Raw genomic sequence first — 72089 nt, 5'->3', positions numbered from 1 at the left:
TAATATTTTTAATAATGGTGGGAACAAAGTAGCAATTTTGTAATTCTAATACTAAGCTCGAAGGCAATGGTAAGTATTTCTACAACTAATGCAACAACTCTTTTTCCATTCCCACGCACAGGCCAACTTCTCATTTCTGCAGTAGTCTACTTTTCTTTAGTCTCTATATATTTATACAAATATGAAATCCATATCCAATATCTAATATTGAATCTAATGAAGTAGACATATTAATCTTGAATATTTCATAGTATTAAACATATCTCTAGTATGTGTGTGTGTGTGTGTAATTCTATCGAGCCTTCTCGAACCAAAAAGAAGACTAGTTGGTCAATTCTTAGGAGATATTGCCATGAATTAGTCCAATGCACCATCTCCATGATTTCCTCTTCTTCTTGTGTCTTCAAGCATGTAAGGCTAAATAAATTTGGACGTGCAGGCCCATAACAATAGCAAAAATAGGGGACTTGCTGGTTCGAAACAAATTAAGAGCCCGCAAACCCATAAAACAAAAAGAATAAAATCAACTATTCAACACATCCACATTATCAAGTCTATAATCATCCACTAAATAAATATTCATTATATAAATGCATTCCTATATAATATCTAATATTATATGCAAATAAGTTTCAAGAATCTAGCGATTATAGTCATCTAAACTCATTTAGATAATTGAATTGAATTAATTAAATTAATTGATTAATATGATTAAATGATTAATCAATTAATCAATTAATTTAATTAGCAACTTCTTTAATTAAAATAAAATTAGATTTAATTAAATACTAAATTAGATTTCAATTCTAATTTAATGAAATTTTAGGGCGGAATAATTTTAATTAAAATCAATTTTTAATTAGATATCAAATTAGAGTCCAACTCTAATTTCAAGAATATATTAGTGTGGATAATTTAATTAAAATCAAATTTTAATTAAATATTAAATTAGAGTCCAACTCTAATTTATATTGAATTAGCATTTTAATAAAGGATAAAACTTCTAAATAAAATAAAATTCAATTTGGGGTCAAGTTTAATATTTAAGTTAAATTCTAATTTTAAAGAACATATAAAAATTGTCAACTTTAAATAAAATTTTAATTTGTATCAAAATTAAAATATAGGTCCAACCCATTTAAAATTCAAATTCAAAACCTCATTTGAAAATTGCATTTTGGACCTTGAATTTAAAATTATAAAAGGAACTTTACAATTTCAAAAATCACATGACAGGTCCTTTCTACTAAAATTGCAAGATAACCCTTAATATTTAATTGCACGCAGGGGCTTACAATATCACAAATTGCATAGAGGCCCCACCTCCACCTTCTCACCCAAACCCAAACTCTAATTTTTTTTTTCTCTTGACGATGCTAGGTATTAAACAAAATTTTCAATTTACACCGAAGATTTTCTTTGTGCTTAGAGAGAAATCGTGATAAAAAATTATACATCTAATGAGTTCTTTTAAAAATACATTTGATCTGTAATCCACAGTCGTCCAATCGTTCAGCCTCCAATTAAAATCAACACATGGAACAAGATTGAGAGAACTCGGATTTCTTTTATTGTGCCAAAAAAAAAGTGAAATTGTATTCTCTACATATTTTGAAATCCTAACAGCCTATTAATATAAATTCAAGTGGATTTAGTCGGTCTCTTAAAATTATCTGGTCCAATATTTAATTAATTAAATTAATAAAATTTGGTCCATAATTAACTGATCCAATTAATTAATTCAAGCCTATTAATAAGTAGCCCAATTAATTAATCGTCCAACATTTGTCAATTAATTAATTGGTAAATTTCATTCTTCTAGTTCTCCTTTTCGATGTGACCTATTAGATTTTCGATCACGATACCTAACAGCGTAAATTATTATTTTGATATAATCAAAATCGATAAGTTAAAATATCCCTGTTATTTTGTCGTTAATTCATATCCGTCGTCCCAAATTAACATCTAGCAATGTGTCAGTACTATATATGTGACAAGAAATGTCACGTGGTATGACAAAACAAAACTTGTTCGTTTACCTTAAAACTATAATCTTTTTATCAATATAATCCGATCAAATCAATCTTAATTACCTATCATATCTTTCATTTCACTATTAAGTCAATATAAGTCAAAAATTCATTTTCGATTTATGAGTATACCTTGACCAATGATTTCGTTATCAACTTTTGTAACGACCCAAATTTTAAAGTGTAAATCTTTACCAATTTATTTATTTCAACAGTATAGGTACATGAAATTAACAATCACAAATTAATTAATAGAAGAAACTCATACCCAAATAAATTATATTCCAAATAAATACTAAGAACCATGCATATCAGACTTATTTGATAAGTAATAAAATGTTAATTCCACTAATATAGCTTAACACAGATTGAAATTTATAACCTAATAAATCGTGTCTTATATTTCTAAAAAAATAAATAAATAATAATAATAATAAAATCTTATGAAATAAACTAAAATAATGCTGAAAATAAAAATATCTTGTTACAACGAATTATTTTATTGAATCTCATAAATTCAGGCACCACGATTGCACCTCATCGCCTTCCAACAAACTACGTGTTCTAAACTTTGAGAAGTAGAAAAAAATGGTGATTGCATGAGAATACACAACAGGACACAAAAATAATGGTGCAATCCTGAATAAAAATATTTAAATCATGCGTCAAAAATATCATACCATCATTATATCTTTAAGAACCGATAAAAGCTCAATACATATCATATATTTGATATCGGATGACTATATTATATCATATCTTTCACTTGCATAAGTATAATAATTCGACAACACGAAAAAATAATTTAAATGGGATAAAAACAATTGCACCTCGTTATCCTACCTAGTCCGGTTAAATAAATTTTTGAAAGACAAAATCTAAAATCACATTCCGAGCTTTTTTTTTCTGCCTAAGCTTTTGTGCTTTGTGTGTGTGTGTGTGTGTAGTTGGTGTCATGTAGGGAACGTGTAGGACAAGGATTTTGGATATGTGTAGATTTTGAATATTAGAATTACTATTAAGCATATGAAATCAAAGCATAATTTCAATAAAATTTTACCAAAATAGGATTATTACACATGGCTTCAACACTTTCATCAGTCAAAGAAAACAAAGTAATGAAATAATATAAAATGGTAACAAATCTCAACAACTCCTACAGGTGGCTCCCTAAGTTATTAAAATACAAAATTTAAATCACTGCAAAAGTAATATAATACTTATATTAAAATGTTTCCTCAATCTTAGGAATGCAACACGTGGAGCCCATGAGAAATTTCATTAATAACTAAACCTAATGCATTAACGTATCAAAGTAAAGTCTTTCAACTTCAATAACTTGGGTTTCGCTTATTCAAATTAACTTTTTGTCAGGCTAAAATGCATGATTAATTAATATCTACCTAACGAACCTAGTATTGATATACTTATCTTCGTCCTATCAAAATTTAAATATTTGACCGAAATAAAATTGAATTAACACATCTATCACTTTAGTCCCCAATATTCCAAAATATAAAATATAGCATCTAGAATAATTAAATTATATTCTATGATTTTATTTTATTATTATTATTATTTTTGGCTTTACAATCTCCCTCCTTAAATTATTTTCGTTCTCGAAAAGTTACCTTGTCTAATCGAAGAGTTCTAGATACTTGATTTTAAGCTCCTCTTCATTTTCCCAAGTTGACTTGTCAAGTCCAAGATTTCGCCATTGAAATTTAACCAAGGAAACCTCTCTATTTCTTAATTGGTGCAACTTTCTATCCAAAATCAAATTCGGGACTTCCTCATACGACAAGTCTTTGTACCTCCAAGGTTTAATAACTTACCATGTGATGAGATCATGAATGTATTTTTTGAGCATCGAAACATAGAATACATTATGTATTACTATGAGTTCAGGTGATAAGGCAAGTCGGTAATCCACAATACCAATCCTTTCCAAAGTTTCGAAAGGTCCAATGAACCATGGTCCCAACTTTCATTTCTGGCCAAATCTCAATAAACCCTTCATTCATACTACCTTTAAAAAAGCTTTGTCACCCACTTGAAATTTCAAGTCATTTCTTCTACCATCAACATAACTTTTTTTGTCAGTCTTGGGTTGTTTTTATCCTCACTCTAATATTGTCAACTACCTTAACTATTCATTCAATGATTTTAGAGACAAAAACTCTATTCTCTCCGACTTCATCCTAATGGATACGGGATCTGTACTTCCTACCATAAAGAGTTTTATATGGGACCATGGCTATAATGACTTGAAAACTATTATTATAAGCAAACTCCACTAACAACTAATATGTTTCCCAAGTGTCTCCAAGATCCAAAACACATGTCCTCAACATATTTTCAAGAGTTCGAATGCTTTTTTCTGATTGTCCATCCGTCTGAAGATGATAAGCAATACTAAACTTTAGTTTCATCCCCATGGCTGCCTGCAAGCTTTTTCAAAACTTTAATGTAAACCTTCGAGCCTCTATTTGAAACAATGATAATTAGAACTCTATGTAATCTGACTATCTCTCGTACATATAACTGTGTGAGTTGCTTCATATTGAAATTTACTTTAATTGGTGGGAAGTGGGCTGACTTCGTCAAACGATCGACCACTACCCAAATAGCATTATGATCTCTTGCTGATCTTGGAAAGCCTACCATAAAGTTCATCGCTATCTAGTTCCATTTCTACTCTGGAATATTCAACTATTTCAGTAGTCCAGATAGCCTTTGATGTTCTGTCTCGACATACTGACAAACGATATATTTCTCCATGAACATACCGATTTCCTTTTTCATATTTCTCTACCAAAATGTAGTTCAAAGATCTCAATATATTTTCATAATGCCTAGATGTGCAACATACGAGGTAGAGTGAGCTTCTTCCAATAACTTGTTTCTTATACTTTCATCCATAGGTACAAACAATCTTCCTTTAAACTCCAGTGTTTTGTCTGGAGATACTTCAAATCCTATACGTTTGTTTGTACCAAACCTCGGCCTTAATCTTCTACAGATATGGATCCTTATCCCATACTTCCTTGATTCGATCCCGAAGAGTTGGTTGAAACATAAATGCTTTTATTCTCCTTGTAGTCTAAGTCGACGGCTTGATGACTTCCAATCTCAATTTCTCAAATTCCTTTATCAAGTGTTCCTATACCGTGGGGTAAAATTGCTAACTGCGATCATGTTTTCCTACTTTAGGCTTCTGCGACTACATTAACCTTACTTGGATGGTAAAGAATTGTATAATCATAATCTTTTACTAACTACAACCATCTTCTCTGTCTCATATTCAGCTCCCTCTATGTGAAGAAGTATTTGAGACTTGCATAGATTTCTCACTTTCCATCATAAAGACGCCATATCTTCAAGGCATAAACTACCGCTGCAAGCTCAAGTCGTGCGTTAGATAGTTATGTTACTGCTTCAACTGTCTCAAAGTATAAGTAACCACTTTTTTATGTTACATCAGAACACAGCCTACTGAAACTTCACACCCTTCAGGATCGTCATGCCGCTTTTTTATGTTGCATCAGGACATAGCCCACTAAAACTTCATGCCTTCTTTTTTCTTCGACGATTCCTGAAGATTCTAATGGGTTTGTGAAAAATTCTATTTTTGATTTCATATGCTTAATACTATGCCTAGACTCGAAAATAATGGTGCAATCCCGAATAAAAATATTTAAATCATGCGTCGAAAAATCATACAGTCATCATATATTTAGGAACGAGTAAGAGCTCAATACATATTATATCTTTGGTACTAGATGACCATAGCCTATAAAGAGTTGGTGTTAAGTAGGGAACGTGTAGGACAAGAAATTTGGATACGTATAGCTTTTGAATATTAGAATTACTGTTGTGCATATCAAATCAAAACATAATTTCAACCAAATTTTATTAAAATAGGATTATTACACATGGCTTCAACACTTTCATAGGTCAAAGAAAAACAAAGTAATAAATGTTGTGAAAGGGGAAAAGGAGGAAAGATAATATCAGTCAATAGATTTGTGTATATTTTATTGAGAACCAAATATTTCATATTTATAGGGCTCAAAATAAGTTAAAATTTGAATGAAATAGATTTTCTAAACTAGAAAATATTTATCCATATATCATGATAATACTAAATAACCATAAATAATTTTCTTGTTATTTTACAACACTCCCCATTTGATATTATTTGTACAATAACCATCTCTCTGGAACCTTGTTTGGAAAAAAATTAGATGGGACAAAAATGCCAACAAATGAAAAAAGAATGCAATTAATTTAGAGTAATAAAATACTGCCTCGCAAAAACTTTGTCAAGAAAATTTAATGGGACAAAATTTAATTGAAGGAAAATAATACAGTTACTCTTCATTATTTCAATTCTTGTATCAAGTTATCCATGTATCATACATTAATATCTTCAATATTACAATTTCTAGTGACATATGTCTCATGTTGTTTGACATAGCCTTCAAATAACACCGCCTTCATAAGAGATAATTTATCAATCTTTGGTAATTGTAGTAAGATGATGATTCAAAAATAGTTCTTGTTAATATCTTCAAGAGTTTCATACATATAAGGTATTATTTTGAGGGTAAATGTCTTGCATATTATAGACATTCATTACACAAAAAATATGCCTCATTAAAATTTTATTAGGAAAGATCCTGTGGAAAAATCATAATGAAAGAAAAAGTGTATATTATTCTTTGGAATATACTACAAAAGTTGTCTCATTAAAACCTTATCAGAAAATCCCAATGGAACAAAATCTTCAAGGAAAAAAGAGTACAACGCGTATTTGCTCATCCTCATGATAATATCACTTGAATTATTCTTCAAGCATATTAAATCTTTCAAAAATAATATTAAGCCCTTGTTTGAGTCTATTTTAAGGAAAAGAATGCATTTTTAAAAAAGATTGATGGAGAATGTGTAGTTAAAAATTAAGAAAAAGTTTTGGGTTTGCGTGTAATATTATTTTATTAAAAAATATGTGGTTGAAAATGAGTTTTGAAAAAATGAATTTCGGGAAAAATGGGGCTCAAACAAGGGCTAAATTTATATGTAAAATAAGTTTGATTATAATCACATTTACTATATACATATCAAATGTCATTCATGTTCACTCTAATAAGGTAGAGACCTATTTAGATATGTCATTTATTATGTAAAGAGCCGTACATTTCATATTTACTTTACCTTTTTCATTTTCATTTTCATTTGGCATGAATATACACATTTAGGTGTTCACACTGCAGATCCAGAAACTTCAATTTTCTCTAATAAATTCAATTTAGGATTGAATCCATTTTATTTGGCCAATCATTACTTCGATCGATATATTTCGACGTATGTATTTCGATTTCCTGCTATATAATGTAGTACATCATGTGCAAAATTGTTTTCGACAACTTTCTCTTTTCAATTCTATTTATTTCTTCACAATGACATAACTTTTATTGAGATATTCCAATTTTCAACATATTAAGTACTTTAACCTCTTTTGATGTTTTATAATTTGTTATGTCTAAATACTCATCAAGAGAATATATCTCCTTACTGGGATCATCTTTGTGAATTGTTCCATTTTCACTGGGAGATTTTTTTTATATTAGAATCGAATACCATCATGTTTCAGACATGCCATAAATATATCAAATATAATGCTATTAGATTGTTCTTTTAGGACATCAATTTGTATTGGAGCATTTCTTTTAGGATATCAATTTGTATTAGAGCATTTAAAGTTAGTGCATGAGATATTGAAAGTTAATGCGTGAGATGTTGTTGATCTCTTTGGTAAATAAATGCATCTAAATAAATTATCTTTCAAACTTCTTGTTCGAGGGATCTTTTGCTAGGATTTAGATAATGATGCATTGGTACATTATTTCCAATTTCTTAATTCCCTCCCTAATGCTGAGAGAATTGTCCAATCAAATTAATAGTCATTTTTTTACGGTTATAAAATATCACCCATTTAGGATAAGAGTTCAAACTACGCTTTTTTTTTTCAACATTCTTTATTTTCCCTTTCAGTGTATTGTAATGGATCAATTTTACATATATTGCACTATTAAAATAATTAAATGGAAAAATTGGGCTCTGACCATAAGCTAATTATAATAGGGAGAAACATGATATTTGCATGATGAGTAATGAAATTCCCTAAACACAAATAGTAAGTACTTTGTTATCAATTAAATTAATTGGATACGTTTAACAAACAATAATATTAAACTGATTATCAATATCCCAATTAACACTCACTAAAATGTTGAGATATATGCCCACTATATAAGACACAGTTTTGATTATATAATCTGAAAAATTCCACTCAAAGTTTAAAATTTGAGTAGTAATTTCACAAATTTCAGGTTGCGAGCATTATGAAATTATCTAGTATATGTATCAAATCTATTAGACGCAAGTAATATTTAGTGATCAACGTAGAGGATGATAGTGCCCATTTATCACCCTAATGAATTTTCAGAACTATAGGGAATTCAATCCCTATTTTAGAGAGTGATAGTTAATGAAAAAATTTCATGAAAGAAAACAAGTATCATATAGGATTGAATTGAAAAATCTTCTAGTTCTTCATTGAATATCCATTTGAATTTTTAACTTCGCATCATTATTAATCTAGTGATAATCCAACTGGCCATGTCAAAAAATAAAGTCAAATTAAACTTTTGGTTCAATATAAGATATAATTCAATAATTTAATTTTGAAAAACATGATTAAAGCTTATATAATCATGTATCATCCAAATAATCAAAATAATAAGTGTCCCGATGACATTAGTTATATGTTTTTTCAGGGATAAACATGAATTAAAAATAATGTACTTTTCAAAAATGCGTTATTTCGAGAGCACATTGTCTTTAATTATTACTTCTTCAAGAACAATATGTTAATACTTTTCTAGAATATAGAAAATTATAATATATGCTCTTCAAGGACGATAAATTAATATTCTTCTTAAATATTAATAATATTAAAAATTAGTTTCCTTTAAAAATTACAACCCAGTATTGAGTTATTTAATTTGTATTTCTTCACAAATATAATGAGATATATATTATTCGGGAGATGCTTTATTTCGAGAGCATGTTATATTTTATTATTGATTCTTCAAGAGCAATAATCAATATTTTTCTAAAATATTGAAATTGTGGTGTCATGCTCTTTAGTAGTAATAACATATTATTATTTGAAATAATAAATTGTATAAGAATTTACTCTCCAAGATTAAAATATAATGTTTGATTATATTCTTCGAGAACAAGTAAAATATTACTGAAATATAAATAATAGTGTGCTATTTTAAGGGCAATAACAAATTATTATTTAGAAGATATTAACTTTTCAATAGGATATTTTATATGAATATATAATATTTATTGAGTTGTACTTCTTTAATAGCAACATGTCAATATTTTTCTAGAATATTGAAAATTATAATACACGCTTTTTAGGAGCACATAATATTCTTTTGGAACATTAACTATAATGTTGTGCTACTTTAATAACATCATGATGAATTATAAATTTAAAATTTATTATAGAAAATTGAAAATATTTAATTACTATATTGACATGATATGAATTTCTATATAAAAATTAATTAATAAAAATGTATTAGTAAAACGTCTTCCAAACATGCATGTGAATTGACTTCATATATAGACATGCAAATAGCATCAAGTAATCATTACGCTTACACAAACCCATGAATTGACCAAATTGAATACGACTGTAAATTGATCAATTCGACTACACCATTTTATCATATAATGAGCAATAATATTTTATAATAGACAGATATACCATCACTAAATTTATAAAGTATAATTGTATTAAAAAAAACAATAATGAAGTAACTAATTGAATAACAAACAAGAACCAAAAGAATTAAGATAAATATGCATTCAAAATATACACGCTCAATTTAATTTAAATAGAGTCTTCTAATTTAAAAGAGGTCCATTAGGCGCTGGTGAGTTTAGACAAATAAAAAACAAATATATTTGCTATATAGGTGCTCAATTATATGAAAGATAAAAGATAGATTACGTGCACTTGATGGATTCACAATTTATAGAAGACAAAAGACAGGTAACGTGCACGTAATGGATACCAATTTTGCTTGGAATTTGGTTCCAGAAAATGGATGCAAAGATAGGAGAAATTCTCAAGTTTTTTTGGGATTATGTATGCTGCTGTTAAAATTAATTATGCATGTATGCGAGAATGGAAAAAATAGTGAGTATGATTTGAGAATGGATATAGATTAACTTCAGACTAATTTGCTATAATTTTTAGAGAAACGTGCTGATAACGTGTTGTGAAAAGAGGGAAAAAGAGAATAGATAATATGAGTCTATAGACTTGTGTGTATTTTATTGAAAACCAAAATCTCATATTTATAGAGTCCAAAAAAAGAGTTACAATTGGAATGAAATAAATATTTTAAATTAGATAAAACTTATTTATATATCATGATAATATTAAATAATCATCAATAATTATATTATTATTTTATAACAATAAAATAATATAAAATGGTAACAAATTTCAACAACTCCTACATGTGACTCTACAAGTTATTAAAACATAAAATTTAATTTAAATCACAATAAAAATAATATAATACTTATATTAAAATATTTCCTCAATCTTAGGAATGCAACGCGTGGAGCCCATGAGAAATTTCATTAATAACTAAACCTTGTGCATTAACATATCAAAATAAAGTCTTTCAATTTGAATAACTTGGGTTTCATTCATGCGAACTAACTTTTTCTAGAGTCTAAAATGTATGATTAATTACGAGCTATCCAACGAGCTCAATATTAATATGCTTATTTTAAATCCATCGAAATCTAAATATTTGATTAGTCCCCTAATATTCCAAAATATAAAATATAGCATCTAAAATAATTAAATTCTATTCTAAGAATTTTTTTTTTTGGGCTTTACGACTCAACTGAATGAAATGTAAATTATAATTTCTTACTATTTAAGAGTGATGGATTCTCTATTGAACATTCACAACCGTCATATAATTTTTATCATACTCGAACGATGTCATATTAGCAGACATTGACAAAGCAACATCCAACATCACCTAAGTATTACTATCCTCATATAAGACATTATGATGACATCAAGTCAAATGACAAATTCAACTACTAAACATTAGAAATTAACTAATGATACTCAAATAGCTATTCGAATGGATTCTCCCAAATGTGTCTCTAATATTTTGTCCTATAACAAAATATTTGCATTTTCATTTAGGTGTCATAACACTTTATTATGTAAGATCAGTTACTTACTTCTCAAATAAAAAATACTATACATGATGGTTTATTGATAATAACGACGTCTATATCTCGTTATTTCTTATGACCATGAACGAATTAATATTAGATATATTATAATTTGTATCTCACAGTCACAACTTCTTGTGATTAATAAATTAAAAAAACGTAAATCTACGGACTCTATTATTTAATATAATTTATTAGAATAGTAATTCATATAAATAATAAGTATTGTTAAAATAAATGCATTAAATATATTAAAAATATTTACAACCTAAGTCGATTGGACCTAGAAGATAACATTTATAGCAGATTGGTTTGCAAATCAAAGGCTGGACTTTTGATGGATTGGTTTTAGTAGAGCCGATATGTGCAAGGTGAAATCGTGGGAATCCTTAGACTCCTTTAATTTTCTCTATTAGCATCTTTATATGCAAGTTTTGGAGTCGCTTATGTTTCATATTAATCTATAAAATAGGGTTAGAGAATCCAAACCCTCCCACAAAGTTTAGATGCAGGTCTCCGTGCTTAGGTTGTGTTTCGCCTAAGAGAAAGGGTCAATAATAAATAAATAAATAAATAATGTAAATCCTTTAAAAAAATGATTAAGAATAACCAAAAAACTAAAACTTTGTTCGAAATTATTATTTCAAAAAAAAAAAAAGAAAAAAAAAAGACATGCTTAGAGAGGACTACACGAATTTTTTTCTTCCTTGAAACATCATAAACGTGTAAAGGAACAAAAATTGCTAATCAATGACAATAAAATAGGCCTTGGTTACAATAGATTTAGAATCGCTAAATTGTTATTTTTTTTATTTTTTATTTTTTATTTTTTATTTTTTGAACTCCATTCGATTCATTTTGGAATTCAAAAAAACAATGGAAAAATCTAAGTTTTATCTTCTTATATTCATCCCAATAATTGCATCTCGTATGAAAACTTCCATAGCTCGAAGTTTTGCAAAGAAAAGACTCATAAAAGTTACATCATCACATAGATAAGAAAGGCAAATGCTTCGTGTGTTATTGTGGAGATAAACAAAACAAAAATACATATCATTTTAAGGTACAAAAATACTAGCTTTGGGCCATTGCCGCTAGCCTAGAATGTAGTTAGGGGAGCTATACACATTTACAACTTAATGAAGGGAAACACAAGAGTCAAAGTTTGTTACAAATTTCAACATGGAATTCTCTCTCATGTATTATAAACGCTTTAAAGCAGATTAATAGTTTTTGATATAGGCACTTTGTAGACTTATTATGGCCACACAAATCTCTGTTTAGCTAACTCAACTACTCACAACAGGGATAGGTAGGTATTTTTTGGGTGTATTTTTATACAGGTGGGTCCCACATTGACCCACCAATTGTGAATAATCGGTATGGGTTATTAGTACACCAAGAATAATTCATTCAATATATTGTTGCAATATTCTCACGGGAATGATTACTATTCAACTAATTAACGTCGGTAATTTAAAATGGAATAAAACCACTTAGTCAGACTTAAAAGTAAGTAGTGAAGAGACAGACTGACGTGTTCAAAAATGATTAAGTATTTTTATTTTAATTTTCAAATTGTTCAATCATGCGTTGACATGCGTCCCATCTGAATTTGAATATGAATATATAGTATGATTGTTAAAAATGAGACCCACCTAAAATGTTCCTTAAATTTGGGTAAAAAATGGTTATTAACCCTTTTGATAGTCTCATTTCACTACAACTAATCCAAAACACCTTGTAACTCCAGGCTGTAGCAAACTGAGTACAAAATAAAAAATTAAAACAAAGCAGATTGAAAAATGTGTTGATCCCAAAGGTGATGCAAGATTGATATTAATGACAATTATGAAATATTCAAGATCGCACCACAAAAACAAAATTAAAATAAAGTAGAAAAAGAGAAACTAAGCAAAGGAACGATAAATTTTATTAAACCGACAATATGGAGATAATAATACAAGACAGCAATAATGCTTCATCTAAAACTGATAAAGGAGTCTCTAATTTATAGACTACGTCCATAAACCTAATGGAGTCCTAAAACGTAAGAAAATATACTAGAATTATATTAAACCGCGTAAAAGAAAAAAAAATCTTGGATTTAATTTGATTTATTTCCAAATTCAAGCCAAACGTGATCTTCTAAAATTTCAACCCAATTTTGAGGTATTAAAACTAACAATCTCCACCTGGATTCAAAATTCCGGTGCAACGAACAAAACTCTAAAATTTCAAATCCATTTGCTTCGAAATGAATTGACCAATCTCCTCAACACAGTAATCAAAATCTCCACCACCAAACCATCGTCCTTTGCAGGGCATCCACAAGCGACACCCGAACCCAAATCTTGGGTTCCCAAAATTTCACGAAGGAATTACTGTTGACCAAACAGGATAGAAACACACTCTGTAGCAGAAACCATACCACATGCTGGATCAGAAGGCCCCTTGCTAGAATTGTTACCTTCAACGTCCCCTAAAGCATTCCAGGTATTATTGACACCACCGTACCTACGCTCGATGAGTCCAACCCTAGCAACTGAACACAGTTTATTCATTGAAATTGGTGGCAAAGCGGAATCACCAACGCTTTCCCTATCAGTGTTCTTAACCAACTCAGAGCTTGCCACAAGAGGTACTGTATCAAACTGAACTTTCACCATGGTACTAAACTTGTCCAAATGTCTCTTAATTGATTTTGCATTCCCCTGCAAGATATACAACTGAGACTTCTTTCGTCTCTCTAGTACAACCCGAACACCCTTTCAAGACTCCACTCCACCAAAGAATTTATACCCTTTTGCATCTAAGGTACTCAATGATATGAGATTCTTTGTCAAGTTGGGAACATGGTGAACCTGATCGAGTGTCCTCACTATTCCATCTTGTAGCCTCAATCTGACCCGACCAATTCCTACAATCTGACAAGATTTGTTGTTTCCCATAGCAATTCTACCTTGCTTTACCGTCTCATATGTCTGAAACAAAGCCCTATTGAGACACATGATATGAACATGTAGAATCCAGAATCCACTCCCCATGTTTGGATTCCCCATCGGATACAACTAGCATTACATCTCCATCATTCGAAAAATTCTCAGCAATGTTAGTCTCGTTACCTAATTGTCCTGCATGATTTGCATGTAAATCACCTTTATCCTGCAACTTGTCCAATCTTTCTTAATGTGTCATTTCCTCTTGCAGTAATAACAATACATATTGCTATACCTCACCTTCGATCTACCCCTCTGTTGATCACCATGAGTAACCAGAGCATTCCCACCTCTAGATATAGGATCTCCAACCAACAGCTCCATCTTCTCCTTAGAGAACAGGGAGTCATATACCTCCTCAATGGTCAGTGTGTCACGACTATACAATATAGTATCACGAAATGACGAAAACGAAATAGATAAAGAACACAACAGGATCAAGGTCAGATCCTCTTCATCATATTTTACCTCCAACGTCTCCAACTCTACAACAATCTCCTTGAACACAGCAAGATGATCCTGCAGTAACCCTCCTTCCCCCATGCGATGAGGATACAACTTCTGATTTAGAGTTATTTTGCTCATTAGACTCTTTGTCATACACAACTGCTCCAGTTTGAGCCACAAAGCAGTCGTTGTCTTCTCCTTCAAGACATCCTGCAGAATATTGTTGGTTAAGAGAAGATGAATATGCGCTAGAACCTTTCGATCCTTCCATTATTTCTTCTTCATAGACAAATTTGCTGGCATCTTCTTCGAACCCAGCAAAACATTGTCAAGATCCAGCTGCGTCAACACAGGCCTCACCTTTATTTGCCACAGCAAAAATCTTGTATTACGATCCAGCAGCGAAATTTCACACTTCAACGAATTCATCTTTGAAAATCTCAACCAAATCACGAAGAACCTACAACCCATACTCTAATACCACTTGTTGATCCCAGAAGCGATGCAAGATTGAGATTTAATGGCAATAATGAAATATTCAAGATCATACAACGAAAACAAGATTAAAGTAAAGTAGAAAAAAAGGACCTAAGCAGAGGAACGATGAAATTTATTAAACCAACAATACGGAGAGAATAATACAGGACAGCAATGTTTCGTTTAAAACTGACAAAGAAGTCTCTAATTTATAGACCACGTCCATAAACCTAATGGAGTTCTAAAAAGTAAGAAAATATACTAGAATTAGGTTAAACCGCGTAAAAGGAAAAAAATCTTGGATGTAATTTGATTTCTTTCCAAATTCAAGTTAAACGTGATCTTCCAAGATTTCAACCCAATTTTAAGGTATTAAACCTAGCAAAATGACAAGTCAAATTTTAGACAATAAATTCACGACTTAAAAATCTCCAAGTTCTTCGACAAAAGCCTTCAAGTTCTTAGTGGAAGGACCATCCTCCTGCATAGCTTCCCTTGCAGAATTCTTCCATTTCCTTGCATTCTTTCTCAGTTCTCGACTTTTTTCTCCACCATCCATTATTGTTCTAATGCATCTCTTGATCTCGTGGCTCTCAATGATGCCATCTTCTTTTGTGTTCACCCTTAGGCCTGTCCTCCAGACATCTTGAATAAGCTTTGCATTCGTCCCTTGATCAGTCCACAGTGGAAATGCCACCATAGGAACACCACATGCTAAACTCTCCAACGTCGAATTCCAACCACAATGAGTCATAAAACAACCCAAAGAAGGGTGTATTAGGACCTCAAGTTGTGAACACCATGGTACTAATTTTCCTAGTTTTTCCAATTCTTCCAAACAACTTAGTTTGTCATTGTCTTTTCCTCCTCCTTGGTTCTCATTTACACGTATAACCCATAAAAATGGTCGCCCACACTCGAGCAACCCTTTAGCAATCTCATCCAGTTGAACTTTTGGGAGCGTCGAAAGACTTCCAAATGACACATAAACCACAGAAGATTCTGGTTTCGAATTCAACCATTGAAGATACTCGGCAGATTTGTGAAAAAGATCTCCACCAACGCCCTTATCCAATGGATCCTTTCCATCCAAGAAAGCTGAAGGCATTAAGGGTCCAATCCCGATTAACTCATAATCTTCTATCGCCTTAAGTGCATCAGGCTCTAGTGCATCGAATGTATTCACGAGAACTTTTGGTTTTGTTTCTGCATCCAATGTCTCTATGTGCTCTTTAAACAACGAAAGAGCAAAACTATGCTGACCGCCCCCACCTGAAGGAAGAATCAAGGATGGAAGATCACGTTTAGCTAGCAATGGAAGTCTAGGCAACTGGATTGCCCAAGACGGATCCTCAGAAGTATTGCTGATTTCTTCACCATAGCCATTGAAATAAGAGTAATATATATTCAGCACAGTGGCTGTTTGAATCCATAGAACAGAACTTGGGATGTGGACTTCACGAGCCACCACTGCAGCCCACGGGAGCAGGAGACTGTAAACTAGGCACGTAACCGGGTGTCCTTGCTCGGCACTGGCAATAATTGTTTTCCTTAATGCTTCAGAACCACGGTTTCTAATTTCCGTCATGTGTTTCTGATGATCATCACTGATTTTGAAACCATCGTCGAATCCATCAGAAAACGCCACAAAAGTAATACCGTTGGTGATGTCACCTGTGCCTTTCACTATGTGCCGCTGGGCGTATAAACTTGTTACAAAGGTGACTTCAATGCCACTCCTGTTAAGGGTCTTGGCAAATGTAAGCGATGGATTAATATGGCCTTGTGCAGGAAAAGTTATTAGAAGCACATGAGGTCGAGCCATTTCAAAATTTGTGCTTGGGAAAACGATAAAAATTCTATGGTTATTTTGTTGTATAGAAACGGGAGATAGAATGGGGGTCCTTTGGCATATAAGTGGACAATTCAGGACGTTTGAGATGACGATTTGCAGACAAATTTTTTTTCTTACTAAGAATTGAATGGATTCTGGTTGGCGTTGAAAGCAAATTTCAAAACCTAACATTTTTATTTAAAAGTATCCAGTAAGACGTGTGTAGTTTCTCTGGACAATTATAGAAAAATAAAATAGACACTTCATATCATATTTTTTATGGAGTATATCGATAACCAAACAAGACACCCATCAATAGTACTTTGAATTTGCGAAAGGATATCACATTTTGTTATAAAGAACCTAATAGAGTTCACATTTCATTTGGTCAAACCCGCAGATCCATTGACAATTCATGCATATTTATATTATTAGATGGGTACTATTTATTTTTGTGGTAAATAATGGGACCTCTTGCATGGTATTTAATTTTATAGTTGAAAATAATTGAGTTTTGAAATAATTAAAATAGAGGAGCTGTGTTTCATTAAAATTTATAGATGTCTAGATTGTAGGTAAAGTTTCACTGTCAAATCATAACTATCAATTTGAGATACAAGTTACATACGACGCGCGAGTGGATCAATTTATTAATTGGTTTCATTGAATTGGAATACTAATATAAGAAGTGATAGAATAAAAAGTAGTGTTTAATTAAATTAGGATTAGCTTTAAACTTTATCTAAATCAATGTAGGATTACAATTAACAGTTAACCTTTATCCTACACAAATCATGGCTCTCATAAAAAATGTAAATCATAAACCAATTTTAAAGAAATTACCGATTAAAATAACTTCTTTGGACATCAATATCTTGAGCCTAACTTATGTGAACTAACTTTTTTCAAAGCCTAAAACACATGATTTATTATGATCTATTCAACATGCCCAATATTAATATGCTAAATCTCACTATATCAAAATCTGATTATTTGACCAAAAAAATATATAAATTTAAAACATATTTCACTTTAGTCCCTCAACTTTTCAAAATTATGTCAAGGCGCCAATAAGAATTTTGAGATGTTACACATGTTTCGTTCTATCTCTTTTAATAATCCTTCTTTAAGTTGACTTACACTAAGGTATCGACTATGACTTTCAAATCTCGCAAATGGTGGCACCATCTAGGGTACTTATGTGAGTCCTCGGAATGGGAGCTATGCATGCAATATTTTCTTCATACATTTTTGTTGGAGTTTCTTTGTTGGAAGATAAACCGCATGTCTCTTGAACGTGTTGAATCCTTAACCTCAACCATACATATTATCTAGTTGTTTCATTGATGCAAGTAGCATCATGATTTAAAGAAGTGGCAGGAAAAGTTACTGGAAGCATACGAGGCCTTGTGGAGGAAAAGTTACTAAGAAGCACATGAGGTTGAGCCATTTCAAAATTTGTGCACAGGCTAATGATAAGAATTCTATGGTTAATTTCTCGTATAGTCGTATAGAAACGAGTAGATATAATAAGGGCCTTTGGCACGTATGAGATAACAATTTGCAGTAAAACGTTTAGACAAATTTGTCTTGTTACTCAAAAATGAATGGATTCTGGTTGGTATTACTAGCGAAGTTGGAAGGAGATTTCAGAACCTAACATTTTTATTTGAGACTTCTTTCGGAAACGAAATTCTTTAAAAACATTAAAAATAATATTCATTTTTTATCTATACATTTTTCTAATAAAATAATTTTATACTTGAAACCATAATTTTTTTCAAGTTTTTAACCACAAAATATCTGAAAAATCATTTTTTTCTCAAAAAATCAACAGCATGCACGAGCTAAGAGCTGCACATCATTGTAAACTTCTTTTGGGTCTTTCCAAGAATTAACTAAACTACGGGTTCAACTATAAATTTATATAATTTTGTGCTTTAATTATCAAATAGCATTTTTTGAAATTAAGCCCTTGGTATCATTAAAAAATTTGATTAAAATTAAAATTAATGTTAAAAATTAATTATAACCATATATTTCATAAACCTACTTCTTTTCAATCACACATTCTATCAATTTTTATCAAAATTTACTAAAAACCTAATTTTAATATTTATCAAATAGGGGTGAATATTTAACTCACAACGTTTTCACAGTTATTAGTATCTCAAGTTTTACAAAATATGACGTCGTATTTCCTTTTCTTTTTCTCTTCCTGTGTCAAGATAAGATTTTAAAATGATATGTGTGTCTCTAATTTTGTTTTCATTTTCCTGTTTAGGGCCTGTTTGATTTGGACTGTTTTCCATGGAAACATTTTTCATTTTCCAACTTTTGGCACGTTTGATCGCAATTCGTTTTCCTTGTTTTCCCCACACGTGTAATTTCCTTGGTTTGGTGGAAAACCAAGTCCCACCAACCCGGATTTTTTTTTAATTAGAACAAATTCTATTCTCAATTGTAACAAATTTTATCCATTTAATTGACAATTTTCATGAAAAACAAAGCCAAACGAATACCAAAAGACAAAAAATTTCAACATTTTCCAGGTGAAATATTATACCAATCAAACACATTAATTGACAATTAAAAAAAAAGTTCTGAGCAATTCAATTCCCTAAAATTCGTTTTCTTTCCACCCAAATTTCATTCTTACAACTAAACGGACCCTTAGTGAAATCCTAGATAGTGGACAAAGTTGCATAACCTTTGAGATGATAATTGAATTGGTGGGGCTTGCAATATTATTCCACTTTCAATTCTTACCACACACACACATTTTTATTTGATATGAAATTAATAGTGTAGTTCAAATTTTATTCATTTAATTGACAATTTTTATGAAATACAAAGCCAAATAAATATCAAAAGATAAAAAAAATTTCAACATTTTTCAGTTGAAAAATTATATCAATCAAACACATTAATTGACAATTTCCAGAAAAAATATTCTGGACAATTCAATTCCTTGAAATTCGTTTTTTTTCTATCCGAATCTCATTCTTGCAATTAAACTGGCCTTTAATGCAATCCTAGACAGTGGACAGAGTTGCATAACCTTTGAGATGATAATTGAATTGGTGGTGCTTGCAATATTATTCCGCTTTCAATTCCTACCACACACAAATTTTTTTAAAAAAACCAAAAAAAAAAAAAAAAAAAAAAAAAAAAAAAAAAAAAAAAATTCACCACAGAATAATTATTCATTTTCATGTTCATTATTGTACAACCTTTCAATAAACAAGGTAAAATACTTATGTGCAAGTGATTTGTTTCCTTCTGCTTTTTTATATATTCAATTAAATATGCATGAATTGCTAGTGTATCTTCAAATTCTTTAGAAAAATATATGAAATCCTTCGAAAATTTAAGATGACTTAAGATAGGTGCGTCGTTTGGTCACCGATAAACTACATAAAAGAAGAGTGGTATGAAATGTATATGTTATTGTTTTATAATATGTATGAAAATTGCGCGTATCTTACTTATTATTTTTAAATACTCACTTTTACAATAATTTTATACGTTAGTGGGGGTTGATTAGATCTGCGGCAAGATGGTGATACAGGTTGCTAAGTGGATCGAAGAGAAAAGAAAAATAAATAAGAAGTTATTCTTTTTTAAATTTATTAGTTAGTTTAATTCGCTCAAATACATAATGTTTAACTAGTTAGGTGTTTATGTTCTATTTTTTAGATGCGAAATCCATGATTTAAATTAAATCTATGAATGTTCTAGTTATTTTTTTTTAAAGAATTTTATTTTATCATTTCGCCTTTTGTAAAAAAATGTAAATTTTTTGTAATACTTCAAAATTAATGAAAATTTGTGGTAGGGTTAGACAAAATTCCCGAATTGAACCGAACTCGACGGTTCTTCTCAAATTAAATACCCGAATGAGTATCTAAATCGATAACCAACGAATACGATTCAGTTCTAGGTTCTAGACCAAAAACCAAATCTTTCTAATTTTTTTTATATTGAATAAATCAAATTATTTTAATTTTTCTAAAAAAATTAACTGATTAACTAATTAGGTAATTGATTGACATTTCATCTCCCAAACCCTAGCCTAGCTTGACCCAACCTAACCAATTTCTAAATCCAATATTTTGGCCCAATTGATGATTAAATCAAATAGGTGGTAAGTATTAGTAATACTTAAAAATATTTTATCTCTATAACTTCTAATTCAAGATTTTTTTTATATGTAAACTTGAAGGCTTAAACAAATGAATTATTGATATGGATCGCCAATATTTTAGTAATAGTATCTACTTTTTAATATTTGTATATGTTGTTAAATTAATTTTATTTGACAACTTATTATTTATATGTTTTTGCATTGGACTTCGTTGATTTGTAAAAGCTATGATTGAATATGTTATTAGTTGTATTTACGAAAAATTGCAACAGTAGTTCCTAACCTTCTCAATTTTTACAGACTTTACCCTTAACCTTTGATTTGTGTCAACAAAGGTTCCAAACATTTCATAAATATGTACCTGGAGTCCAACTAGATGGAAACCATCAATTTGATCATTAGTTGACCAAGAAAAGTGGACTTGGACCAATTTTGACCAAAGGTAACTTTGTATTTTAACCCATAATAACCAAAACAAAATAAAATAAAATAAAACTATTCATCTTCTTCTTCATCCCCCTCATCCCACCCACCCAAGACAAAAATCAAAGCCTCCACCACCCACTGACGGCCACATACAATTTCCAAACCATTACGAAAGCTAAACCGTTGCAATTATCTCCGTTTGTGATCGCCACCACACCTTTCTTCATTGCTATTATCCATTTTTGGGATCGGCACACCTTTACCACACCAGCAATAAAACCTAGCAAGGTAATTTTCTCGCTTTTATAGTACATCCTACCTCTACTCAAAGCCCAAAAGGTACACCCATTTTGCCAGAGTTCTACTTCTCAGAAAAATAAAGCTATGACTAAATTCCTAAAAAATGAAGCTATGGCAGTAAGAAGAGATCGAAAGTTGAAAATCAAAATTGATAAAAAAAAATAAAAAATCCAAAGAAATTGATGCTCAAACTCTGAATTCTTTGTGCTAACTTAATTTGGACATACCTTTTAGTAAGAATTTTTCTTTTTCTTTTGGGAATTTTTCTTTTGTTTTTTTCATTTTAAAGGATTGTAATGTCCCAAAATTTCATAGATTAGAATTTAATTTATGTGTACTATATTTTAATATTTTGGAAGTTTAGGGACTAATATATTTATATAAAGTAAATTTCAATATTGTCGGACGGTAAAATGTAGATATTGACGAAACGACGATAAATATATGAATATTGGGCTCGTTGAAAAGATTGTAATTAATCATGCATGTTAGACTCGAGAAAAAGTTAATTTACATTAGTGGAGTCCAAGTTATCGAGATTGAAAGATATAACTTTAAACTTATATTTTAATTGATTATTTAATGCATCTAAAATTTTGGTAAGTCACGTGTAGAATGATTCTTTGGTGGTTGGTGTATATATATAAGAGAAAGAAACTTTATTGATTCTAGTTTCAATTTGTTGGCCATGTATATGAGATGTATTGCTTGTTGAGTGGTGTAATTGGCTGACAAGACTTAGTCAATTATTTTATTTCAAAAGTCCATTTCCCAATTTTTATCCATACTACTATCCTACTTCTACACGTTTCCCCAACTACACACCCGCTTTGTTAGACCAGATCATGGGGTGATATATTTATAGATATAAATCAAAAGGAGACATATGCATAAGTATACACGGTTGTGGAGAGAGAATGGTGTTGAAATAAGGTAAATTACGGACTTCATATTTTATGTAGTGTAAAAGAAATCTTACTTTGTACCCTCAAAATTTATAGATACATATACATGTGGTATTGAAAATTAAAATAGGAAGTAAATTTCAAACAATATAAATCCCTGAAGCGACGAGAAGGATTTTTGGAGTGTGATTTCTTTGATTTTGTCTTCCAAAAATTTAAACAATCTAATAATGTAGGATATTAAGGTTTAGTGTTTATGTCCCGCTTATTTATTTATTATTATTATTTTTATGTTGATGAATTTTGTACTTATGAAAGTTAAAGTTATGATATGAAATGCCATGATATGAATGATATGGCCATTTTCGGTACAATGATTTGATATGATATGAGCTTTGACCAAATTTTAAAGATATGAGACAATGTGATATTCCGACACGTGTTTAAAATTATTATTCGGGATCGCACTGTTAAAATTTTATATCCTATTGAGTATTCTCATGTACTCACCCTTTTTTCTATACCTCACAGGTTAGATCGGGTCTTGTTAGAGCATGGTGTGGTTGTGCCTCATTTTTCGCTAGAGGAAAATATAAAGAATTTAGCACGTAATTTTATCTATTTTAATTTTGTTGTCATGGACACTTATCTTGATTGAATTATCGTTTGTGTTATTTGTTGGAATATAGCTATGATTTTGCAACTGCACGTGCTTATTGTTGGATTTAAAACGATGAATTATATTTCTTTTGTTATTGCCAACTGTTGCTCGAATTGGATTTTCATGCACAAGACAAGAGGAGTTAAATTATTGAAATTTGACTTAGATGATTTAATGTTTATTATAACATGTTTGGCCATGCTCAAGCAACTCATTATTTCACTGTTTGTGGATGAGGAACATCCTTTGATAAACTAGTTGGCTTGTGTGTAACTTTAATACTTTCCTGAACATTTGATGTAGGCCATAGGATATAAGAGTCATATAACTCACCTGCTTGCTTACCATCTTTGACTAATTAATTGGATTGGGACATAGTATCCAATAAAATCTGCCTTTCAGTGGTTGATGTACCCAATAAAATAATAAAAATGTGTGCCTTTCCTAAGAATGAATGAATTAATATATTAGTCTGTTAAGTTAACTTACAGAATTGTATTTGTAGCAAGCTCTACCTATTGCCATTTATACGGTTCAGAAATTAGTTCATTCATACGTCACCATTTAGCCTCTTCACTTCAAATGAATAAATCATATGTGGTTTAAAATAATATTGACCATTTTATAAATAAATCTTTTGGTAGTGATTCAAATCCTTAATTATGGGGTCGTTACAGTGTGGATATGCCTTTACAGTGATTAATTTGGTAATGGATTTTAAAGATTTGAAAGGTAATTTTGAAGATGGTAGAGGGTTGAAGTGCAAGTGGAGGAAAAGATGATTGCCAGAGGCGATGGTGGAGAAATGAAGAAGATAAAGTCAGGGTGTGGTGGGGTGGGCAGGGGTAGATATATTTTATTTTAATTTTGTTTTTGTTTTTAGTTTTATTATTTTAATTGTCAATATCGGAAAATAATCAAAATTACCATTTTGTCCCTTTTAATATGGTCAAAATTGGTCCAAGTCCACTTTTCTTGGTCAACTAACGGTCAAACAGATGGTTTCCATCTAGTTGGACTCCAGATGCATATTTATGAAAGGTTAGAGACCTTTGCTAGTACAAATTAAAGGTTAGGGTAAAGTCTGCAAAATTTGAAAATGTTTGGGATCATTGCTGCAATTTTTTCTTGTATTTATCTAGTGTTGTTGTAAATGTTTAGGATGTAATTATGGTATGAAACCGAATCGAATCGAACCGTTCCATAATTATATTTGGACCCAACGGTTCCACTTACTAAATACTCGAAATTTTCGGTTCGGTTTGATTGTCGCTGAACCATGCCTAGCTCTAATTTGCGATGTTACATTTTCTCATTAAAAATCTTATAAGGAAAATTTTGTGGAACACAACTTCTATTCAGGAAAAAAGAGTAAAACGCATATTTTGCTCCACTAGAATCACTTGAGATCTCTGAATTAACACCTCCCAATATTGTGCTTCAACTTCTCAAATGTTACAATGAGTAATTTTGCAATCATAAATATGCTAGGTTGTCTTTGAATGAATTTGTTGAATATCATTATCAAGGTCATGGGTAAAAAATAATTTCGGTGAAATATGTTTTGTTCTATCTCTTTTAATAATCCTTCTTTGAGTTAACCTATACCGAGGTGTCGACTATGACATTCAAATCTTGCAAATTGTGGCACCATCTAGGGTACTTTTGTGAGTCCTTGGAATGGGAACTATGCATGCAATATTGTCCTTATACATTTTTTCGGAGTTTCTTTGTTGGAAGACAAACTTCATATCTCTTGGATGTGTTGAATCGTTAACGTCAACCATACACATTATCTACTTATTTCATTGGTTGCAAGTAGCATCATGATTTAAAGAAGTTGTAGTCAAGGTTTGATTTGTAGATCTCCATGATACAATAGTATAGCAACACTTTAATAGAAAACATATTTGAGATCGAGCTTTATGTGGATCGGATAAGTACCCTACATTAGCATAACCTATTATTTCAATTTGAATTTATTGGAGTAATATAAATCAATGTCAATTCTTTGATATAGATAGCAAAATACATGTTTGATTCCATTCCAATAACAGCGAGTTGGGGAATTGTGTCTTGCTAACAAACTTAGAGAAATACAATATCTGGTCTTATATTATTAGGAAGATAAGAGTGTACATATGAAACTAAGGTACGATACTCCAAGGTTAATAAGTTCTTATTTATCCTCTCAGTGATGGAAAGGATTATTTTCACAAGTAAACGGAAAATCATTGGTGTACTCAATGGATACCAACGAACAGGAACTACGTCAACTAAATGTTTAATTTGTAGGAAAAAATAAAACTTTATTTTTCCAAGATCTTTCGTTTCAAATTCTCTTTTTTTAAAAATAAAAAAAAAATACCACCTTTGAATCTCTTTTGAAGTTCTAGTAATATTTACATCAACCACCATACAACAATATAACAAATATTGTTGAGAATTTGTTCAAAATCAATATAATGTTGAAGTGTGAAATGTTAAAACTAAACGGTGGAAGTGGAATATTAAAACTAAATGGTGGATGGAACCAAACGGTGGAATAAAACAATAAAAAAGCCAAACGGTGGCCCAAGTTCTTGGCTCATGCAACGGCATGAGCGCATGAGCCGACCGCATGGCCACTTACCGAAAATTGGAGAGGCTGCCTGTGATGTTCCATGCGACCACATGGATTAATACCATGCGGTCGCTTGGGTAAGAAATCCGTCCGTTGTTATATTGTTTCTTGCCGTTGAAGGTTCAAATTTTGGTGGCTTTTCATTATGTTTGGCACCACTTCAAGCAGCTATCATCCATGGCTATATATAGGTGATTTGTGATCATTTCAAGGGTGTGAAAAAAAAAAGACTGTTAAAAACATGAGAGAAACACCTTTTGATCCAAATATTATACCACATGAAATCAAACCATTGATTCCTTATTCATATTCAAATCTTCGTTGTATTCTTAAAGTTTTGGAGGATCATGCTTATGCTTTAGCATTAGATCTTTTACAAGGCTTGATATAATCCTACAGACAGTTTGCCAAAATCTTTAAGCATCTCAAACAATCCCGAGAGGAGGCAAATATAGTTTGAGGACAGCGATTACGCGTTTGAGCCTTCATTTCATTATGTTCTTCATCTTCTTGATTGTTTGGTTATTGGTTCCTCTCCAATTTCCTCGGTGATGCAAATTTCTCAACAATCTCAAACTATCTTTTGGCGATGGAGAATGAAACCACTTTGGCGACAATCAAGTTGATGGATTGAGATCTTGTTCGTGAGGATTGTTTGATGGCTCAACTTGTAGGAGAACTTGAGTCCAGATTTCGTGTAAGTCGAAATTGCTCTCCAAATTCGCTAAGTGAAATTACATTTCAATATTACACATACATGTGGATGTGTTTATTGAATTCTAAAAAATTCAATGTGCATTAATAAAATATGATTCATGTTGGATCTTCGATCTAATGAAAAGGTGTCCACAATTAAATGGACATCATGAAAGAAACCATTTGATTTTTTGCACCGCCTTTATGGAAATAGATGAATCAGTCTTTACATGTATTCATGATATTCTGAAAGAGGATTTAATGATAACTATTGTCACATGCATGATAAGTATTCTAAGATACTGCCATACTGGTTCTTTATTTGGCATATTTAAAGAAAGTGAGGAAGGCAATGGACTTTAATGTCAGAAGCATATTCATTTCATTAAATGGCATATTTTGAAATTTTTTTATCCGACGGTGATGGTCAGATGATCATGAATTTCCATTAATCTGATTAAATTTCCACTTGCATTCTTAAACTGAAGAATTTGTCATATTAATATGTAATTGAGAAAATGCATGAATTTAGCCTCTGAATGACAGTATGTTTCTTTAGTCTGAAATGCCAACAATCATGTTCCTTTATGATAAAAACCACCTTAAACTCTGTTTAAATATTTGACTGACCAGCCGGCAATAGAGAAAAATGCATGTAAGTTTATATATGTTGGCATAATTCAATAGTCGGCAGAGAATGGTACTATTGTTGGTCGAACATGTGTGGCTGCCTGTAATCAGTTAAGGACCATGAAAAGGTATTTATGGTTTAAATGGATTAAATGGTGACTTTTCAATTTTGCAATTTAAAACCATTTGTGAAGTTGACAGTTTTGTTTATTGGGGTTAATGTACTAGCATGTTTGGTAATAAAATTCTGAAAAACGGCCTTCCTATAAAATCCTCTATGTTTCACGAATAGTTTGAATGAATCTCTAGTGATTGTCTTCTCCTAATCGAAACCTCGCGAAAACACTTGTCAGCCATGGAAGGGATAAATGAAACCCAATTGTGCGGTTCGTAGTAAGGTTTCTTCGGGATATTATGGGCACATTTATGTCTGATCGGTGGTAGGCGGTGGAGGAAGTTGCTCAACCGCTGACTTATTATAATAGGAAGTAAGTAAAATGGGTGTGGTGCATTAATATCAACTAATAAAAGATTCATGAAGATGGGATAGGATCACAACATGTGATCATACAAGCTGGCATATTTTCTGGACAAGTGCATGTGATTCAGATTACTAAATGGTGACTCCTGATGTTTGGTGACTAATTTTCGAATGTGAAAATTGTGTTTGCATGGCATATGGTCATGATAGCAGTATTAGAATTTTGTGAAAGAAATTCTAAAACTTCAAACATTGAATCCATAAATCTATTTGGAATTGATCTAGTCACCAGATGGGTAAAATATTCTTGAGAATTTATTCATGCATTGAAAGACCACAAGGGCAGTGATAGAAGGAGGCTACCAAATATTTCAAAATGGATAAGTACTTTCATTGGAAGAGTACTAATTGTTTTTTGGAATTCCATTGAATAATTATAAATTTTCTACGTGATATATTTGGCCCAGAATAAAGCATGTGCGTGATTTTGCTTTGTTATGGAAATTTGATTTTATATATGGAATATTATGAAATATTCTAGGACCAATTTAGATGAAAAATATGTGATTTTCCAAAAGTATGGCTTATTGCATTTTGATAAATGTTACTGCATGTGGAAATGAAATAAATTGATTAGTCTCACTTCATTGTGACATCTGGGAATTGTTCACATATATGGGATTATAATATTGGAAGAATGCATTTGTTGAAAATGTTTGAATTTCCATTTCTTTGTTGAAGTATACGGGAACCGGAAAATTCTAAAGTGTTAGACTTTTATGAAAGAAATTATGTGAACTTTCATGACCAATTCCTTTACTAGAAAATGGAAAATTACATATGGATTAATTTATCTCACTTTGTTGTAACATTTGGAATGGTTCATATGCATGAATGTTAAAGAATGCAATTTAAATCAACTGTAGTGGCTAAAGATCTATTTGACCATGGTTGTTATTCGGTGATTAATTCCAATATATGGGCTATCACATTTGCTTGGATGATATATCCACTTGAATTGCCCACATGTTTCCATAGGGCACCATTTACTGCACAGTGCATTTGCCATTAAGTTGGCTTATGGACTTCAAGGTGCAACTAAAGTACATCCATATTTGTGTTTCGAGACTAGTCTATTAATATTTAATGGGTTTAAAGGATGTGCATAAATGTGGAAGGATATCTACTATTTGTTGAAAGCTCATGAAATTTCATGACTACTTATTCTACTAGAATACGAGAATCACTTGATAAACTTGATGGTTGATTTCATGTTCTATTAAAATGATGATAGCCACAAAATTAAATGAGATGATCTTATACAAAGTTGTGTTTGCATATAAATGTGACAAAATATGATTTTGTCCAAATGTGAATAAGGTGAACATATGCCTTATTGTTTGATATGATATAATCTCGTCGAAGTGACAAAGTGCAATTCTTGTTAAACAAGAAGCATAGTCTTATTCGAGAAACCAATTGAGTTGGTTTATGCTTGGAAAGGCATTATTGGTCTATGAGATGACCTCGATCAAATCGTGTGATCAAAATTAAAGATAGTTGGATTGAAATATGTTGTGACTTAACAACCACTATCTGAAAGTAACTAAACTTTCACGAGTATTATCAAAGTGATAAGAAAAACTATAAAAGAGTTGATGAACTTTAAGTTCAATTGCAATCCCAAATGTGGGGGTTGACATATTGAGGAACTCTATGTTCGAGTATAACCCGAAATGTGGGGGTTAACATTAATCTTATGAACTTATATAAGAAGTTCAAAGTATATAGATGCAACATTACAAGATTGCATAAGAATTCCTAATTGAGGAATTGTGGGGGTAACTTAGTTTAAAAAGTTACCGTATCCTTTATCTTTTAATCATAGAAATACATCTATGATGGAGAAAAGTAGTTAAGGCCTTGTAAGGATGAAACACACTAAGTCTAAAGTAGATTAAATGGGTAAACGCTGATTGTGGTGCTTGGAAAATCAATAGATTATTTAAAGAATATTCATTGAAGATCATTGTAATAATTCAATGATGATAACTGAATACCCAAGTATTAAAATCCACAAATAGAACTAATTGGCTAGTGTAATGAATTAATGGAAATCATCCAATGACGTTTTAAAAATCAATAAGGCTTTACATAAAACGAGTGAGAAACATGTGGCTTCTTGGTAGTGACAAGTTATATCTATCAAATGAATCGATCATTGGCTAACTATATTTTGATAAGATACTAAGTTACATAAAATGAGAAGTAAAGACATATAAGTCTTAGAGGTGACGTCACAAGGAAATTATCAAAGGTGGAATAATTTTCGAAGAGAATTTAGCGGATCATTTAACTAGACCACTAAATAAAACTTTAGTGGCATTTACTTCAAGTAGGATGGGGTTGAAACTCCTAATCTATAAAGGTCCACCAATGACGGCAACCCTACCTGTCATTACTCAAAAGGTAATCCACGGGTTCAAAGGGAAAAACAAGTCATTCGATATGTGGGATGGTTGCAGCATTATTGAAATCCACATTTACCTTATCCTCAATAAAATAATGCTGGTTGTTACTGAAATAAGGGTTGAGCATTAAAGCTCTTAATGAAATTCAGTGCTAAAAACACAAGTATCTCAAAAAGTAACAAAGATACTGGAAGAATTTCACCTAAACAAATTTTGAGGTAGTACTGCCTCAATTGACAATAAGTGTTTCTCTCTTAAAAGTTTGTTGAATAGGATGAGTGCAAGATCATAACAGTGCTAAGCGAGTTTTGAGGAACTTGAGAACACGTGGTATTCGTGTGCGTGTTCGAATCGGTATTTCACATGGAATAACTGGTTCAAAGTTACGGCTACCTTTGATTCCGACTATATTGTTTGGATTACACTATGGCTAGATTCAAATCGAAAGATATCTAGTCCTTATGCATGAGCATCGTATGATTTGGATATGAGACTTTATTAAATTTTGAACAAGTGTGGGATTGTTGAGAATTTGCTCAAAATCAATATAGTGTTGAAGTGTGGAATGTTAAAACTAAATGGTGGAAGTTGAATATTAAAACTAAATGGTGGATGGAACCAAACGGTGGGATAAAAACGGTGGAATAAAACAATAGAAAATCAAACGGTCGCATGGGTAAGAAATCCGACCGTTGCAATATTGTTTCTTGCCGTTGAAGGTTCAAATTTTGGTGGCACCTTTTGATCAAAATATTATTCCACATAAAATCAAACCATTGATTCTTTATTCATATTCAAATCTTCTTTGTGTTCTTAAAGTTTTGGAGGATCGCGCTTATGCTTTAGCGCTAGATCCTTTACAAGGCTTGATATAATCATACAAACCATTTGCCAAAATCTTTAAGTATCTCAAACAATCCCGAGAAGAGGCAAATATAGTTTGAGAAGAGTAATTATGCGTTCGAGCCTTCATTTCATTATGTTCTTCATCTTCTTGATTTTTTGGTCATTGGTTCTTCTCCAATTTCTTCGGTGATGCAAATTTCCAAACAAACATAGATCTTGATTTCTTTGTAATTGCTTTAATCAATAAAAGGATCTCCGTAATTTAATCAAATAAATATCCATTGAACTTGAATGATATGGTTTATGTATTTTAAAATCCATCAAAAATTTTCATATAGCTATCATTATCAAGCAATCCATGTAAATAAGTTGTAATCACATCCATTAGATGCATCTCAAATCTTTATCTCAAGGTTTCATTTTTTTTTCTCATTTCATTTGCCCATAAATACCCATTTATATTCCTCACTAGCTTTATACCTTCAGGTGTTTGAATTGTAGGTTTGAAAACTTTTTCGTTTTTCTAGTTATCCACTTTTGCTTGGATTGCATTTTTCCAGCTTGGCCAATCATTTCGATTATGGCATTCTTCGACGAACTATGGTTCCACATCCTTGCTTTTATAGTGAGCGCTATATCAAAAATATTGTCAACAATAGTTTCTTTTTAGTTCCATCTTCTTTTCGTAGTGCCATAACTTATTGAGATCTCTTCAATTTTGCTAATTCCATATACTTGAACCTCTTATTGGTTTTATCAGTACTTATGTGAGCTTCTTGAGTACCAAGCCCCTCGAAGGGATCATCTTGATTGCTTATTCTTCTTGCGTTCGGGGATTTTTAACTTTGGAATCAATTGTTCTACCATGCTTTAGATTCATTAGTTATAACATGGATGGACTATCCTACAGAGATGTCAATTCGAGCTAGAATATTTAAAACTAGAAGTTGTGAAATGGTTACTCTCATTGATTCAGTAAATTCATCTGACAACTAATTTGCTTACTTTGCAAATGAATTATCTTTTGAATCTGTTGCTCACATTGTTTTACACAATGATCAAAACAAGATAATGATGATGAATTCAATGTAATGTCTTTTTCCAACAATTTTATTTCCCCTAATGCTGGGAAGATCATCATGTCAAAATGGCAAATATCACCTATTAGTGGCTCAAGATATTCTATTATAGATGGAGATTCAAACCCAGTATGTATTCTCAATCTTTTTTAGGACCCATCTTAGTGCATTGTGGTAGGACAAGTGGTCTGTATACCGTACAACCAAAAATCCTTAAATGAGAAATATCATGCTCCTAACCAAAAGTCAATCATAATGGGAAGAATTTATAGTAAGATTATGCCTCGTTGTGCACAAGTGTTGTTGCATGTAAAATAGCATGTCCCCAAGCGGAAACAGGGTGATTTCTTTTCATCAATAAAGCATTTAATGGTTAATTCTGCTGGATCAATTTTTTGTATGAACATTGACAACATAACGTTCAAATTTTATCTCTTTTTTCATACAATATTCGATAAAACTTTGGGATAAATTCACTATCATTAAAAGATAGATTATCTTGATTGGTGATTGGTAATTGTGCTCTTAATCAAATAAATTGAGCAAGCATGTGACCATTGTGTATATGAATCTATCAAAACCATTAAATATCTAAATGATGAGATGAAAGGTGATTGTGCCCACATAAATCATCTTGAATGGATACCAACTCTGATGCTATCTGATGTAGGGTATGTCCACCAATTTGTCCGAAATTTATAGCTCATGACAATAATATATTCACCCTATATCACCAATAATCAATGCCAATAATTCATCCCAATACCTCTCCATTTTATCCATCCTATTTAAATCATGCTCATGCATTAGATTTACACTTAACATGCTCTAACACAATTTTGACTCGTTTAATACTACATCAAAAAAGGGCTATTGCAACGGTCAAAAAACATTGCAAAAAGTCATTTGCAACGTTTGAGCGTATGTTACGAAACTTGCAATAGATAGTCTTTTGCAATGTTTTTTAAACGCTCCAAAGGCCAATCTAGGAAAGATGTTGCAATAGCCTATCTATTGCAAGCTATTGCAACTTTTTTAAAATGTTGTAATAGCCTATTGCAACATTTAATAACATTGCAATAGATAGGCTATTGCAACATTGGAAAGATGGCTATTGCAACTTTTAACAAATGTTGCAATAGATAATTCACATTTTTTTTTATCTATGCTTAAAGCACTACTAAAAATCCTGTTTTTTGATCAAATAAGTCATTCAAAACTAACAAACATGTACCACCAAAATAATGAACTAACAAACATGTACTCATTAAATTTGTAAAATATTCAACACATAATGTTTTCCAAAATAAAAATAAGAGTCTCCAAACATGTACTACCAAAATGTAATTAGGAAACTACAAAAATTGAAACTTAAACTTGACATCGTCGCATGTTACTTGACCAATACCATAGCCACTGGAACAATTTCTGTCCAATGAGCTTTGCATTAATCTCACTTCAAAAAGAAAATTGTTTTTGGAAAAAGATCAGCCTACAATCAACGAGTTCTGTAGAGGTGTTTTTAGCCAACAACCACTGAATAACAAATAAACTTTTAAATAGAAAAACTTCTCCTTTTTATTAAGATATACTTAATTGTGATAAATCAAGACAATCACAAAGGCATTTCAGGCTTAGCACAAAATCATGTTACCAACACATTAACAAATTACCCACTACAAGAATTCTAACCTCAACATAAAATCATGTTTCGACCATTCAATAACAAAAAACTTATTGAATGAAACCTAAGAATTAAGCAAGTAACCTATTAATTCTCACTGCCAAAATCTCACTAGCTAACCAACCAATTACATGAAACCACTTCATACGTACCAACCAACCAACCAACACTAAATACTATTTGAAATGGAAAGAAAACGAAAATAAGACGCTTATATGTTATAAATCCAAAAAATATACCTTAATCAATAAGTCTAATGCTGCTCTTTGGCCAAGTGATTCCCATGGAATTCATACGTGAGTCTGTATAGAGTCAAATTACCCATATAGACTTTCTCAACCCAAACCTTCCAACAGTCTCGACCAAGTGGCAAGTGATGCACCTTTACACTTGGGTTTGTTGTGGCAATCTTCCTTTCTATTATGACTTCTTCCTCCTCAAAAATGTACCAATGCAACAATTGACATCTAGCATATGTCTTGGGGGTAGTACTTTCTTGGTTACCACTTCCTTGGTGTGACTACAAATTCATAATAAACGGAAAGTATTCTTTTTAAAATTAGAATGTTACAAACTGAATATATATTAGATAAACATTTAACAATATAGGAAACGGAAACCACATTCTGTATAATGATACAAAAATTACAAAAGTTATTATACATGTAATTGGCTATATAAAGCTATATAATCATGAAATGTATAAAAAGTTACTACTCATAACCTGCACAAAAAACCCGATAAATGTTTACATTTTTCTTCTAATGCCCCCACCCTTTGTGCCTGAATTTGTAATTGGCTTTCAAGTTCTCTAACACTCCCACTACTTTAGAGATGGGGACATTTACTTACTAGGGTGTATTGAAGCTTTTGCTTTTCCTACGTGTCTGTGGAATTAAGTCTGTTGACACTTGACAATGAAGAAGAACTCCGCATTAAAATTTAGAATTAACTTTTAGTCCACTCTTTTAATTGATATTGTAACTTAAGAAAAATAAGGTCATCAAACAGAAGTACATAAAATGGTATTTCACTTTCACCTTTCGGCTCCCACTTAAAGCTTGATGTAACCTTTTTTAGCCGAATAACGTAGGGCTAATGTTTTCCTACACATCAACATCATGCTTTTGCCTTTATTTTTCATAAATCCTTTGGAAGAATGATATCTTTGTTATGTGCTATTGTGAGGTTTTTGGGGATGTCTAAAGTCAGGCACTGAAGTATGTTTTATTGAGAAAGCAAATCTGACTTTGGAAACATAGTAGAGCCAGTGATAGTCAAAATTATTTCAAAATTTTAAAATATAGAATGAATTATATTCTTACTTTTATAGTTGTCACTACTATTGTTTTATTTCTGGAAAAAAGTTTATTGGTGTTACTTTGAAGCATGCAGTTCTTTTAGAAACAGAAACACTTAAAGTGATTAGTGATGGTGTTACAATTGCCCGTTCCATAGAGCTTTCTACTGCAATTGAGAATACAGGAGTAGTTCTAATCAGGATCGATCCTGTGATTGTCGGAACTTGAGGCGAAGTCTGTAAATTAGGCCCCTTAGCGAAAGCAATGTAAATGTGAAATTCAACGATGTATTATACGATTCATTGCTAACTTAAAAAATTAACATTAAAAAAAAAAACCAAATATATTATAGAAAAGATTTATATTATAGACCATCAAAACCAACAATGTTATAAACCATCAAAACCCATGTGTTATAACATTGTTGTTATAACACGTGTTATAACATTGTTGTTATAATACTCAAGATTTATATTATAAACCATCAAAACCAACAATATAGTCATTATGTGCGTTTGTGCAATTGTTGATCCTCCAACAATCAATCATATAAGCAGACCAAGCTACGATTATATAAGCCGACAAGGCTTTAAACATTTTCAATCTCTTCAATAACAAGTTAGGGCAAGATATTGCTTACTTGAGAAGTAGAATTTCGATGAAAATTGTGGAGTTACACCTTCGAGAATTCCACTGTCACAACTAAAAAAACTCACAACTAACGACCCTGAAACGAAAATTTCACATCAAACGCTAATACAAATATGAACATGATCATCAAACTTAGGGAAATAACAATTGCACAATTTGCCTGTCATTCTATCAAATTAAGTTATTCAAATTAACTATAAACTATTTTACACTTACACATGATAAAAGATAGCATTAGGAATCAAAATTCAAACATTCACTTTAGCCCACCTCTAATTTTTAATCTCAAATTGTTCAAAGAGATAGAGAGGAAAAAATAATCAGTTTATAGAGAGGAAAAAATAATCAGTTTATATGCTCAATCTCATTTATCCACTACTACCCTAATCCTTTTCACTTGCATATGGATTCCATTCCATCAAATAAAGTAGGCAATCCTTATCATTTTTGGCTTACTCTTCTATGCATTTATCGAGGGGATAATGTCCATTGTCGCCAAGAGCCAATACTAGTAGTACTAGATCAGTAGATCTTCTAGTGTGCCAATTTCAAGATTTGGATTTAACACAGTAACACTCAATTTGCAATAATTACACAGTAGCACAGTAACACTCAACCCTCGTCACTCAGCCATTAATTACGCAGTACTACTCTCCCATTTTAATTTGCTATAAACCCTCTTCAAAGAACTTTAACACAGTAACACTCAACCCTCGTCAACCATTCCATTCCTTTAATCTTTTTCCCTTCCCAACAGTCAACTCTTTCCAAGAACTTCTCTGAAACTCAATTACAGTATACCCCACAGCACATGTACAATAAAAAGGACTATTTATCAATTAAAATCAAGCCATCAAAATTATAATAAGTAAATACCTAAATGTAACTGGTAAAAAACTAAAAGAGTTGAACTCATTAGGGAATGGAACTTGAGCTCACTGGTTTGACACCAAAAATGCCCAGGCCCCAGCCAGTAGCCTCTCGACAGAAGGAGGCCACTCGGTGTTTGAACTCACTGGGAGTCTGAGACAATGACCAGTGGGACTCAAGCCTCGAGGGTCCGTGCCTCCATCGCTCCAGCGAACTGTGAAGCCAAGCAGCCAACTAACCAAGCGAGGAACTTGAAAACTGAAACTGGAACTCTAGAAGACTAGAAGAGTTGAAGTCTGGATCTCGAAAGTCTGGAACTGGAGCTGGAAGAGGAATAAGGAGAAGTCGAGCGAGAGAGAAAATGGAATGGATTTCAATTTGGGAATTTTGGGAAAAATGGATAATGGATCAGGATACGGGCTTGAGCTTGAGAGTTTTAGGCTACTCTTAGCTGGGTTACCATTGTTCAAATAATAATAAAAAAAAAAAAAAAAAAAAATTGGGCCAACAATATGAGGCCCCCTTGGATTTTGGGCCTGAGGCACAGGCATCATCCGCCTGGCCTCAAGATCGAGCCTGGTTCTAATCCAATAGGTAAATTTAATCTGCCGTAATGTTTATTCCACTGCATTCATCATTTTTGAAAAACGGTTCATGTGCTAGTGTACTGTCCGTTTACATTCATACTGTCCGTTTACATTCATCTGTCATACATATTGCAGGTTGCAACTCCATCAAAATGTGGGAAAAAAAACTCTTATTTAGCATCTTCTTTACTTCTTTAGATTACAATTACATAATTATAAATTACTCACTCAAATATGAAAAACCCTAATCATACCAAAGAGGGAACAATGAGACAAAGTCACACAAGGGCAAACTGCAAAGGCCACTGTAAACTTACTCTAGAAACTAGAAATCATCAAAACTTCAAATCCCAAAAAAGGTGTTTTTCCACTTTCCATAGCGATAATAAAAATTAAATGAAGAGTGAAAATTTTAGTCAACTTCTTGCCTTCTCCAATCTTTAATCAGTTTCATGGTTCCAAAATCAAACTTCTAAAAAGCATTAACAACCATCGGCCCACCACAAAGAAAAATCCAAGATTCTGAAATTCTAAAAGCCCAAGAAAATCACCTGATTTACGTCACAAGTCATGCCTCACGGACCACGGTCAGTGGGTCACAGACTCATAGCCTCAACGGCGACTCGTCACTCGTGGTTGTGGTCCTTGTGGAGGAGAAAGCCAATGGAACCGTCGAACTGACTCAACCAATGAACCGAGGAAGCTAATGGATAATATCAAATGGATTGGAATTTAGAAATGAAGTGTTTTAGGTTTGGGTTTGGATTATAAATGGGTATTGAAATTACAATTTTGTTTGGGCCCAAAAATGGAGTTGGGTCAATTTTATTTAGACACAGCCTGCTCACATTTTGGTGATACGGGCTGCTCACAAAAAATGAATGGGCTAAACCCAAAAAAAAAAAAAAATACTAATAGATTTGGGCTTGGGTGAGAGCACTTAAAAAATAAGCAAAAATCGACCCAAACATCGATTTGATTTGGTTCGATCGATTTTGGTGGGTTGGTGATGAGGTTTGTGTGGAGGAACATACACTTGCATTTATAAAATGCCTAGATGGTCGGCGTTCGAAGAAATTGGCGTAACTTTTGCATACGATGTTTATTTTGGGCCAATAAACCCATTTCGAAAAACTCGTGACAATTCTGGATAAACTCGATTAGGAAAGGGCCGGAGAAACTTTCTAGTTATGAATCGGGTATAGAACCAATGGGTGACGCTTGGTTACAATTTCGAATCCGTTATTATATGTTTGCTCTCGTTTTTGTTGTTTTTGATGTTGAAACGGTTTTTCTTTATCCATGGGCAATGAGTTTCGATGTATTGGGTGTATCTGTATTTATAGAAGCTTTAATTTTACAAATAAAGCCCAAGGATTGACATTCCATTGCTGTCATTTTATATGTATATGGTTACAATTATCTACGCTCCCAATGTGCCAATGATGTAGCACCTGGCGGACTGTTAGCCAGTGTGTATCATCTTACGAGAATAGAGTATGGTGTGGATCAACCAGAAGAGGTATGCATAAAAGTATTTGCCTCAGTGATGTATGATGGATTTTGACTGTTTGAATTCATTTATTAGGTCAAAACGGCATTTAAAGTTTTGCAGTTTATTATTTTCCGTATTTGTTAATCTCGCGTAGTAGCCAACCCCATTGAAAGACTGCTAGCCTAGTAGATTATCTATTCTTTTCATATTTACAACTCTAAAAATGTCTCTTATGATTTTTGGTTCATGAAATAAGAAAAACGTTTGTCTCTTGCATTCAATCGGCTTGAGTTATTAGTATCGTGTGTTTGTAGATTCAATCTGCATCAGTTAGGTTGGGGTTTGCCCACTTCTAGTTGTGGTAGTTAAAGTCATCGAGAGGCAGAGGTGCAAGACTAAGGCGTGGAGAATGGCGAGGCGAGGTTGAGTTGGGAGTTAAGGCTTGCAACATTTTTCTCTTGAGCTTCTAAATTGAAAGGCCCAACAATCCAAAAAAAGCCCATTAAAGGACTGCTGGCCCAATAGGTTATCTTTTGCAACATTTAAAAAATATCGCAAAAAGTCTACCTTTGGCAACGTTTAAAAAACATTGCGAACTGTATCTTTTGTAACGTTTAAAAAATGTTGCGAAAAGTCTACCTTTGGCAACATTTAAGAAACGTTGCGAAAAGTCTACCTTTGGCAACGTTTAAAAAACGTTGCGAAAAGTCTACCTTTGGCAACGTTTAAGAAACGTTGTGAAAGGCATTTTTGGCAACATTTAAGAAACGTTGCAAAAAGTCTACCTTTTGCAATGTTTAAAAAACGTTGCGAAAAGTCGACCTTTTGCAACGTTTAAAAAAACATTGCGAAAAGTCTATATTCTGCAACGTTGAAAAAAAGTTGCAAAAGGTACTTTTCGCAATGTTTTTTAGATGTTGCAAAAAAAAAAACTTTTCACAACTTTCCAAAAATGTTGCGGAAAGTATCATTGGCGTCATTTATTTTAAAAATGTCGCCAAAACTCAATTTCATTCACTAATTGCAACATTCCCTTATTGAGATGTTGCAATAGACCCTTTTAACAACACTTAACTACCGAATGTTGCCTTTTATGTGTTGCAATAGACCATTTTTGGTGTAGTATAAAAACATCATCTTGAAATCTGTATGCTCATTGAGTTTTAGTTGGATTGAATTGCTATTTTAAATTTCCGATTCCATATTAAAACTAGGGGTCCATATTAAAAGATTAGCCCAAAGGATTATATATTATGTATTAATTTTATCATTATTCATATTTCATTGTAAGATTTACTCTTAAAAAAGACAAAGATCTTGAGATATTTAAATAGCAAAGAAAGGGAACACATACGACTTGTATAAGCTATTAATGTATATGTACCTGAAACTACTTTTATAGGTAAATTCCCAGCAAAACGAAATCAAGAATGGGATTATTGTGCACGGAAGGCCATTGATATTTTGTATAATTGATTTTCTTGTAATTCATTATACTAGTCATAACCGACTAGGCTCGGACCAACTGCTATAATATTGTCCATTTTCTCATAATTTGAAGGTATGGCACACATGCTAGGCTTGGACTAATGATGCAGCACAAAACAAGAAATTCAAGTAAAAACTTTAAAAAATCAAAATTTGAAATCCACCAAATTATGAAAGAAGAAACTCGCCAAATTCTATTAATGAAAGATGAATGAAACAATGAAATAACACCTTATTTATAAAGGTTTTTATGAAAACCTAGTTAAAGATGATTAAAATTAATGGAAATAAAGTTTAAACAAATTAAAATTGAAAAGAATTCAAAATAAACTAAACGATAGAAATAGCACTAGAACTTTAAATGGTAGCTTTGGGTCCTAAACTAACTCTAATGGCCAAAATCCATCGTATATCATGGTTAAGCGATGAGTATTACTCGTCTTGTCGTCCTTTTTTAGGAATGATATTTTAGGCCAATCCTAAAATCAAATGTTCCCTCTGTACTATTACTTTTTTCTCCAATTCACCATTAATTCTCGATTCACACACTTGCTCCTATAACCCTAAAGTCAGGATCATCTGCATAAAATTCTTTGAAGCACTCAAACTCAACAATTTTCTATGATAGTGTGGCCAATAAAGAAGCTCTTCGACATGGTTAATCACAAAAGAAAAATTATGGAGGAAAGTCACCCATTGAGCATACATCTTGTTGAAATGTTTCTAACTATAAATAAACTTCATGGCTTGGTGATCAGTGAACAACATAAACTCATTTTGTACAAGGTAGTGTTCTCATTGTTTTAAAGCTCACAATTGTATAGAATTCTCGAACATAGGTACTCCACTTTAGCCTAACATTACTAACTTTTCAAGATAGAAGATCACGATCTCTTCTTTTGAGAAATGACAGCTCCAACACCTACACTACTAGCATCACACTCCACCTTAAAGATCTTATTGAAACTTGACAAAGCTAATACTAGAGCTATGCACCACTTATCTTTTATTAGGTGAAGCTCTTATCTTGGTCCTCTCCCTAACTGAATCCTTTGCTTCAAAGATTCTGTGAGTAGTGCCACAGTAGTGCTAAAATGCCTGATAAATCGTTTGTAGAAAGTTGCTAAACCGTGAAAAACTCCTTATTCTAGAAACTGATTTTGGTATTGGCCAATCTCAGATTGCTTTCATCTTCTTTTCATCCGAATGCATACCATCCTCACCAATCACAAAGCTTGAAAACAATAGCTTATATATGCAGAAAGTGCACTTCTTCAATTGTACAATTGATTTTCCTTCAATATGTCTAGGACTTACCTCAAGTGAACTAAGTGACCCTCCTTGAATTTGCTGTAAATAAGTATATCATCCAAATAAACAATAACAAAAGACCCAATGAAAGGACAAAGGGTTCATTACCTTCATGGACATACTTGAATCATTTAAAAGTCCAAATGCATCACCAACCATTTGTAAAGTCCATCCATACTCTTGAAGGCAATCTTCCATTTGTCCCCAACTTTAATAGGAATCTAGTAATAGACACTGCTAAGGTCTATTTTTAAAAGACCTTAGAACCCCCAAACATATCTAACATGTTCCCTAACTATAGAATGAGATATCTATACTTCATTTTTTTCTTATTGATGGCATGACTGTGAACACACATATGTTACTTTACATCCTTCTTTAGCACTAGAAGGACAGGTACTGTACACGAACTTATGCTCTTCTTTATGAATCCTTTCCTCAAATAGCTTCTCAATTTGCTTCCTTAGAATCTTGTTCTCCTTCGGACTCATTCGGTAATGAGGCAAATTTAGAAGGCCCCAGGTATCAAATCAACCTGGTACTAAATATTCTTCATAAGAGGTAACTCATTTGGTAATTCACCTCAGACGAAACACCCCCATCTTCCTTATTTGCAATAAAAAAATCCCTTAACTACAACTAGATAAAAACAATCAGATTATCTTAAAGACTCTACAATCTCCTTCTTATTACTTGTAAGGGTAAGGAAACTCTCAATTCATTGTTAAGTAGATTTCTTCGCCTGTTTGAGAGAAGCTAGAGCCATCTTATGACTGCCCCATGGAATGAGTACTACATTATTACTCCTTTCGAGAGTTGAATCCATATCAAACTGTCATAGATGAGCCAATAGGATGTGGCAAGCATCCATGTCTATGACATCACTGGAAATAATATAAACAAATTACTTTGCGAGTTTCAACAACTTGAACAAAAGGATCTCTCTTCAATGAATCAAGTAAATAAGGTTTAAGATGGTTCTCAGTCAATAATTTAACAAATTCACCAACCTCTTCGACAAAAAGTTCTCTAACTTTCGTTTTCCACAATCACTTCACACACCTTATTCTTGATAGAACAAAATGAACAAAAGATGCAGTGACATTGTCCCTCCTCCTTAGGTGACAAAAGGATTAGCTACAGTTCCAAAGTGAGCATTTTTGTGCCTTCTTCAATAGCATACTCTACTCCCTCATACTCATCTTCCACCTCAGTGTCATCTCTCCTCATCCAGTGCCTCTAGTTCCACCAAATTGCCTTGTTTTCTTTTAGGACCCAGTGCCTCTAGTTCCACCAAATTGCCTTGTTTTCTTTTAGGACAAGTATTAGAATGATGCCCAAATTTGTAGCAATATCAGCTATAACAAATATCTCCTGTAGGCTTAATACATGGATTTGCATTCTGAGTTGTGCCTCGAGTCTCACCTCTATTCCAAACCAATACTATTGTAAATATTACTCCTGTTAGGATTGGCTAGGGTTTGTTGTGGGGTCTTTCATTTGTCTAAAAGAACAGATGACGATGTTTCGACAAGTGAGGGCCTCTATATGAAATCACCATCTTATCAGATTCCATTATCTTCGCTTTTCATTACCCTATTAATAGCTTCCTACAACATCCAAATATTCTGTAACCCAATTCTATCTTGAATGGCCACCTTCAAATACTGGTATAATTGGCTATTTTTTTATTTTCGGATTCTGACATATTGTTCCGCTCCACCAATCTCATATATTCATTGGTGTAGTATGATACTATACAACTGTCTACGTGCATCTCAAGTACATACGATATAAAATTTGTTCATAATTTGCAGGTAGAAATCGATCCATCATAGACTGCTTCATCTTTCTCCAAGTCCAAATTCGATTCTTTCTCTGTCTCATTTGAGCATTCTATAATTAATCCTACCATATTGATGTGACATATTTAAAATGAAATGCCGCCATCTTAATTATCTTGTCCTCTAGAACATCTATAATTTCAAAGAATCTTTCAACCTCTACCAATCAATCCAAGAAATTCTCGATCTTCATGTTTCCAAAGAACGGGAGAATGTTTGCTTTAATTCAATAATCATCAAAGCCATTTCGATTTTGATGATTAGAATTCTGCAGCGGCACTTCGATCTCCTCATCTGACTTTGACTTGTTTTCTTCGATTGGATACCTCCTATAATTTCCTCTTCAACCTATAGGCCCAATGATTCGTTCATTGTTGACTGCTAGGTATTCATTCTGCCCATTGTTTCCAACACCCCCATAGAAATAGTTGACGAATCTCTCCGATTTGAGTAGTAAGATCGTCAAACCGTTGATTTGTTGCATCAAAATCTACCCTAGTAACTGGTATGTCACCCATCTTTATGAATTAAAGATATAGATGAGGAAAAGCTTGCTCTGATACCACTTGACACATTGCAAAATAAGTAATTCAAGTGAAAATCTTAAGAACTCGAAATTTGGAATCTACCAAATTATGAAGAAATAAACTCACAAAAATTTATTAATGAAAAGATGAACAAAATAATGAAATAACACCTTATTTATAAGAATTTACATAAAAATCTAGTTTAAGATGACTATATAAAAAAATAAAAAATAAAAAAATAAAAAAAATAAATCCAAAATAAGCTAAATGACAGAAATAGAGCTAAAATATTAAAAAGTAGTTTTCGAGTCCTAAACGAACGCGAATAGCTAAAATCCATCGTACATCATAACGAAGCAATGTGTATTACACATCTCGTCGGTCTTTTTTCGAAGTGGTATTATAAGTCCAAATCAAAATTCAGATGTTCTCTCTTCACTATTTCTTTGTCCAATTTTAACATTCTACTTCCATCTATTCAACAATATGTTCTGCATCAACTAATAAAATCAAATCAAAACTAAATTCAAAAGAAAAATAGTTTCTTTCCTAAACAACTTCAAATATAATTCCCTCGTTTGGCCCCCATTAATTTCCTCCAAACATCTTGTATAAGCTTTGCATTGGTCGTTCGATCAGTCCACTGTGGAAATGCCACCACAAGAACACCGCATGCTAAACTCTCTAACGTCGAATTCCAGCCACAATGAGTCACAAAACAACCCAATGAAGGGTGTGTTAGGACCTCAAGTTGTGAACACCATGGTACTATTTTTCCTGTTTTTTCCAACTCATCCAAACAACTTAGTTTGTCATCATCTTTTTCTTCTTCTTGGTTCTCATTTACTCGTATAACCCATAAAAATGGTCATCCACACTCGAGCAATCCTTTAGCAATCTCATCCAGTAGAACTTTTGGGAGCGTCGAAAGACTTCCAAATGACACGTAAACCACAGAAGATTCAGGTTTCGAAATCAACCATTGAAGATAATCGGCAGATTTGTGAAAAAGATCTCTACCAACGCCCTTATCCAATGGATCCTTTCCATCCAAGAAAGCTGAAGGCATTAAGGGTCCAATCCCGATTAACTCATAATCTTCTATCACCTTAAGTGCATCAGGCTCTAGTGCATCGAATGTATTCACGAGAACTTTTGGCTTTGTTTCAGCATCCAATGTCTCTATGTGCTCTTTAAACAACGAAAGAGCAAAACTATGCTGACGGCCTCCACCTGAAGGAAGAATCAAGGATGGAAGGTCACGTCTAGCTAGCAATGGAAGTCTAGGCAACTGGATTGCCCACGACGGGTCCTCAGAAGTATTGCTGATTTCTTCACCATAGCCATTGAAATAAGAGCAATATATATTCCGCACAGTCGCTGTTTGAATCCATAGAACAGAACTTGGGATGTGGACTTCACGAGCCACCACTTTAGCCCACGGGAGCAGGAGACTGTAAACTAGGCACGTAACCGGGTGTCCTTGCTCGGCACGGGCAAGAATTGTGTTCCTTAATGCTTCGGAACCGTGGTTTCTAATCTCCGTCATGTGTTTCTGATGATCATCACCGATTTTGAAACCATCGTCGAATCCATCAGAAAACGCCACAAAAGTAATACCGTTGGTGATGTCACCTGTGCCTTTCACTATGTGCCGCTGGGCGTATAAACTTGTTACAAAGGTGACTTCAATGCCACTCCTGTTAAGGGTCTTGGCAAATGTAAGCGATGGATTAATACGGCCTTTTGCAGGAAAAGTTATTAGAAGCACATGAGGTCGAGCCATTTCAAAATTTGTGCTCGGGAAAACGATAAAAATTCTACGGTTATTTTGTTGTATAGAAACGGGTAGATAGAATGGGGGTCCTTTGGCATATAAGTGGACAATTCAGGACGTTTGAGATGACGATTTGCAGACAAATTTTTTTTGTTACCAAGAATTGAATGGATTCTGGTTGGCGTTGAAAGCAAATTTCAAAACCTAACATTTTTATTTAAAAGTACCCAGTAAGACGTGTGCAGTTTCTATAGACAATTATAGAACAATAAAATAAACACTTCATATCATATTTTTTATGGAGTATATCGATAATCAAACAAGACACCCATCAATAGCACTTTGAATTTGCGAAAGGATATCACATTTTGTTATAAAGAACCTAATAGAGTTCACATTTCATTTGGTCAAACCCACAAATCCATTGACAATTCATGCATATTTATATTATTAGATGGGTACTATTTATTTTTGTGGTAAATAATGTGACCTCTTGCATGGTATTTAATTTTATAGGAAACTAATTGAGTTTTGAAATAATTAAGATAGAGGAGCTGTGTTTCATTAAAATTGGATAGTATAGATGTCTAGAATGTAGGTAAAGTTTCACTATCAAATCATAACTATCAATTTGAGTTATAAGTTACATAGGACACACGAGTGGATCAATTTATTAATTGGTTCCATTGAATTGGAATACTAATATAAGAATTGACAGAATAAAAAGTAGTGTTTAATTAAATTAGGGTTAGCTTTAAACTTTATCCAAATCAATGTAGGAATACAATTAACAGTTAACCTTTATCCTACACAAATCATGGCTCTCATAAAAAATGTAAATCATAAACCAATTTTAAAGAAATTAACAATTAAAATAACTTCTTCGGACATCAATATCTTGAGCCTAACTTATGTGAATTAACTTTTTTCAAAGCCTAAAATACATGATTTATTATGATCTATTCAACATGCGCAATATTAATATGCTAAATCTCACTATATCAAAATCTAATTATTTGACACAAAAAATATATAAATTTAAAACATATTTCACTTTAGTCCCTCAACTTTTCAAAATTATGTAAAGGTGCCATAAGAATTTTGAGATGTTACACATGTTTCGTTCTCTCTCTCTTTTAATAATCCTTCTTTGAGTTGACTTACACTGAGATATCGACTATGACTTTCAAATCTCGCAAATGGTGGCACCATCTAGGGTACTTATGTGAGTCCTCGGAACAGAGCCGGTCCTGTGTTTGATGGGCACTAAGGCGAATGATAAAAAATAGGCCCACAACGACAAAATTCAAAGGTGTATTATGCGACTCATTGCTAACTTAAAAAACTAACATTAAAACAACAACGAAATATATTATAGAAACGATTTATATTATAAACCATCAAATCAAAAATTTCAAACAATTAGTTAAATACTATTCGCCTTACTGTTTTAGAGGCAAAAACATCAATCAAATCTGAATAACTTAGTTGCTCAACCGTTTCTTTTTCTATTGATAACATAGCCAACCCGTTTAATCTTTCTTGCGACATAGTTGATCGGAGATAGGTCTTGATCAACTTTAATTTCGAGAAACTTCTTTCTGCAGATGCAACTGTAACGGGTATGGTTAACAAAATTTGGTAAGCAGTATAAGCATTTGGAAAACAAACATCCAATGTCTTCAAATATTGTAGCACTTCAATTGCTCTTGTTGCTTCACTTGGTATACAACACCTCAAGATTTGTAACTCCGAACATAAATCATCCCCACTGATGTCCGAACGCCCATCATGTTGAAGATATTTCTCAAGTTTCAAATAAGAGTTCAACAAACTTGAAAAAGTTGCACCTCTTAACCTCTTCAAATTAAATAAAAATCCAAATGTGTCATCATATTATTTGAATTGTTCAAATCGAGTCCTCAGAGAAGATAGAGCTCGATCAATTATAAAAATAAAGTACTCAACTCTAAAAGATTCTTCAGCTGATTGTTTTACCTCATCACTACTGCTTTCATCAAATTATTTTTTTCTTCGAATTATGTGTTTTTCTGTAAATACAGCTTCAATTGCCACTTCGCTTGCCTTTTTTGTCGCTTCATCTTTGGCAATAGCAAATCCAATTTCTCTGTATTCTTCAAGAAATGAAACAAGTCTTTGCAAGAGGTCGATAGCATGATCAATATCCATGGATTCGGTTTGAAGAAATTTACTCACAATATTGACAGCATGCAACAATCTGTACCAGATTATCATGCCAAACAAAAACTCAAAATTTTGAAGTTCATGTGTTGCTAACGACTCGGCTTCACTCTTCACTTTAGGATCTTCATTACTTTCTGCCAAATCAAGTAATGCATTTCTTATCTGTGCAGTTTGCTCCATTATAGACTTCATACTTTTAACATGACTTTCCCAACGTGTTTGTGACAATGGCTTCACTGTCAACCCTTGTACATTATCTTTGAAAAATTTCCATCGCTTGGTAGAAGAAGAAAACAATGTGTAAATGCATTGTATCACTCCGAAGAAGGATACAGCTTTGGAACAATAGTTCACCATATCACATAATGCTAAATTTAGACTATGAGCGCCACATGGAGTATAGAAAGCTCGAGGATTCATTTCATTGACTCTTCTTTGCACACCTTTGTGCTTTCCGCTCATATTAGATCCGTTGTCATACCCTTGCCCTCTAATGTCATCAATGTCGAGATCAATTTTTATCAAAGTCTTTTGAAGCTCGGTTGCAAGTCCAAGTCCTATTGTGTCATCTACCTTCAAAAATTCTAGCCAATGTTCTTGAACTGTAGGTAAGTTTGCCGAATCATCTACAAATCGTACAATTAAAGACATTTGCTCCTCTTGACTTGCATCAGGAGTACAATCAAGGATAACTGCGAAATATTTTGCATGTTTAACTTTCTTGACAATTGAACTTCTCACCTGATTAGCCAACAACTGTATCAACTCATTTTGAATTTTTTTGCCAAGATACGTATATTGAATCTCTCTTGCTTTAGCCAGTCGAAAATGCTCTTGCATTACTGGATCAAATTCACTAACCATTTCCACCATTTGTAAAAATAGGCCATTGTTCTCAACATATAGCCTCTTATCATCTCCTCGAAATGGCAATGTGTTTTTCGCAAGTCTTTTCACGATAGCGATTATCCTTGTTAATACATGTCTCCAATGTTCTCTTTCAGCATCAATCAACAATTCAACGCTTTTATCAATTGTAGTTTTTGATCGAAATCTATTTTTCAAGTCAATCAAGCTAGTCATGCAACGTAAATGCTCCTCATTTCCTTCATGACTTTTAATAGACCGATGCAAATTATGCCAATCTTTGAATCCATCATTACCTAGTTGGCCAACTTTGGTCACATTTATTGGTGTTTTAGACAACTTGCAACAAAAACAGAAGATCCTGTCCATAGACACTGAATATACTAGCCATCTTCTATCAACTGTTTTCCCATTTGGTAGCAGTCGCTTATATTGTGAAGAATCGAAATGTCTATTGGTATAGTCTTTCAGAAACGAGATGTCATCAACTCTTTTTGGACCCCTTTCAACTAAGTAATCCCTTATTCTTTGATCAATAAATTTCCAATTCCCGGGATCATCCAAATTTAGAGAAAAGCAACAATCTTCTTCCTTATCATCTTCTTCATTATTAGAGGCGGACTTCATCACTTCTTCTTCCTTATTATCTACTTCGTTAACATCGGTAGGTTGACTCACTTCTTCATCCTTATCATCTACTTCATTAACACGGGCATGTTGAATCTCTACTTCATCCTCATTCAACACATTCACATTGTTGCTTTTGAAGTACTTGTTAATATCCCTTGCTTAACTTTGAATTAATTCAATTTCATTTCATTTCCTTTTCCTCTTTTGAGCACCAAACTCACGTTTAGGAGGCATAGTATAGGAGTGAATATCTAATGTCCAATGATTAACCTAAAAAATAATTACACAATATCTCAATCATCTTACAATTATAGATTCAAATATAGTTACTACGTGCGCCTGTGCAACTGTTCATCGTACAATAAGCAATCATATAAGCCGACCAGGCTGCAATTATATAAGCTGATAAGGCTTCAAACATTTCCAATATTTTCAATAACAAGTCAGGACAAGCCATTACTTACTTGAGAAGTGAAATTTTGATGAAGATTGTGGAATTACACCGTTGAGAATGATCCCATTTTCTGAACTCTGAGTAAGCCGATCGCAATTTAAAATTTTTTAATAATAGCTCCAAGTACATTCACAATGGCCCCTACAAATTGAGACAGAGACATCTCTTAGAATTAACTAAAATTAAGGGGGTAAAATTAAGAAAGAAGAAAGATTTTAAATTACGGAGTTGTAAATTTTTTTAGATAAATGTAAGATTTTAATAATAATTTGCTAGACAAATAAAAACGAAATAGGACTCCATGCACATTGCTCATCGCCAAGATGTTGGTTGCCTATCCTAAATCTTCTCATATTCAAAAATATCCCGTCCATTTTAAAAGGGACAAATGATCTTTAAACATTTAATAATGAAAATAATAGAAATTTGAATCAGAGGTCCCAATCAACTGATGAGTAGATATTTGATATCGGAAAATATAATTAAAGAAAATTAAGTATGGAATATAGTATGTACAACATTAATTAACAAGATTGAAGCATCCTAACATGTGAATAATTACTTAAATTATTTGTTCAAATTTCTTTTTTTAACGCAAGCAAAATGATATTTCAAAAGTGAATAAAACTGCAAAAATAATTATTATCATTCAAGAACATAGTTTTATAATATATGAATTATAAAATGAGTAATATTATTTAGTACAGATAGTAACGTAATCTAAATGACAATACATATGACATTAAATGATATATTTAACAAAATGTAAAGCTCATATAGAGCCCATTTAATTAGACATGTCACTTTGTTGTCTTGGTGTTAATTTTTCCTGGTTTACACCTCAATCTCTGCCCCTTTTTCATAAACACTCAAGGACATGTGTCTTATTCGTCTAACATGCCAAGAACTTCAGACAATGCAAAAGAAAAATGCTTCAACCTAAGAGTTTCTAGATTTTCAAAGGTGTCCATGACTAGTAGTAGTATCATACAATGATGTGGTAGGTCTAGGGTACAACTGTACAAGTTAAATATTTACCCAGCTTTTGGTTTGACCTCAATCCCTTGAATAATGAGACCATGCTTCCAGTTTCCACCCTTCCCCTCCATCAAACTTATTTCCACATTGGAATCTTGTTTTCCCTCCACCAAAAACTCTCCCAACTCAACTTCCATCCATCCATCAGCCCCCAACTTGGGGTACTCCCTATTGCGATCTATGGGCCGCCATCTATATAAAGGAGGAGTTCGATGATAAAAAGGTAAATTCCGGTACACTGCCCCTCTTGAAAATAGAACATATTCGTACAAACTATAATAGAAAAATAGGAAGCTAACAAAATCTGAGGACCCTAAACTCTCAACGTCAGTTTCCCAAGGAAGCAAAACCCCACCACTTCATTTTTACTTTTTTTCCAAGATAAAAACTTCTTCATTTTAATATACCCTTTAGAAACCAGTAAACCACAAGGGGCTTCTTACATATACCCATTTTAATATACCCTTAGTGCGGTAGATTCTTACACAGTTACACTCAATTCATGTAAGATTTTCGAGAAGGGTATTGTTTGATTTAAGTAGAGACCATACCCGCATGGGCCGCATCAGTTAGCTAAAGGTAGTGCTGCAGTAGTTGAGTAGCACCGGAGGTCTGGTCCGTCCGGAGCTCGTCTACATCGAGCAGTCGAGATTTGAGAAGAACAGCAGCAGCCCTAGCCCGTATTATTCAATTTTCAGATTTTTAGATTTTGGGAATTTAGGAATTTGGTTAAATGGATTGGGTTGTGATATTGGATTTGGATATATGAATTGGGTTGGAATTTTAGGTTAAATGAATTGTGGGTTGGTGGATAATTAGTTTTGGGCTGCTTATATTGTTTAAAAAAGGGAGGGGGGCCAAAAATAGGCCCCTTAATGGTTTTGGGCCTGAGGCTCGGGCCTCACTGGCCTTACCCCAGGACCAGGCTTGCCTCGAAATGGGAGCTATGCATGCAATATTTTCTTCATACATTCTTTTTGGAGTTTCTTTGTTGGAAGATAAACCGCATGTCTCTGGAACGTGTTGAATCCTTAACGTCAACCATACATATTATCTACTTGTTTCATTGATGCAAGTAGCATCATGATTTAAAGAAGTTGCAGGAAAAGTTACTGGAAGCAAACGAGGCCTTGTGCAGGAAAAGTTACTAAGAAGCACACGAGGTCGAGCCATTTCAAACTTTGTGCACGGGAAAATGATAAGAATTCTATGGTTAATTTGTCGTATAGTCGTATAGAAACGAGTAGATATAATAGGGGCCTTTGGCATGTATGAGATAACAATTTGCAGTAAAACGTTTAGACAAATTTGTCTTGTTACTCAAAAATGAATGGATTCTGGTTGGCTACTACTAGCGAAGTTGCAAGGAGATTTCAGAACCTAAAATTTTTATTTGATTTTTCATTCGAAAACGAAATTCTTTAAAAACATTAAAAATAATATTCATTTTTATCTATACATTTTTCTAATAAAATAATTTTATACATGAAACCATAATTTTTTTTCAAGTTTTTAACCACAAAATATCTGAAAAATCATTTTTCTCAAAAAACCAACAGCGTGCACGAGCTAAGAGCTGCACATCATTGTAAACTTCTTTTGGGTCTTTCCAAGAATTAACTAAACTACGGGTTCAGCTACAAATTTATATAATGTTATGCTTTAATTATCAAATAGCATTTTTTGAAATTAAGCCCTTGGTATCATTAAAAAATTTGATTAAAATTAAAATTAATGTTTATAATTAATTATAACCACATATTTCACAAACCTACTACTTTTCAATCACACATTCTATCAACTTTTATCAAAATTTACTAAAAATCTAATTTTAATATTTATCAAACAGGGGTGAATATTTAACTCACAACGTTTTCACAGTTATTAGTATCTCAAGTTTTACAAAATATGACGTCTTATTTCCTTTTCTTTTTCTCTTCCCGTGTCAAGATAAGATTTTAAAATGATAGGTGTGTCTCTAATTTCGTTTTCATTTTCCTGTTTAGGGCTTGTTTGATATGGCCTATTTTCCATGGAAACATTTTATCTTGGAACAAATTCCCACCAACCCGGATTTTTTTTTAAATTGGAACAAATTCTATCCTCAATTGTAACAAATTTTATTCATTTAATTGACAATTTTTATAAAAAAAAAAAAAATAAAGCCAAACGAACACCAAAAGATAAAAAAATTTCAACATTTTTCAGGTGAAAAATTATACCAATCAAATACATTAATTGACAATTTTCAAAAAAAAAAAAAAAGTTCGGGGAAATTCAATTCCCTAAAATTCTTTTTTTTTCCTACCCAAATTCCATTCTTACAATTAAACGGGCCCTTAGTGAAATCCTAGATAGTGGACAAAGTTGCATAACCTTTGAGATGATAATTGAATTGGTGGTGCTTGCAATATTATTCCGCTTTCAATTCCTACCACACACAAATTTTTATTTGATATGAAATTAATAGTATAGTTCAAATTTTATCCATTTAATTGACAATTTTCTTGAAAAACAAAGTCAAACGAACATCAAAAGATAAAAAAAAAATTCAACATTCAGGTGAAAAATTATACCAATCAAACACATTATTGACAATTTTCAGAAAAAAGTTATGGACGATTCAATCCCCTGAATTTCATTTTCTTTCCACCCAAATTTCATTCTTGCAATCAAACTGACCTTTAATGCAATCCTAGATAGTGGACAAAGTTGCATGACCTTTGAGATGATAATTGAATTGGTGGAGTTTGCAATATTATTTCTCTTTAAATTCCTACCACACACACAATTTTATTTAATATGAAATTAATAGTGTATAGTTCAAATATCACTTTTTGAAATCAAGTCCAAGTCGGCCAGTGTTATATTTTCAATGGGATGATTTTACTAGAAAAATTAGTAATAGAGTATAATAATAACTCTACCATTTGAACCCATCCCTATCCAATTTGTGGTGGTACATGATTTTGTGTTATTTCAGTAAAACCCTAAATTTATTTTCACCATAAATACACCATGAAGTCAAAAAAATAAAAAATTCACCACAGAATATTTATTCATTTTCCGGTGCATTATTTTACAACCTTTCAATAAACGAGGTAAAATACTTATGTGCAAGTGATTTATTTTCTTATGCTTTTTTATGTATTCAATTAAATATGCATGAATTTCCAGTGATCTTCTGTTGGGCTTTTGATACCCAATAAATTCTGGGCTATGATGTTAACATGGGTTAATATTATTTCATAAGCATAGGCCGATGAATGAAATAAGTCCAACAACCAAGTCCATGAACTACACCCGGTCCAATTGTATTCCTTATGGATGGTTTGAATTTTGGCTTGTTTACCCCTTTAATGGCCTAACTTAAAGCCTAACCCTAGAGTATATATTTGGCTATAACCCTAGCCACTTTCATATGATGAGTGTGTGATTTTGAGAGAAGAAATAGTGAATCCCGGCTGTCCCTCTTTTGTGTGAGAAAAAGGTGTCCAGAAGTGTCCAGAACGCTTGTATAATGTGTGCAATTGGTGGTTCTTTCATAGTATACCTTTGTGGTGTCTTCTCCTAACCTTTGTAGCCATAAATTATCATCCTTTCTTGTCCTACGTTGGTAAGATTGCATAGCAACCAAGGTGAATCAATTGGTTGGGGTTTGGTGCCGATTGGACTGGTTGTTGGTTGAGAAAGGTGCGTTGGACTGAGCCTGAAAAACCACCGTTTGAAGATCCTTTTGAGAGAGCTTCCGCAACATTTGGTATCAGAGCAGTAGCAACTTTCCCCGGCCTGAAAATCAGCAAAAACCGACGGTGAGTCGCGGGTTTGGGTGAAAAACCGTGGCTGCAACCCTCATTTTCGGCCAATCCATTCACTTTCTGGCAAAACCGATCCTATATTTGGGACCAGCAGGCTGAAGCGCCCCTTCGTGTGTGGCGCGTGGCGACGGCTGCAGCGCGTGGCGGCGATTTCGGGCAAACTTCCTTCGGGTAGTTTGCTCATTTTAATCCCCTGAACGCACTGACACTGTTTATTTTCTGTTTCAGGTTATACAGAAAAAATTGGACAATTTTGCCCCCGGTGGATCGACGGTTGAATCTGCATATATCTACTGAATTACTTTCGGCCAATATTGCGACCCTAAAGCAGTAGATTCACATCTCTCTTGACCCGTTAATTTTTCAGCATTAGCGCGTCACCGTGTAGGGTGACAATAGGTTGGGGGTTGTCATTACTTGTGCTAGAATTAGGGTTACGTGGTCTTGATTGATCTTTTTGATTGAGTATTTGTTTTTGGTTTAAAATCAGTCTTGTAATTCTTAGTGATCAAATTACTGTGGGACTAGTTATCTGCTAGACGTATTTTTTGCTGCACTGTTATTTTCGCTGCTTACTTATTCCGTTAGAAATACCGTGACTTTACCCTTTCGAACATTCCCTTGATCTAAGACCGCGAGTCTTACAAAACCTTGAAAATCTAGAATGGTGTATATTGCGGCCGTAGGATAACTTTGTGTGACTTATCTGTGCTTTTCGTTGTTCTAGTTTTTTAAAAATATCTTCACGTTTTGAAGTTGGAATTTTTAATGGGAAAGGGGATTTTTCAATTTGGCAACAAAAGATGAAGGGTACTTTGATCCAACAAAAAGTTTCAAAAGCCATAGATGGCAAATTTCCTGCAAATTTAACAGAAGTACAAAAAGAAGAGTATGATGAACTTGCATACACTTTAATTATTTTACACCTGTCTGATACTGTTTTGAGAAAAGTAGGAAAACTAGATTCTACAAAATAACTTTGGAAAAAGTTGGAGGACTTATATTTGCTTAAGTCAACTCCTAATAAATTGTACTTGCTTGAACGATTTTTCAGCTTTAAAATGAATCCTTCAAAGGATCTTGATGATAATCTGATGTCTTTAACAAATTAGTTCAAGACATCATTAACTGTGATGAAGAGGTATCTGAAACGTATAAGGCTATTATTCTGCTTAATTCCATGCCTAATTCATATAGGGAAGTTAAGAATGCAATTAAGTATGGTAGGGACACCTTAACACCCGAGATTGTCATAGACTCACTTAGGAATAAGGAGATGGAGATTAAGACTGAAAAAGAGGATAACAGGAGTGGCGAGTTATATATGATGAGGAGTAAAATGAAGTTTAAGCAGATGAATTTGGGTAGAACTCAAGACAGTAATGATTTGAGTAGTGACTTGAGCGATGAGGGTAGTAAGAAGAAGGGCAAGGGACGAGACAAGTCTAGTGGTAAAAGGTGTTACAGTTGTGGTAAGTCTTGACACTTTATTAGGGACTGTCCCTAGAAGAAAAATAAGCTGAAAGGAAAGATGAGAGGTGAGACGAATTTGGTTGAGGGGTCGAGTTATGACCCCAGTGAGGTTTATTAAGTGTAAACCTAGTCACTGCATATGCATATGTGTGTGATCCTTTCTACATGTGTGTGATTGTCTAAATTTTGTTGCATGATTATCTGCTACATTTCAATGCGTTTGATATGTGCATTTGCATGAATTTGAGACATTAGGATTACTTGGTCTAATTGCTTGCATGCATAGTGGGTTAGGATGCATTAGCAGTGCGTTGTGTGTCTTTTGGTGAGGTGGAGTATAGATGCCTAGAGGTACATGGTGGTTTGTACCGGGGATGTGGAGTGTGACATTTAGATCACGAGTGGAGATGTGATCAAATGTCTAGGATCTTTTATCTGGAAAGAGACCCCGATCAGGTGGAGTGTGAGAGAGACAATTTTATCACTTCTATTAGGTGGAGACCCATTATCCACGTAGATTGGGAGAAGTGATATGGAGATAGAGGATTATCCCGTGGATTTAGGATCTATTGTGACTTACTAGTTAGACATGAGTTGAGTGATCTATCTAGTAAGCGTGGTGGGCGATGAGAGGAGATATGTGTTCTCGAGGTGTGAGCAACACGGAATGGGATAGGATAAGCGTGGTGAGATCTTTTCTTAGGGTCATTTATGCATGTGTTGTATATGTGGTTGACCGTGGTTTGATTGACTTGGTGTTAATCTATGGTTCTATGTGAACATGTTTCTGAAAAGATCTGTGTGTGTTATCCTATAGTATATCGTCATCGCATGTGTATTTGCTCTTGATTGTTTACTGTTAAATATTTGCTTCTACTTGGGTGTTTTTTACCTTAGCCCCAGTGAGTACATGGAGCAGGTATGGTATGTGTTTCAAGTTGAAAACACGAGGTAAGGTCTGTGATCCAATTTTATTGGCTACCTTGATTATGCAAGTGTTAACTATGTGTTTTGATTGCTTGCAGATTTATTGGGCATCAAGGTGGAGATTTGTTGGGTTTTTGATACCCAATAAATCCCGAGCTATGATGTTAACGTGGGTTAATATTATTTCATAGACATAGGCCGATGAATGAAATAAGTCCAACAACCAAGTCCATGAGCTACACCCGGCCCAATTGTATTCCTTATGGATGGCTTGAATCTTGGCCCGTTTACCCCTTTAATACACGGCATCTCATTTTCGTTAAACGTGATATCTCTACTTATGATGATTTTAACTCCTTTTTGGCTTCTATCCCATAACCTATAACCCTTAACACCATCGGGGTGTCCTAGGAAAACACACTTCCTAACTCTAGGTTCCAGCTTACCCTCACTTTGATGAGAAAAAGCTGTACAGCCAAAAGTTCTAAATATCGAGTAATCACTCAGTTTACCCGACCATCTCCATGCGGAGTGTCACCATTCAATGCAGCAGAAGGAGTAAGATTAATCAAATAGCAAGCTGTCATAACAGCCTCACCCCAAAATGACTTGGGAACACCCGAACTGATCATCATGCAACATACTTTATCAAGTATGGTTCTATTCATCCTTTCTGCTACCCCATTCTGCTGAGGGGTGTAGGGAACGGTCTTATGTCTAGTTATGCCGCTTTCTTTACACATACTATCAAATTCTTTATTGCAGAATTCCAGGCCGTTATCTGTCCTTAAAAATTTGATTTTCTTGCCAGTTTGGTTTTCCACTTGTTTCTTCCAATTATTAAAACTATCGAAGTTCTCAGATTTATCCTTCAAAAGATAGACCCACACTTTCCTAGTATAGCCATCAATAATAGACAGGAAATACCTATTACCACCCGATGTGGGGTTACTGACAAGACCCTAAAGATCAGAGTACACATATTCGAGCATGCCTTTAGCTCTATTAACACTCGTGGAAAAAGAAGTTTTGTGATGCTTACCAAGCACACAATGATCACAAAATGGAAAATCTGACACACAGTCATTACCAAAAGCACCCTTTTCATTAAGTAGCTTAAGTCTCTTGACCCCTACGTGAGCTAGTCTATTGTGCCATGTGTGTGTAATCAATCTTGGCAGAGGAGATAGAGGAATTCATATCTCTAATCACTTCCCCAATAGTAATGTATATATCGTTTTTCTTAATTCCCTTAATGGAAACTAAAGCACCCTTGATCATTTTTAGCATACCATTTCCAATTTTATTAGTAAAGTCGTCCTTCTCAAATCTTCCTACTGAAATTAAATTCCTAGACAATTCAGGAATATATCTAACATCCTTTAACGTATACACAAAACCCGTGTCAAATTTTACGTTTATGTCACCAATTCCAGCAATAGTATAGGCAAAGTTATCACACAATACAACATGCCCAACGTTAGATTCATGCAACTTATAAAACCAGTTCTTTTCAGACGTCACATGAAAAGATGCACCAGAATCAAGTATCCACTCATGGATGCGGGAATTAGCAGTTAGATTTAATTCAGCAGTGTATGCAACTGGACTTGTACTCATATAGACCTCACCACCATTTATATCAGAAGTAGATGCTAACACATTTACCTCATCTCTCTCTTCAAATTCTTTAGAAAGAGATATGAAATCCTTTGAAAATTTAAGATGACTTAAGATGGGTGCGTCATTTGGTCACTGATATACTACATAAGAGAGGAGTAGTATGAAGTGTGTATGTTATTGTTTTATAATATGTATGAAAACTGCGCGTATCTTACTTATTATTTTTAAATACTCACTTTTACAATAATTTTATACGTTAGTGGGGGTCGATTAGATCTGCGGCAAGATGGTGATGCGGGTTGCTAGTGGATCGAAAAGAAAAGAAAAATAAATATGAAGTTATTCTTTTTAAATTTATTAGTTAGTTTAATTCGTTCAAATACATAATATTTAACTAGTTAGGTGTTTATGTTCTATTTTTTAGATGCGAATTCCATGATTTAAATTAAATCTATGAATGTTCCAGTTATTTTTTTTTTTTTTAAAGAATTTTATTTTATCGTTTCGCCTTTAGTACAAAAACTGTAAATTTTTTGTAATACTTCAAAATTAATGAAAATTTGTGGTAGGGCTGGACAAAACTCCCGAATCGAACCGAACTCGATGGTTCTTCTCAAGTTAAATACCCAATGGATATCTGAATCGATAACCAATGGATACGATTCGGTTCTAAGTTCTAGACTAAAAACCGAATTTTTCTAAATTTTTTTATATTGAATAAATCAAATTATTTTAATTTTTCTAAACAAATTAACTGATTAACTAATTAAGTAATTGATTGACACTTCATCTTCCAAACCCTAGCCTAGTTAACTTGACCCAACCTAACCAATTTCTAAATCCAATTTTTTGGTCCAATTGATGATTAAATCAAATAAGTATCAGTAATATTTAAAAATATTTTATCTCTATGACTTATAATTCAAGAATTTTTTTTATGTAAACTTGAAGGCTTAAACAAATGAATTATTAATATGGATCGCCAATATTTTAGTATTAGTGTCTACTTTTTAATATTTGTATATGTTGGTAAATTAATTTTATTTGACAATTTATTATTTGTATGTTTTTGAATTGAACTTCGTTGATTTGTAAAAGCTATGATTGAATATGTTATTAGTTGTATTTTAGGAAAAATTGCAGCAGTAGTCCCTAACCTTTTCAATTTTTGCAGACTTTACCCCTAACCTTCGATTTGTGTCAACGAAGGTCCCAAACATTTCATAAATATGCACTTGGAGTCCAACTGGATGGAAACCATTCATTTGACCATTAGTTGACCAAAAAAAGTGGATTTGGACCAATTTTGACCAAATTAAAGGGGATAAAATGGTAACTTTGCATTTTAACCCATAATAACCAAAACAAAATAAAAGAAAAGAAAACTATTCATCTTCTTCTTCACCCCCTCATCCTACCCACCCACCCAAGCCAAAAATCAAAGCCTCCACCACCCATTGATGGCCTCCACACAATTTACAAACCATTACGAAAGCTAACCCGTTGCAATTATCGCTGTTTGTGATCGCCACCACACCTTTCTTCATTGCAATTATCCATTTTCGGGATCGCCACACCTTCGTTACACAAGCAATAAAACCTAGCAAGGTAATTTTCTCGCTTTTATAGTACATACTACCTCTACTCAAAGCCCAAAAGGTAATTCACCCATTTTGCCAGAGTTCTACTTCTCGGAAAAATAAAGCTATGACTAAATTCCTAAAAAATGAAGCTGTGGCAGTAAGAAGAGATTGAAAGTTGAAAATCAGAATTGATAAACAAAAAAAAATCAAAAGAAATTGATGCTCAAACTCTGAATTTTTTGTGCCAACTTAATTTGGACATACCTTTCAATAAGAATTTTTCTTTTTCTTTCGGGAATTTTTCTTTTCTTTTTTTCATTTTAAAGGATTGTAATGTCTCAAAATTTCATAGATTAGAATTTAATTTATGTGTACTATATTTTAATATTTTGGAAGTTTAGGGACTAATATATAGATACAAAGTAAATTTCAATATTGTTGGATGTTAAAATGTAGATATTGACTAAGCAACGATAAATATATGAATATTGAGCTCGTTGGAAAGATCGTAATTAATCATGCATGTTAGACTCGAGAAAAAGTTAATTTAGATTAGCGGAGCCCAAGTTATCGAGATTGAAAGATATAACTTTAAACTTATATTTTAATTGATTATTGAATGCATCTAAAAGTTTGGTAAGTCACGCGTAGAATGATTCTTTGGTGGTTGGTATATATATCCCCTTTACTTTAAAAGAGAGGATTCAACATTTACTGTTCAACCTGAGGTAGCGGTTTCACACTTAACTGGTTTTGTACTGTAGCTGAACTCGTTATGCACTATTCATCACAAAAAAAAAGTTTTTCTGGAAATAATAATGAAATATGGCAGCATTATTGCTGTCTTTATTGACTTTATAGAACCATTTGCTCACGATTAGTGTAGCTTCACTTAAAAAATATCCTTTCACTTCGTTAGATGCTGTAGCTTCTAGAAATGAAATTAATGAAACCACTTTATTGCCTCCATTGTTGACTTACACAAATGAGTTACTGTAGCTGTCCCTTTCAAAAAAAATCTTCTCGTGCATTATGATAGAGTGAGACAAAAATTATGGCAGCAAATTGTAGGAATTTTTTATCATGCCAGTTATTGTTCGTTTAGGAAGCATTTCATTATTGCCCATTTGACCCTTACATGCATACCGATGAGTCATTCACTCCTAATCACGTACAACAAATTTTTTTTCCTTGGATAATTGATCTTCTGTTTTATACCACATAATATTTTTATTATAAAAATTTTCGCGAAATAATAATAAACATTAATAAATAATTATTATTTTAAAAAAAAAATGAGTTATGCGTATTTTTTAAAACACACGTTTGATGTGCGTTTAACTATTTTCGATATTCATTTAGATCATTCAATACGCCTATGACATTGTTCTCAAAATGAGTTTCGAGAAAATATAGAAGATTTATACATTTGACTACCGTACGATGAATTTATAAAGTTAGCATGTTATCGAAATTCTTAATTTTTTAAATAATGTCTCTTTTGACATTAAAAAAATTTAAAAGTTTATTAGGAAATTCTCTAAATGACGTAAAAAATTATTGTCACGAAAAAATAATAAACATTAATAAAATAATTGATTTATTAAGAAAAAAACGAGTTATACGCATTTTTAACACACGCGTTTGATGTACGTTTAACTATTTTCGATATTCATTTAAATCATTCGATGTGTTTCTGATATAATTCTCGAAATGAATTTCGAGAGAATATAGAAGATTTATGGTAGATTTTTATAAAAAAAATATAAATAAATTATTTAATGAAAAAAATTGACAAAAAAAAAACAATAGAGCAACTCCGTGCATCATGAAGCAAATGCTCCGTGATGCGCAGAGTTGCTCCGTTAGGCAATTTTTATTTTTTTTATTATATAGAGATGATGTTCAGTGTCAAATTTTATTTTTTTATTTTTTTATTAGATGATTTATTTAGTTTTTTTTTAATAAAATCTATCATAAATCTTATAAATATTCTATATTCTCTCGAAATTTATTTCGAGAACTATATAATAGTTATATCGAATGATCTAAATAAATATCGAAAATAGTTAAACGTACATCAAACGTGTATTAAAAAATGCGTATAACTCGTTCTTTTTTATTTAAAAAAATCAATTATTTTATTAATATTTATTATTTTTTTGTGACAATTTTATCAATATAATTTCTTTTTTTCCTTGGTGATTGATATATTTTTTATACAAATCTATTTTACCCTTATATAATGTGACACAGATTATATTAAATCATGTATATTGTTTATTTCCTAAAAGTAGTTGTGATAAATCAAAGTAAAACTTAACACAATGTTGAAAAAAATTAATACTCAGTTAAAAAGATGTCTATTAATTTATTTGATGATTTTGAATATTTTAGATGTATATAAATTTTGGAGGATTAAATTCAAATATATAAAAATTGGGTAATTAAATAAAAAATCTCAACCCCATTTAAGTGACAAAATATTACACGGTGGCTCAGCTTGTGTTTGGCTCCATTAAAATTTTTTTTTCTCATTTTTCTTTCTTTTATTTTCAATCACAGAATCTTTCATAAAATAATATTATACATAAATAAAAAAATTCATTAAATCGATTGGATATCGAACAATAAAAAAAATTACACGATTTAATTATATTGAATATAATTATCATCAAATAAGTCCTTTATATATAAAATAACCACTCAAAATAAAATAATGTTTGATTTATGAGTTCCAATAATTTTGGTTTTTAATTTATACATCAAGGGAACATTTATTCTATCCCCAGAAAATACATTTCAATTATAGCAAAACAAAATTGAGGCCAACTAATTTTTCATCTTAATATTTTAACATCTGAAATTTTTTCATATATAAAAGAAATTCGATCGTTTTTAGAAAAAAATTTCTTATTGTTACTTTTTCTTCTCGATCAATTAATTTTTTAAATAATCTAATAAAATTTTTGACGTCATTCAAAAAATTTCCTAACAAACTTTTAATTTTTTTAATGTCAAAAGTGTGTTGGTTTTTGGGAATTTTAGATAAGGATCGGCGCTAACTCTGAAGAAGAAGAATTAGAGGTGTAACCAGGCTATTTGCATTTGGTAGGCAATCTAGAGGCAGGGGATCACCCAATGACTCACTCAATCTAAATGAAGGTTGAATTCAAACACACCCAAGATCCACAAGAATCATACGAACATCTATGGAGCGTATATGAAGATTACATTTCTATTTATCATTTTAAACAATTAATCAAATTTGTAGATTTATTGAGAGAATTGAATAGATATTTTGACACGTTAATAAATTAATATTACCTAACAAATGACATGGAAAACTATATATATATATGAGAAAGAAAGAAACTTTATTAATTCTAGTTTCAATTTGTAGACAAGACTTGGTCAATTATTTTATTTCAAAAGCCCGTTTCCCAATTTTTATCCATACTACTATCCTACTTCTACATGTTTCCCCATACTGCACACTTACTTTGTTAGATCAAATCAAGGGGTGATATATTTATAGATGTAAATCAAAAGGAGACATATGCATAAGTATACACGGTTGTGGAGAGAGAAGGGTGTTGAGATGAGGTAAATTACAGACTTTATATTTTACATAGTGTAAAAGGAATCTTACTTTGTACCTTAAAAATTTATAGATATTTATACATGTGGTATTGAAATTTAAAATAGGAAGTCAATTTCAAACAATATAAATCCTTGAAGCGACGAGAAGGATTTTTGGAGCGTGGTTTCTTTGTTTTTGTCTTCCAAAAATTAAAACAATCTAATAAGGTACGATATTAATGTTTAGTGTTTTATGTCCCATTTAATATATATATTTTTTTTTTATGTTGATAAATTTTGTACTTATGAAAGTTAAAGTTATGATATGAAATACTATGATATGGCCATTTTCGGTACAATGATATGATATAATATGATATGAGCTTTTACCAAATTTTAAAGATATGAGACGGTATGATATTCCAACACATGTTTAAAATTATTATTCGGGATCGCACCGTTAAAATTTTATATCCTATTGAGTATTCCCATGTACTCACCCTTTTTCCTACGCCTCATAGGTTAGATCAGGTCTTGTTGGAGCGTGGTGGTTTAATGGTGTGGTTGTGCCTCATTTTTCGCTAGACAAAATTATAAAGAATTTAGCACGTAATTTTATCTATTTTAATTTTGTTGTCATGGACACTTATCTTGATTGAATTATCGTTTATGTTATTTGTTGGAATATAGCTATGATTTTGCAACTGCACGAGCATATTGTTGGATTTAAAACGGTGAATTATATTTCTTTTGTCATTGCCAAATGTTGCTCGAATTGGATTTTCACGCACAAGACAAGGAGAGTTAAATTATTGAAAATTGACTTAGATGATTTAATGTTTATTATAACATGTTTGGTCGTGCTCAAGCAACTCATTATTTCAGTGTTTGTGGATGAGGAACATCCTTTGACAAACCAGTTGGCTTGTGTGTAACTTTAATACTTCCTGAACATTTGATGTAGGCCATAGGATATAAGAGTCATATAACTCACCTGCTTGCTTACCATCTTTGACTAATTAATTGGATTGGGACATAGTATCCAATAAAATCTGCCTTTCAGTGGTTGATGTATCCAATAAAATAATAAAAATATGTGCCTTTCCTAAGAATGAATGAATTAATATATTAGTATGTTAACTTAACGTACAGAATTGTATTTGTAGCGAGCTCTATCTATTTCCATTTATATGGTTTAGAAATTAGTTCATTCATGCGTCACCATTTAGCCTGTTCACTTTAAATGAATGAATCGTATGTGGTTTAAAATAACATAGACCATTTTATAAATAAATCTTTTGGTAGTGGTTCAAATCCTTAATTATGGGGTCGTTACAGTGTGGATATGCCTTTACAGTGATTAATTTGGGAATGGGTTTTAAAGATTTGAAAGGTAATTTTGAAGATGGTAGAGGGTTGAAGTGCAAGTGGAGGAGAAAATGATTGCCAGAGGCGATGATGAAGAAATGAAGAAGATAAGGGTGGGGTGGGGTGGGCAGGGGTAGATATATTTTATTTTATTTTTTGCTTTTAGTTTTATTATTTTAATTGTCAATATTTGAAAATAAGCAAAGTTACCATTTTGTCCCTTTTAATCTGGTCAAAATTGGTCCAAGTCCATTTTTTTTTGGTTAACTAACGGTCAAATGGATGGTTTCCATCTAGTTGGACTCTTGATGCATATTTATGAAAGGTTAAAGACCTTTGCTAGCACAAATTAAAGGTTAAGGTGAAGTCTGCAAAATTTGAAAATGTTAGGGACCGCTATTGCAATTTTTTATTTTATTTATCTAGTGTTGTTTTAAATGTTTAGGATGTAATTATGGTATGGAACCGAACAAAATCGAATCGAATCGTTCCATAATTATATTTGGATCCGACGATTCCACTTACTAAATACCCGAAATTTTCGGTTCGGTTTGATTCTCACTAAGCCATGCCTAGCTCTAATTTGCGATGTTACATTTTCTCATTAAAAATCTTTTAAGGAAAATTCTGTGGAACACAACTTCTATTCAGGAAAAAAAAGAGTAAACCGTATATTTTGCTCCACTAGAATCACTTGAGATCTCTGAATTAACACATGCCAATATTGTGCTTCAACTTCTCAAATGTTACAATGAGTAATTTTGCAAACATAAATGTGCTAGGTTGTCTTCGAATGAATTTTTTGAATATCATTATCAAGGTCATGGATAAAAAATAATTTCGATGAAATATGTTTCGTTCTATCTCTTTTAATAATCCTTCTTTGAGTTAACCTATACCGAGGTGTCGACTATGACTTTCAAATCTTGCAAATTGTGGCACCATCTCTGGTACTTTTGTGAGTCCTTGGAATGGGAATTATGCATGCAATATTGTCTTTATACATTTTTTCAGAGTTTCTTCCTTGGAAGACAAACTGCATGTCTCTTGGATGCGTTGAATCGTTAACGTCAGTCAGTGGCGAATCTAAGAGTTTGAGTCAGCACGGGCGACCGTTAACTATCTACTATTGGCCGCAATAAAATATTAAAAGTCCTTTTGGTATCTATTTTTTTTTTGCAAAAAATACATTTTGGAATGGTGATTTGATGGAGAACGTCTGAACGTGTGACTAAAAATAAAGAAAAATTTTGAATTTACGTCTAATATTATTTTATTGAAAAATGTATGAATGAAAAGAAGAAAGAAAATGTAGTTTTAAAAAAGGGGGAATCGAACAGGGCCTAAAGTATAAATATAACAATTATTTTGTTCAAAATGAATATATATAATTCTGTTACAAGAATAAATAGAACTCATCAAATAACATTGTTGCCAAATTTTGTATAATTCAATGGAAGAGTGTGAATTCGAATATTTAAAATTGTTTGCATTAAAATAATTAAAACCTAGCAAATATCATTTTGTTAAATTTAGTAACACAATTCAAGAGGTACCATAATAGTTAAGTTCACTACAATTCTTACTTGAGATCATGGGTTCAAATTCTCATTGTTCCTCCCTTATTGAATTTTGGTAAAAATTATAGAATAAAAATAATATATAACAAGTCCATTGACAAAGATTCGAACTTAAGACTTGAAATATATTAAGGCCAGCTCTTACCAAGTAAGCTACAAGGATGTTTGAAAATAAAATCAATTACCAACAATATATGGTATAAATTTAATCTATTACTTAAAAAAAAAAAAATCCCCACAGATCTAGCTAGGGCGGCTGCCCTAGCTGGCCGCCCTCTGGATCCACCACTGACGTCAACCATACACATTATCTACTTGTTTCATTGATTGCAAGTAGCATCATGATTTAAAGAAGTTGCAGTGAAGGTTTGATTTGTAGATCTCCATTATAAAATAGTATAGCGACACTTTAATAGAAAACATATTTGAGATCGAGCTTTATGTGGATCGGATAAGTACCCTGCATTAGCATAACCTACTATTTCAATTTGAATTTACTGGAGTAATATAAATCCATGTCAATTCTTTGATATAGATAGCAAAATACATGTTTAATTCCATTCCAATAACAGCGAGTTGGGGAATTGTATCTTGCTAACAAACTTAGAGAAAATACAATAGCTGGTCTTATATTATTAGGAAGATAAGAGTGTACATATGAAACTAAGGTACGATACTTCAAGGTTAATAAGTTCTTCTTTATCCTCTCAGTGACGGAAAGGATTATTTTCACAAGTAAACGGGAAATCATTGGTGTACTCAATGGATACCAACGAACAAGAACTACGTCAACTAAATGATTAATTTGTAGGCAAAAATAAAACTTTATTTTTCCAAGATCTTTCGTTTCAAATTCTCTTTAAAAAAAAAAAAAAAAAAACATACCACCTTTGAATCTCTTTTGAAGTTCCAATAATATTTAGATAAACCACTAATATGGTTCATGTATTTTGAAATCCATCAAAAATTTTTATATAGCTATCATTATCAAGCAACCATATAAATAAGTTGTAATCACATCCATTAGATGCATCTCAAATCTTTATCTCAGGGTTTCATTTTTTTTTTTTTTTCCCTCATTTCGTTTGCCCATAAATACCCATTTATATTCCCCACTAGCTTTATATCTTCAGGTGTTCGAATTTTAGGTTTGAAAACTTTTATGTTTTTCTAGTAATCCACTTTTGCTTGGATTACATTTTTCAGGCTTGGCCAATCATTTCGATTATGACATTCTTCGACGAACTATGGTTCCACATCCTTGCTTTTATAGTGAACGCTACATCAAAAATATTGTCAACAATAGTTTCTTTTTAGTTCCATCTTCTTTTCGTGGTGACATAACTTATTGAGGTCTCTTCAATTTTGCTAATTCCATGTACTTGAACCTCTGATTGGTTTTATCAGTACATATGTGAGCTTCTTGAGTACCAAGCCCCTCGAAGGGATCATCTTGACTGCTTATTCTTCTTGCTTTCGGGGATTTTTAACTTTGGAATCAATTGTTCTGCCATGCTTTAGATTCGTTAGTTATAACATGGATGGACTGTCCTACAGAGACGTTAATTTGAGCTAGAATATTTAAAACTGGAAGTTGTGTAATGGTTACTCTCATTGATTCAGTAAATTCATCTGACAACTAATTTGCTTACTTTGCAAATGAATTATCTTTTGAATCTCTTGCTCACATTGTTTTACACAATGATCAAAACAAGATAATGATGACGAATTCAATGTAATGTCCTTTTCCAACAATTTTATTTCCCCTAATGCTGGGAAGATCATCATGTCAAAATGGCAAACATTACCTAGCTCAAGATATTCTATTATGGATGGAGATTCAAACGAATATAGATGGAGATTCAAACTCAGTATGTATTCCCAATCTTTTTTGAGGACCCATCTTAGTGAATTGTGGTAGGACAAGTGGTCTGTATACTGCACAACCAAAAATCCTTAAATGAGAAATATCATGCTCCTAACCAAAAGTCGATCATAATGGGAAGAATTTATAATAATATTATGCCTCGTTGTGCACAAGTGTTGTTGCATGTAAAATAACATGTCCCCAAGCGGAAACAGGGTGATTTCTTTTCATCAGTAATTGTTAACAAGTAATTGAAAGCATTTAATGGTTGATTCTGCTGGATCAATTTTTTGTATGAACATTGGCAACATAACGTTCAAATTTTATCTCGGTTTTCATACAATATTCGATAAAACTTTGGGATAAATTCACTGTCATTAAAAGACAGATTATCTTAGTTGGTGATTGGAAGTTGTGCTCTTAATCAAATAAATTGAGCAAGCATGTGACCATTGTGTATATGAATCTATCAAAACAATAAAATATCTAAATGATGAGATGAAAAGTGATTGTGCCCATATATATCATCTTGAATGCATACCAGCTCTGATGCTATCTGATGTAGGGTATGTCCACCAATTTGTCCAAAATTTATAGCTCACGACAATAATATTCACCTTATATCACCAATAATCAATGCCAATAATTCATCCCAAGCCCTCTCCATTTTAGCCATCCTATTTAAATCATGCTCATGCATTAGATTTACACTTAACATGCTCTAACAAAATTTTGACTCGTTTAAGAACATCATCTTGAAATCTGTATGCTCATTAAGTCTTAGTCGGATTGAAACGCTATTTTAAATTTAATGATTTCCGATTCCATATTAAGGCTAGGGGTTCATATTAAAAGATTAGCCCAAAGGATTATATATTATGTATTAATTTTATCGTTATTCATAGTTCATTGTAAGATTTACTCTTAAAAAAGACAAAGATCTCGAGATATTTGAATAGTAAAGAAAGGGAACACATACGACTTGTATAATCTATTAATGTATATGTACTTGAAACTACTTTTATATGTAAATTCCGAGCAAAACGAAACCAAGAATGGGATTATTGTGCACGGAAGGCCATTGATATTTTGTATAATTGATTTTCTTGTCATTCATTATACTAGTCATAACCGGCTAGGCTTGGACTAACTACTATAATATTGTCCATTTTCTCATAATTTAAAGGTACGGCACACGTGCTAGGCTTGGACTAATGATACAGCACAAAATAAGAAATTCAAGTAAAAACTTTAAGAAATCGAAATTTGAAATCCACCAAATTATGAAAGAATAAACTCGCCAAATTTTATTAATGAAAAGATGAATAAAACAATGAAATAACATCTCATTTATAAGGGTTTATATGAAAACCTAGTTTAAGATGATTAAAATTAATGAAAATAAAGTTTAAACAAATTAAAAATGAAAAGAATTCAAAATAAACTAAATGATAGAAATAGCACTAGAACTTTAAATAGTAGCTTTGATTCCTAACCTAACTCGAATGGCCAAAATCCATCATATATCATGGCGAAACGATGAGTATTACTCGTCTTGTCATCCTTTTTTGGGGAATGGTATTATAGGCCAAACCTAAATTCAAATGGTCCCTCTACACTATTACTTTTTTCTTCATTTTGATCGTATTCTTCTTCCATCTATCAATCCCTTACACCTCCGAAGAACTCGACCCTGAGTTATAATTTGGATATAAATGCTCATGATCTTTATGAAACTCATAAAATTTTGTCATATTGAACGTCCGAGAAATACCCATAGAAGTTAGCAAATCAATAATATAGACATTATTGTTAATCCTTTTAAGCACGTTAAAAGGCCCATACTTTCTTGGTCTCAGCTTGATGTAGTAACCAATGGGAAACCTCTCATTTCTCAAAAACATTGCCACTAAGTCTTCTTCTTGAAATTGTTTATGCAATCGATGTAAATCTGCTACTTTATTACACTTTGCATTAGTCTTCTTCAACTTCTATTTTACTTATTCACGAATTGCTAACACCTCTTATGCTAGATGTTCAGTAGCAACGCTTACTATTGCCTTTGGGCAACTTCATTAGATTCACCACATGATAAGGAACCTCTGTACACACAATAGCAAGTGGGAACCTACTTGTAGCAGTATGAATTGGGTTGTTGTATGCTAAATCTACCTGAGTCAGTGTAAGATTCCATTGTTTAGGCTTATCTCTACAAACACTTTGAACCACATTTCTAGGGGTACAGTTAGTGTCCTCAGTTTGTCTACTAGTTTGGGATGGACGGTGCTGCTTCGATTCAAATTTGTTCCAAACAACTTCCATAATATAATCCAAACTTGTTCCCAAAACTCTATGCATTTAAAGTCTCCGACAAGCTACAGAGCGAGCCATTTTGGAAAATCTGTCAACCACTACAAAAACAAAATCTATGCCTCATTGAGTACGAGGTATCCTAGAACAAAATTCATAGCAAGATTTTGCCATATGCCTTGAGGATTAGGAAATGGCATGTATAACCCGATATTCTGCACTTTATCCTTTGACACCTGATAAGTATAAAATTTTCTAACTCCAAATCCACCGTCCTGTTTTAACTGTAGCCAATAATACCTAGCCTCCAAATTGGATATTGTCTTGTAACGCCCCCCCAAGTGTCCACTTAGATCTCTACCATGTAGATCTCAAATAACTTTTCATGTAAAGACGAAAAAAGAATACAAAGCTAGTTGCCTTTGAACAGATACACAGCACTAATATAAAAATTCACTATTGATTCTCGATTCACACACTTGCTTCTATATCCTTAAAGTCAGAATCATCTGCATGCAGTTCTTTCAAACACTCAAACTCAATAATTTCCTTTGATAGTGTGACCAATAAAAAAGCTCTTCGACATGTTTAATCACAAAAGAAAAATTCTGGAGGAAGGTTACCCACTGAGCATACATCTTGTTGAAATGTTTCTGACTATGAATAAACTTCAAAGCTTGGTGATCAATGAACAACATAAACTCATTTTGTACAAGGTAGTGTTCTCATTGTTTTAAAGCTCTCACAATTGTATAGAATTCTTGAACATAGGTAATCCACTTTAGCCTAACATTACTAACTTTTTAGAATAGAAGGCCAC

At 32.4% G+C, this 72089-nt stretch overlaps 1 protein-coding gene, 1 long non-coding RNA gene and 1 pseudogene across 3 annotated transcripts; all 3 read right to left on the bottom strand.

Moving 5' to 3' along the window:
• Positions 1 to 15589: 15589 nt before the first annotated feature.
• Positions 15590 to 17484, bottom strand: LOC111393613 (crocetin glucosyltransferase, chloroplastic-like). The gene has a single exon (XM_023019225.1). The coding sequence runs from the start codon at positions 17334 to 17336 to the stop codon at positions 15732 to 15734; it is 1605 nt and encodes a 534-aa protein (XP_022874993.1). The 5' UTR covers positions 17337 to 17484; the 3' UTR covers positions 15590 to 15731.
• Positions 17485 to 33711: 16227 nt separating this feature from the next.
• Positions 33712 to 38226, bottom strand: LOC111393612. 2 transcript variants are annotated; one of them, XR_002702455.1, is made up of 4 exons: positions 38054 to 38226; positions 36035 to 36121; positions 34333 to 34613; positions 33712 to 33837 (listed from the first exon to the last, which is right to left on the bottom strand). It is a non-coding gene; the product is annotated as an uncharacterized LOC111393612 (long non-coding RNA). The 2 variants fall into 2 exon arrangements; XR_002702454.1 differs by lacking the exon at positions 33712 to 33837 and having other exon boundaries at positions 33963 to 34613.
• Positions 38227 to 44549: 6323 nt separating this feature from the next.
• LOC111394074 lies at positions 44550 to 46286 on the bottom strand (annotated as a pseudogene).
• Positions 46287 to 72089: the final 25803 nt, after the last annotated feature.

Source organism: Olea europaea, chromosome 4 (genome assembly GCF_002742605.1).
Source record: "Olea europaea var. sylvestris chromosome 4, O_europaea_v1, whole genome shotgun sequence".
Lineage (NCBI taxonomy): Eukaryota > Viridiplantae > Streptophyta > Magnoliopsida > Lamiales > Oleaceae > Olea > Olea europaea.
This window is presented reverse-complemented; position numbering and strand designations above follow the sequence as displayed.

Bases quoted from the DNA above. Each gene is read 5' to 3' on its own strand.
- LOC111393613 (XM_023019225.1), bottom strand. From the start codon at position 17,336: ATGTTAGGTTTTGAAATTTGCTTTCAACGCCAACCAGAATCCATTCAA.